This window comes from Magnolia sinica, chromosome 2 (genome assembly GCF_029962835.1).
Source record: "Magnolia sinica isolate HGM2019 chromosome 2, MsV1, whole genome shotgun sequence".
NCBI lineage: Eukaryota > Viridiplantae > Streptophyta > Magnoliopsida > Magnoliales > Magnoliaceae > Magnolia > Magnolia sinica.
Window position 1 is genome coordinate 5,870,298 of NC_080574.1, and position 72,089 is coordinate 5,942,386.

Below are 72,089 nucleotides of genomic sequence, written 5' to 3' on the forward strand. Positions count from 1 at the left end.
AGTCGCATTCCTCTTATAATGAGACATTGTTTATTGTACACCTGCTCACGTCGCTTAAATAAATGCCATTCCTGTCCCATTCAAAGTTGTCAGGATCCTTATCTCATTCATCTCCTACCAAGATTCATATATTCTTTTTTTGAAACGGTATGACATTCATAGTTTCTTCAAGAACTTTTCCATTAAAAATCAATGATTAAATTAATTAATCTCTCTCATATATACGTGTGTTTGGCGCACGCACATCCAACGGATGATTTCCAACCTATCACGTGCGTGCAACCACCCTATCCAATGGATTGACCCCACCATGAGGACCACCTTCGTAAAATCCACTCCATCCATCAGGTAAGCCACACCATAAAAAATAATGTATATAGAGGCTGATAAATAACAAAACACAATTGCAGGTTTTCCTAATGAGTAGATGAAACTGACTACACAAGGTGATCTTGATGGTGGGGACTGTCTCTATATAAAAAAACACTACTAAGGAGTTGTATTAATGTGAACTTGAGATATACAATCATTCGGACAGGCCCAACAAAATACGATTCAGGCCGCGCCTATCATGTAGAAGATGAACAAGTTATACAAAGGAGACAAAAGACTGGAAAGAAGCACAGAGAAGGCTGGCGTGGAGCAGGGACAACGGACAGATTGACACCACTGCAGAATGACGCAGCAGTCCAATAGGGACGCAGAGGCTTGAGAGAGACTCGGTGACAGGGGAGGCAAGGCTGGAATCGTAGGCAGAGTAGTTAGCCTATCCCTGTCTTGGTGGAGCGTGCCCTTTTTTTTTGTTACCTTGTTAGTACACGCTACTGTCAGTTCACACTTCACTGTTAGCCACCCCCACTAGGGATCGATACCATGACTCAGTCTACCACTTGGTGGGGCCTGCCTATTGGACAAGTTGCAAGTCATATCACACATGACATTGGAATTTATAAAACACATATATACATATTTCTAGAAGTCGCAAGGGATAATTTTACCCATGACATTAGTTTTAGGAGCAAAAATCTCGACTTTTTGAAAGGCTCGTTGAGGGCTTATATTAAAAGAAAAGATATTTAGTTCATTATCACGTTCAGCACGTCTTAGCATCTCTTTAACTCTTACTTTTTAAAACTAGTTGCAGGTCACGAGCACATGATAATTTGATAATTATCCATTGGGTGGTTGGGAATTATCATGCAACTAACTGCTCGGGCATAAGAATTTCTAAAACACGCGTACATATGCATACATATGTACATATAAGTGGAAATGGTTCCTTTTACATGCACCATAAGTTCGAGTAGCTAAAATTTTACCTTTCCAAAGACATGAGAAGGGTTTATGCTAAAAGAGGATATTATCAGATGGAGTGTGCCTTAGCATCTCTTCAACTCTGATGTAGAGCGGGTCGCGGACAGTTACATGGCCAAGATGGATCAGAAAAGGCCTGGTCGACGACAGAAGTGATCCAGACCATCGAATCTTAAATCAGGCGTATCTTGCAATCCGGAATGAGTTATCTGACGTAAAATATATGATTTTTGGGTAGAACGAGCTACTGAAGCCAACTAACCCCGCTATGCTGGGTTACGCAGCTCGGAATTGCGAAAAACCCTTGGATCGATGGTCGTTTTCCTGTTTTAATTTCGTTTTTACTATAAATAGTAAGTTTTAGTTTGATTATAACTCTTCATCCGTCGGGCTTTAGAAGTTGCGCCCAATGTGAAAAGAGCTTAGAATAATTAGAGAATGGTTTGGTGAAGCCAAATAGGACACTTACTATTTTTGGCTGAAAAACTTGCGCACTAGTAGACATCACGACCGTCTATAAATAGTAAGTTTACTATTTATAGTAAGTCGTGGATTCTAGGAGTTTGAGTTGTAGTTTGATTCTAATTTCTTTCTCGTTTTTAGTCATCAATTAATCAATTTCAAATTTATTAGAATTTATTTCTATTTTCTACTTTTTTTCCTCGTGGATTCGAAAAGTCTCTATGAGGAGTCCAGAGAAGCTCCGTGGATTCGGAGTAGTTATCTTCATCACGTTCATCCCTGCGTCAAACTCCTGCTTTTTAGAGAGAGAGGCTTTGGTACGGAAAGTGAGATGGGTGATTTACAACACTAAAATGAATTATACATATAATAGTATTGGACTTGGGTGATAGTAAATACAAATATATAGTGGCTTGATTATTTAGAGGTTTAATTAGTAGAGAGCTAATGGTCATAAATGAAAAGGTCAATGGTCTAAATTCAATAAATAAATGCTTATCAATTGATGTTAAAAACACTAAAATAATTTAAGGCATATAATGATTAAGTTCTTTTCTCTGTTTGCAGAGAGAGATATAATATGATTTCACTGATAAGTCACCTGGTTTTAAAGTCACAATTTGTTGGATAAGCTGGTAGGTGTGTGGATAAGTGGATAGGTGTGTACCTAGTCATTGTTATGAAAATACATCTGAAAAATTATATTAAATATTTCTTTGGCAATGGCATACATCATAAAAGATCTGCCTAACTCAGCTTGGTAAAGTGAAGAAGTCAAATCATCGTAATATTGTCATTGCACGCAATGCTTATAAGGTATATCTAATTTGGGAGGATTTTTAATTTTTTATTTTGGCTTCCATATTCGATGTGTCGCAACTTGTATTTACTGTCAAGATATATAATGGTAGATTAAGACTATGTGAGGTAATTGTGGTCATTCACCATCATTTACAACAAATACAAAATATCAACCTAAACTTCATAATTCAAACATAACTAGAAGACCACAAATATGAATTTAAACAAAGAATATTGTGTGCGCACGTTTCAGAGAGAGAGAGGGTTGAGGTTTAGGGTCTTCCTTTCTTTATTTATTAATATTTAAATATTACAATAGTCCTAGGGTCTACTTACATCCATGCACAAACGAAAACGATTAAACTCCTGGAGTCATCAACGGATAGGTTCAGCCTCCCATCAGTACCTTTGATGCGTGAAAGGATAGATACATATAATTCCAGTTGCATGTTTATGTAAGAGGAATCATAGACGGTTGGTGTACTGATGGACACGTGTGGCATGCTGATGCATCCAGTTCGTACAGATGGATTGGCCTATTGCTCGATTATATATCTACACCGTGGTTTGAGAACCTAAAAAATATGGGTTTACTCAAAGGTACATCAATCCAAGTTGACTCAAGGACACCACAAAACTAAAAATTCTAAATGAGAATAAATTTGATAGCTGTAGCCTGGGTTCTCAGGGGCATGTTTGATGATCTGGACCATTAAGCCACAGTGGGTGGGCCACATACCCGAAGGATCTCCTCAATCGATAATATAACACTAACCTTTCATTATTCTAATTTTAACCATCCATTTGATTGTCATTAATTGGGTGGTTAGAATTGCTTGGTCAGTTTGATTCTAGAAAAATGATTGATCCACAATGGGACCCACAATTTAAATGGTCTAAATGGCTGTACGTCAGTGCTGTTAGAGTAGATTAGTATAATCTGGGATATCTCAGTATATTAGCAGCATCTAGGTGTATCTTTTAGATTATTACATTAGATACATACTAATATACTCATACAATTGCCACATGTGAGGAGGATGAGTCCACCAGTTTTTAAATAGTGAAAACCCAAATAGGAATATAGTGCTTTAAAGTAGAATAGGCCTCTGTGGACAGGGTTGTCCCAGATGCCACCCAGATATCATAAGATCTAATCCTTAGGCAACTGGGCTAACTTGAATGGTTAAGAAAAATATGACAATTGTTCATGAAAAACTTAAAATTTTAATGAGTGGAACTTTCCAATCTCGAAGAAATTCCAGCATTCCTATCCACAGTGGGATCATCAGATCAACACTCTGGATTATTGTTTGGTGTGTCAGGACCGATTTCACTAACAAAAGGTTATGTACAATATGCTCAAAGGCATCATAAAAGGATTTTAGTAGGTGTTGAGAAATAAAGGACTTTCAAGAGTATATACTGCTATGAATAAAGATATGAATGAGAGAGTGATAACAAATATAAAAAATTATATTTCCAAATGAATATTTTATTTTCAGTAATAGTTTTTCAATATTATTTCAAGAAAAACCTCAAAATTTGGAAATCTCCAGAAAAATTTTCTTGATGCGAAATTGCAAGAATGAGATTTTTCACCATGGTTGTTCCTGAGTCTTACTGTCTCACATGTTATAAGTTGGACGCTTTATGTAGGAACGACTCGGCCCGCCGTTGAAATTGTGGACCGTCAGCTGTCTTTGAAAATGAAGAGTTGATTTATACTCTGGTAGGGTATGACTATCTATACTCATGCACACAATTTCTGCACATGTGGCATGCATATAGCCCGATTCAAAAAAAGTGGGCCTCACTACATATGGGTGATAATTTTTTATTTTTTATTTTTTTTAAAAAACGAACTGAATAGATAAAAGTAAGTTTTGTATTGCTGGCCATTAATGAGCGGTCAAAGTGTGAAATAATCAACCAGACCTTCACAACTAACAAAATTTCATTAATCAGAGGTTAGAAATACAAAATCAATATGAGTTTAAGGCTCAAACCGGACTATTTTTGCTGCGCAATTTGAATGGTTTTTGTTAGGGAAAAATATGCCAAGTCCGATAAGTCGGCTTATACGGAAGTGACATGGCCCGGACTCACTAGGCGCCAAGTTTAACCGAGGCCTACATGTCCAGAGTCACAAGGAGAGGCCTCTAAGGAGGCCAAAGCACCTTGAGGGGCCTTAAGGAGATTCCCAAGAACCAATCTATGCCGACCCATTTCATAGGTTAGCCATTATTCAGGCATAAGCCGACTGAGCCTTGGCCCAACCTTAGTTCGACCTACCTTTTAAGTCGGCCAATAGGGTGGCCATCAACCAACAATAAGTTGATTACAGATTGACCGCGTCTGACTAAGAGTCAGCCAAATGGCAAAAGAAGAGAGCCAACCAGTGTGAATCATCTGGGAACGTCTATGCTCCGAGGTTAGCCAATGGCATGCCGAGCCACGTTACTTATTCTCAACTAGAAGCTCATCATCGGATCTTGCCCTAAGCCGAGCCAAGACTCGGCCCATATGAAAAATCTTCTTCCGAGATCTTTGGAAGATAATCTCTAATCTCGAGAATCCAGAGAATTAAGGATCTCAGGATCATCCAAGATAACGATCAATCCCATTTAGGAAAGATCCCGAAGTTACACGAGATTGCACCTCCTCTATAAATGAGAAATGCCTAATGGTGAAAGGTACATACGCATTCTCACTCCTACCTCTATTAAGTCATCAAGACCCAGAATTCTAGCCTGACTTAGGCATTGGAGGGTCCCCTGTACAAGTTAGGGTCTCTTTTATCCTCTCCCTGTGCAGGTATTCGACCAGCAGAAGGGGTGAGCTAAAAACTGCATCAACAGTTTGGCGCCGTCTGTGGGAATTCGACACTAAAAGTCATTTTTCCGCTCTATCGAAAGTATTGTGTAACCTGCCATGGCGAGAACATGGAAGAACGCTTAGATCTCTCCTCAAGAGTTTCCAATTACCAGTCCGGCAACAACGAATGGCGCCCTAGATCAACCCGAGCAACAGGAGAATCGTCAGGGCTCCCCAGGTTGCCAAGCGACCTCTGGTTCGACCCGGCACACTCAACAGAATCAAGGAGGGAACGGGCGACTGAAAAGAAAAGTTCAAGAGATTAAGGCTAATATGGACTACATGAAACAAATATTTGAGCAAATGCAGCCCCAGCGGACATAAGTACCCAACCAGAGGGATGGTCGGTCAAATGGTGCTCGATAATTCGCTGACCCTCAGCCTTCCGCCCCGCAAGCTGCTCCTCAACGGAGTCAATATTAAGACCCGGCCAAGCCCGTTCCGACTCATATTTCAGCGACAGTTCCACTACCTGCTTTCGATCTGCGACATGCAATGGATCGAAGGAAGCGCGGTCGCCTACCGAACGAAGGAACAACAGACAGCGAAAAACCTTGGAAGACCGAGATTCAAAATCTACAGAGGCAGATCGCTGACCTGAAGCAAAATTGTCCGACTAGTCAGGCAGGACTGGAGGAGACAAAATCCTCGTTCGTGGACAAAATAATGCACGCACGGCTACCAGATCAGTTTCGCCTTCCCCAGATCATACCCTACACTGGAAAGGCTGATCCAACAGAACATATAGAGTCCTTTTGGATTCATATGGAATTGCACGATGCATCAGACGCGGTGATGTGCCGAGCCTTCTTGCTCACTCTGTCCGATGTTGCTCGACTTTGGTTCAAGCAACTGAAGCCAAGGTCCATCAGCTCATTCGCCGAGCTCAATGACACCTTCATCGCGAACTTTATTGGGGGCAAGAAAAGGCTCAAGGTATCGATGCATCTGAATAACATAGTCCAAAAAGAAGAAGAGCTCCTCAAGGACTACATCAAGCGCTTCAATCTTGAAGCTCTACAAGTTTGGAAGCACTCGAACGAAACAGCTATCAACTCCATTATGCAAGGGGTAAGAGACAAACTGTTTCTCTTATCCCTGGATAAGAATCCACCATCCACTCTGGCTGAGTTCATGGCTCGAGTAGAAAAATATACCAATGTCGAGGAGACTCGGATCCTACGAGAAGTAGCTCAAAACAGAAACGCCTACGCAAAGCAGTCGACAAAAAAGGATGTTGACTTGGCCAATACCAATAAAAAACGGAAAGACGATCGACCACGAGATGAGCACAGGTCAAGCAAACGACCTGACAGCAAGATTATAAACTATACTCCGCTCAACAAACCTCAGGAGCAAGTCCTGATGGAAATAAAGGGTGAGAACTTCGTCAACTGGGCGAACAAACTGCGTAGCAATCCTGACCGGTGAAACAAAAATAAGTATTGTCATTTTCACTGGGATCATGGACATAACACGAGCGACTGCTACAACCTGAAGCAGGAAATTGAGAGACTCATCTGAGAAAGCCACCTTGGTGAGCACGTAGACCAAGGAGCCAGGACCGTAACTGCGAAAGAACGCCCAGGTGATAACTGACCCACCAAAGAAATTTAGACGATTGTCGGTGGTCACCAGGATGGAGGCGACTCGAACAATGCTCAGAAAAATTATGCGAGGAGCATTAGTCGGCCTGAGTCCGAGATCATGATTCTTGCTCGGCCCTCGAAGGAAAGAAAGCTGGAAAAGTATAATGTGACATTCACCAAAGAGGACACTTAAGGATGTACATCGGGCCGAACCGAGTCGAACTGGACTCAACTCGGCCTGACCTGGTCACCAGCCAAACCCAGCCCGGCCCGGTCACCGGGCCAACATGTCCAGCCCGAACTCGGCCCAGTCAGCAATCGGGCGAGTTTGGGCCAGTTTCGAACCTTACAACAAGTTCATGGGTTGGGCGGCATTCTCACTTCCCTGTCTCAAATGGATAGGGTAAAGATATATATATATATATATATATATATATATATATATATATATATATATATATATATATATATATATATATATATATATATAAATGGCCGAGTCGGGCCAGGTCGAGTCGGGTTTCGGACCGAGTCGGGCCGAACTGGGACCTGTTCGAACTCGGCCCGAACTTAGTTTCGAGCTGAAGAAAATGGCCCGTCCCGGACCGAACTCAGTTCCGGGTCGGGCCGAGTCGAGCGAGTTAACCGGGCTAGCCCGGTTTGTGTACAGCCCTAAGGACGCTCGAGGCATCCACCACCCGCATGATGACGCTTTGGTCATTACTGTCAATATAGCAAACCACAGGGTCTTTAGGGTCCTCATTGACACAGGGTTATCTGCAGACGTATTATTCACTTAGGCTTTCGATAAGATAGGTATCGAACGGTCCGCACTATGGCCCGTGAGAACCCTTTGATCGACTTTTGGGGTGGACAAGTCCTCCCTGAGGGAACTATTCATCTCCCCCTCAATACCGGGGATGCAACAAATCAAGCAACGGTCATGGTCGACTTCCTCATAGTCGACCAATCCTCAGTCTATAACGCTATTCTCGGCTAACCCTCGTTATGCCTTCTCCGAGCCATAGTCTCAACGTATCACCTCTTCATAAAGTTCCCGACCGAATCGAGAATCGGAATCGTCAAAGGGGACCAGCACGATGCTCGACGATGTTATGCCATAGCTTTGAAAGCTCCATCTGAAGTGGTGACGATCGAGTCTCTGGACCCTCACGACGAATCTCCCGAGCGCAGTCAGCTGATCGAAGAGCTAATCCAAGTCCTGCTTGATGAATCTGACCCATCCAAAACAGTGCAAATAGGGTCATCTCTGACATCTCCATTGAAGGACAAACTCGTCGCTCTACTGTAACGATACTCTAACGTTTTTGCATGGTCTCACGAAGATATGCCCGGCATCGACTCATCAGTAATCATTCATCGCCTCAATATCGATCCGACCTACAAGCCAGTCCGACCGAAGAGGCGTGCTCTCGGCCTTGAAAGATATGTTATAATGGAGGAAGAAGTGAGCAAACTTCTAAAGGCCAAGTTTGTCAAGGAGGTGTACTATCCCGATTGGATAGCCAACATCGTCCTGGTTAAAAAAGCAAACGTGAAGTGGCGGGTCTGCGTTGATTACACAGATCTAAACAAAGTCTATCCAAAAGACAATTTCCATCTTCCTAGGATTGACCAGTTGGTTAACAGTACCGCGGGGCACGAGTTACTTAGTTTTATAGACGCCTATTTAGGTTATAACCAAATTGTAATGTATTCGAGTGATAAATCAAAAACTACCTTTGTCACCGATAAAGGCTTTTATTATTACCGAGTGATGCTGTTTGGGTTGAAGAATGCAGGGGCGGCCTACTAAAGGTTGCTCAACAAGATGTTCACCTGCCAAATAGGACGGACAATGGAAGTGTATATTGACGATATGTTCGTCAAGAGCATCTGAGCGATAGATCACCTTGCCAATCTTGAGGAGATGTTTTTCGTCCTTTGGTAGTACCAAATGAGACTGAACCGAAGCAAATGAGCCTTTGGCGTAAGCTCGAGCAAGTTCATCGATTTCCTGGTCAGCCAAAGAGGAATCGAGACAAATCCTGAGAAAATCAAAACCTTTCTCAACATGGAATTGCCTAAGAAGATCAAAAACATCCAGAGGCTGACTAGAAGGGTTGCAGCACCTAGCCGTTTTGTGTCCCGAGTCACAGATAGGTGTCTTCTCTTCTTCAAACAGTTGAAGGGTCGATAGATGGTAAATTGGACCAAAGAATGCAAAACAGCATTCTAGCAGCTTAAAGAATACTTGGGATCACCTCCCTTACTCTCCAAGCCCGAGCCAGGCAAAACACTGCTGATATACTTAGCAGTTTCCGATGCTGTCGTAAGCTCGGCCTTGATCCGCGAGCACGAGGGAAAGGAATTTTCAGTTTATTACATCAGTAAAGCTCTCATCCTGGCGGAAACAATATATTCGACCCTAGAAAAGTGGCCCTAACGTTGGTTGTCTCATCCCGACGCCTGCATCCCTACTTCCAAGCTCATTCGATTATCGTTATGACCGACCAACCGCTATGACAGATACTTCAAAAACCGAAAACTTCAGGACGACTCACAAAATGGGCAATCGAGTTGAGCGAGTTTGACGTCCATTATAAGCCCAGAGTTGCGATCAAGGGTCGAGCGGTGGCCGACTTAATCGTTGAAGTCATGCAACAATCCGAACCAACTTTAGCCGAATTAGGGAAGCCGATTGACCAACAAGATCAAGAACAGACCGCTCCCAACCAACTCTTTTGGAAGCTATATGTTGATAGCTCTTCCAACTCTGAGGCAAGCGAGGCAGGAGTTGTCATGAAAACTCCTAATCACACATATATGCAGTATGCCTTAAGATTTGGATTTCAAGCCTCCTACAACATGACATAATATGAAGCTCTGCTCCTAGTACTTCGTTTGACATCTAGTTTGGGAGTCACTCATCTCGACGTGTACAACGATTCTCAATTAGTCGTCAACCAGGTAGCCGATATCTACCAGACTAGAAAAGAGATACTAAAAGCCTATCTACAAAAAGCAACAGAGTTGATCGGTGGGTTTCAACACCGTAAGTTTTGATCCGAGACTAAAAGTTGTATCAACAGTTTTAATCGTCATAGGAAAAATTCACCCAGTGCATGCATGTATATCACCATACACCCACAAAGTATCAGTGGTTTCTCTTTTGGAACGATTTGAAGAGTTTGGAACACAATATCCAATAAAGAAGAATGATGAGAGAGAGATGATCTGGAGAGCCATGGATTTGACATAATGGACGGTCCAGATGGATTTGTTGGAGCATGTATGCATATAATTTTTAAAACATGTTGTTAGACGGCTGTAAGTGAGATCATCTTATTAATATAAATGACTACCTATTGTATTTTTAAAAAATATGTTGTGGCCCATCTAATGCGTGAATCAAGCTGATTTTTGTACTAGGTGATCATAGTGGACCCAGCCTACTGGATGGGTTGGATGCCACCGCGACATACGACGGTTTGGAAACTACGTGTCTCTCCCATCCATAATCTTAGGAGATGTGGTATTCATCAGGTCCATCCATGTGGTTGGACATAGCATGGATGGTGTTATTTTCAGTAATACAAACTAAGATACACAGATGATGGATCATCCACCCTTATGCCCATCATTATAAGATCTGGATCGTCAAAACATAACCCCAAATTTATATTCTACGGTGCCGATGTATCTTATAACAATAGTGTGGGTCCTGATCCCACAAAACGTCTTCGATCTACTTCCAATCAAAGCACATCTCTTTCTCAAGGGATGGAGCGTTGCGTAAGTGACCATTTTTGGAAATGGTGGTGACTTTTCCACTGCATACGTGCGTGGTGTAGATATAGGAAAATCCAAACCATTCGGATCACTAACCCCGTTGTGAATGGAACATAAAACAAAAATTTCACTGAACCGTCTGATTGTGTCCTTTTAATTTCGGACAAATCACTAATTTACTTTCAACCATCCATTTCATAATCATCAATTTGATGGCTAGAATTAAAAGATCATTGTTAGTTTTGAGATATGCTCCATTCACAAAATTTTGGATGGTCTTAAACTAAGAAACCGTACTCTCTCTCTCTCTCTCTCTCTCTCTCTCACACACACACACACACACATGGTTTTAAGACCCTCGATGTCAGCTCAATGGACTCGATCCGGTTGCACTCAATGAGTCAACCCAACTCAGGTGAGTCAGTCCGAGTCGTCCACTGATACTTTCAACCATGAAGGTGGGCAGGTCAGCGTTCCCATGTGGATTTATGCCTTCCACAGCTACTTTCATCCATCACTCAGTCCACTATCAAAAGTGGAGAGAAAGAAGTGTGTGTTGGATATAATATGGAGTTCTAACAGGGTGTGCGTGTACCGTTAAAAAGCAACGTACTTTCTCTCCCCACACCGGCCCACTCACATTCTGTTACAAAGCTTACATACAATGCGATGTGTGGGGCCAACTGTAATGTTTGCATGACATCGATCCATCTATCACGGGCAACCTCTTCTTGCAACCCAAAAATAAGGTGGGCCATGCATGTGATGTGAGACACCCACCATTAAAACCCCTCCAAATTTTGTGTGGCTCACAGTGTTTTGTGCCATCCAATCCATTAATAAAGATGTGTGCCACCACGATGAATGGACAGCTCTAAAATGAGGTATTTTAATGGTTTTAAGCATGATATTCTCCATGGTGGAGCTGACTTGAGTTTCAGATCCATCTGATTATTGGAAGCCAAGGAGAATCCGAGAGGGTGCACATGATGGACGGATTAGATGTCATCCATACATCACAGTTGGCCCACACGTTATGTTATAGCCTATCGGTTAAGCTTAAGAGGTTTTTGTACATACACTCCTTACACTCCTTCATTTAGTCATTTTTAGAAATAACACCCTCTTTGTATTTATAAAGAACACTTTGTATTTTGACCATATTATGCAGGGTTCGGCCACATTCCATGACAGAATTAATACATTTAAATGATATTTCTGGCCTCAAAGGGGTTTATATGCAAAATGATGTATTTGCTCTCAAATTAAGTCACTTCTTCAAAGAGTTGTTGGCCAACATTTTAGAAGCGCAGGTGATAATCCGATCTGCACATCGATTAGGTGCCAACGTTTGATCCAAACCGTTCGCCCCTTAGGATCTAGTGTTTGATTAAATTCAGTACCCACGAGTTTCAACACTGGGTCAAGGGTTCGAGTACCCATAGGTGGTGAAATTCCACTACGCGTGAGTGTGTGGGGTGTGTGTGCGTGCGTAAAAAAAAAATATATATAAAAAAATAAAATCCAATGGTTGATCCAAACCGCACATCCAACAGGGGTAGCACTGGCACATGATCCAAACCCGTCAGCAACATACACATGGATGCACGGTTGGTGAATCAAGACTGCCCAACGGGTGATACATGGAACTAGAAGCAACGGTCCTGATTCATTGTATATGATAATCACTGCAATTAAGCAAATCATACCATCAAAAACCAGAAGCATGCGTGCAAAATGATCTGTTACAAAAGAAGCACTCAAAATGATACGTAAGAGTTATCCTTTTGTGGGTATGCTTGTTTGACTTACTTGAAAGACAAAACAAAAGGCGGGGAATTTACAATTTTCTTCGTTTCATACATATGAACCACAAGATATATCCTCACCACCTATTTGCATGAATACATACAAGAGTTTTTCTTTTCCTTGAAAAACAAAATAAAAAGACAAGAAAAAAAATTAAAACCACATGCTCTCTTCATATATATATATATATATATATATCCGGCCTTTTTTTTTATTAGTTTGTTAGTACGGAAGCGGATTGGCTGGGGTAACTGATGCTCCTCGAGCTCCGAGTTGTACGAACAGATCAAAGGAGATCAAAGTTACATGGATCCCACAGTGATGTATTTATTATATCAAAACCGTTAATTTATTTTTTGAGATCATTTTAGATAATTACCCAAAAAATGGATCATATCCAAAGATTAGATGGACCACACCACAAATAGCAGTGGAGATAATGATTTTTACCGTTAAAAAATTCGTAGGGCCCATCATAATGTTTATTTTCTACCCAATCTGTTCATAAGGTCACAAATACCTGTCTGAAGAGAAAAAAAAAGTCATATTGATCTAAAACTTCTGTGACCCCAAAAAGGGTTTCAATGGTAGACGTTCAATCTCCCGCTGCGTTTTCAGTGTGGTTCACTTGATAGTCCAACATGTCTTATTTTTAGTCTCAAGCTTTAAAATGAGCTCGCAAAATGGATGGACGATTTGGATATAATATATACCTCATGATGAGACCCACAGAACTTGCTGAGATCAATACAGCAGATATATAGCTGGTGTGAGGTATACTAGCTAATCTGCTTCTGTTAGTACACCCCATTGTCAGTTCACACTTCACTGTTAGCCACTCCCACTGGAGATTGATACCAAAGACCTCTGCGTTGAAATGAGGTATCTTTCACCCAATCTACCACTTGAGCTATGGATCAAGGTGTTACATTGATTACATACATGCATATAAGCATTCTTCTTATGTGATATATTCCTATTTGAGATCCTTGCAATGGCCAACATAAATAAATAAAATCTTCTATAACAAATTCATCATGTTGTGGCAGTGGACCTATTTCAGTCCTGAAGTGGTGACATGCTCAAAGGTCTCTACATCAGGTGGAAGTAGAGCACTGAGTAAACTCTATGGGGCCACCATCGTGTATGTGTCTTATCTATGCCGCATACTAACTCATTTTAGGATATGAACCCAAAATTAAAACATATCAAAGCTCAAGTGGACCACACCATAGGAAACAGTAGGGGCAAAAACATAATTAGTAAGCTTAACTAACCAATGCTGCCATTGAAGAATGGTAACGGGTTCAGCGATTTGTATATACCTAAGAAGAACATGAGGTGTTATTTATGAATATGAAAAGTAAGGGATTTTCTTATATAGAAAAAAAGTTACGCGTGTACATGCAAAACAACCTCTACGCTTTTAACCTACAAATCTTGTCAGCGGAATCCGGCATCTTCCCACTTTCACCATTGTCCATTCATATGTAAGATGGGATGATGATGATGATTTCAGCAGTGGGGTTTTGTTGGCTATATCTCATGCGGATGATTACCATATAGACGGCCCAGATTTATGCATCCGATTTTAGATAAGGACCATAAATTTCGATTCGCCAGTCACAAACGGATCCGAGTATCCGACAAACACAACCAGCCAATGGAATATGCCAATGGTCATAGTCCATTAGAAATGATGTAGACCCGCACCATAAAAGATTACCATACTCCAGCCTTTTTTCTACTCAACCTGACAAATGTGTACAACATGCTAGCCGTGTAGATGGCATGTCTCATGATGGAGATGATTTGTGATGAAAACCAGGATGTTAAATTAATCAAGTAGACCCGAATATAGAAATCAACGGACAGACGACGATCTGACCCCGTATAAACGTTTGGCCAACCTGATGAGTGGATCAGATTGATTTTCACGCCAGAACATATTCATAGTGAGGCGGAACGTTTCAATGTCCCGGATGTCCCACGTATGTTATATGTTGACGGGAAAGCTGGAGTAGTAAATTAGGCTTAGGGTGCTCCGGTGCTGTCGAAAACATACAAAGTGGTCGGATTATCAATAATTATAAAGGTGGTGGTGGGTTGGACTCTTGAGGGACGCTGAAACAATCCATATTTTGGATACCAAGACCTTTGATCTCATGGTCCGCATCATGGATGGACTATGGCCTTACAATTTCTTTAATGGTACAATCCTAACTTTTCTATTTCTAGCCAGATAATAGACGGCAAAGAAAGAAACAGATGAACGGTCCATATTCAAATAAGATCTACCATGGTTCGAGTATCCATAGGTGGTGAAATCCCACCGGCGTGAGTGCGTGGGGGTGTGTGTGAATGTGTTAAAAAAAAAAAACTCCAGTTGTATCGATGGTGAGGATTGTCTCTGTCAATCCATTTGTGGGCCTATGGCCACAACTAATAGGGACGGAGATTGGGTACTACCCCAGCCGCCTGTCCCAAGCTCGGAACATGCTGGGGTTCCAGGGGCCCACCGTTATGTATGAGTTTATGTACACCGTCCATCCATTTGCCCATATTATTTTAGGGTATAAGCCTAAAAATAAAACAAATCTAAGGGTTAAGTAGACCACAAGGTCAGGATTAAACGTTACCATTGAAAATTTATCTGGAGCTGCAAAAGTGTTTTGAGTTGTGTTTTCTCTCGGTCCAAGTCTATGGGACCATATGAAGCAAATAAACATCAAGGTGAGCCCCAGGAAGGTATCAACTCTGAGTGCATTAGCACTGCTGCTTTCCATGGTCTGATCAACTTGAGTATTGAACCGAGGTCCGATAATAGACTAGGTTGGATTCTCTATTTGCCATAAGTAAAAGATTCTTATTCTTGCAATCTGATTGAGTCACATCATTAATGCTATATTTAAAGCAACAATGCTAACACACCGAGATCTAGAGCTCAACTGGCAGACTGAGTGGAGATACCTCGTTTCAACACTCAAGGTCTTGGTATCGATCCCTAGCAAGGATCGGATTGGTACGAATAAACCCATGCATCACTGTGGGCTTGTTCCGTGCTAGGAACTGGAGGGAATAGTAGCCGATCAGCATCCCACTCATTGTATTCTCCGGATGTACGATCCAACTGTCAGGTACATGTAATAATTGTAAAGGTTTGTATCGTAGGATGTCAATTTTTTATTTTTTTTCTTTCTAATTGTTCATGTCCCTCCAATGAGCCGAAAGTTTTCCGTGTGAACGGAAGCACCATCAAGTCAGAGTCAATGGTCAGAAATCCTAACACGTGTGGGGACCAAGAATGAGAGGAAAAGCGGGAGAACGACTAGAAGGAAAGACCTGCAGGTCGTCGATTCTTGTTTTTAGCAACGTATGATACACGCACACATGTGTCAGATGTCTCAGTCTAAGTCACACTTATGTCAGATGTCTCAATCTATTTGGAACAGGGTTTATTGACGGTGTTTTACCATTTTTCAGTTCTATCAAGCGCATGTTGATCCTATCAATAGTCTACTCGATTGTATTGAAATTTTTTTTTGAAAATATTTAATTACTCATTGAATAGTTTTTATGAAAGTAGGTTCGATTCTATAGATAGCTTGATGGTTGTCCATTCCATCAAAAGTTCTATGGACAGACATGCACAATTTTATAAATGTATTTTGTTTCTTAATTTGATTGTAATTCTATATAAAGAATTGTAAATAGAAGAATTAGAGTAAATCTTAGTTTTACAAAAAGCTTACCATCTTTAGTTAGTTTTAAATTGTAGGCATCTCTCTCCCCGTAGAGTTTTACCATGTGATATCTTTTTAGGATTACTTTCATTATGCCAGGAATTATTAGGCAAAATCAGAATAGGGCTTTACTATTTTTAGTTTTATTTTTGTAAATTTTACTATTTTAAGTAAGTTTTTATTTAATTGAGTTAGTACTCTTAATTGGAATTTTTGAAATTAGATTCTCACTAATATTCTCTGAGTTTCTTAGGTTCAAACATGTGTATATACTGTTGCATGTTCAAATCGAAAAAGCATTTGGTAACACCCCAAGGATATTCAATACCCGAGTATTGGAAGGCCGGAGTGTTATAGTAACTAAGTGTGACTTTCTTATTTTCACCTGATCACGGAGTAATAATACTTAATCTCAATGTGCTTAAACTCCTAATGGTATTTAGAGTCCTTTAATAAGTTAATGGTAGAAGTATTATTTATCCTTGACGATACGCCTCCATAGATGGACATATAAGGAGCACAGTATCTCTCTTTCTATTTTCTCTCTAGGCTCTCATAATTTTATAATAATTTTCATCCGGTCTCATCTGATATCTCTCTCAATGCCATCTCAGCCTGAATTTGAATTTGAATTTCAACTTTAAAATAGGAAGGAAAAATAAGAATAGGCAACATATGGCATCTCTAATAGGAAAAATCAACTCATTTAAATTTAGGTTCTGAGGACATAACCCAAAGTTAACTTACATAGGGAAAGGGTCGGGGTTGTGTCTAATGTCAAGTTTTGTGGTCCTTTGCACATCACAGTCTATAGTCTAACTTCCCATCTAATTATCTAATTAAGAAAAGAAAATGCCATGGAGATCGGCCCCAATGGCTATATAAATGACATGCTAACATGGTGCATGTGCGGTAGATCTAGTCCACTCATCAGCTTCGCCAACCTGATCATGATGCCATGTCAAAAAAGTCATGCCATTTTACCCATCAGATGTACTCCTCACATATCTTGATTACCGATTGATTCTTAGCAGGACTTGTATTCTTTTTTCTTTTACACGTGCGGCGCACTTGATGAGTAGCCCAGCCGGGATTTTGCATCACAACTAGGTCATGATCCCCCAATAGACGTCTTGCATGTCTGCCACATGTGCGCCCCTTGGACAGGTTCTGCCACGATCGAATTTTTCAGTGTTATCAGTGGAATCAGTGATAAAGAAATATATAGAAATATGAGTTTCCTGAAAGCTTGAACTAAGATTCCCGAAAATCTTCTTAACACTCCCCTCTTTAAAGTCCAAACTATTGTTACCGGACCTAAAACCGTCATACTCGACCAACTAGACCTTGTGAGCTACACGCACGCTGCCATTTCCGACAAGTGGAGCCCACAATTTTTGTAAATACAATGGATGGACCATCTTCCAAAATTTCATTGATAGGACAAAAATATCGTTTTGATTCGTGGCCTACAAATATGCCATTACAAATAGGCGATTAAGAAGAGATATAAACTGTCCATATGAAAGATACAAATGAATCGTTTCTAGTTTCTTCCAAACCCTGATATTTTTTTAGGACGCCCTATCCAAGGTGGAAGATGAAATAGGCTAAGATTACCAAAATTGGGCCCCACTTTTCATAACTGAGAACATGCGTGTACGGGTGCGAAGGGAAGAATTTTGAGTGCAGCCAAAGCCACAACATGGCGCGGCCGTGACAGTGGGGCCCACCGTGATCTGTTTATTATATATCCATGCTGTCCATCCATTTTTCCATCTCATTTTAGAACACAAGCCTAAAAATAAAGCAGATCCAATCTCAGTTGCACCATAAGTAAAAGATTCTTATTTGTTTCAATTTGATTGAGCCACATCATCAACACTGCATTTAATGCAATAGTGCTAACAACATTAACTATAACATAGACGAATCACAAAACAGAAAATTAAAAATTTACTGTTTGTAGAAAACAAATGATCGGATTCCCTAAAATGAAAATGATGGGGCAAATTGCATGCACGGTATGAATAAACCCACTTCCGAGCTAGGAACTGGCTGGAATAGTAACCAATCAGCGTCCCATTCATTGTATCCTTCGGATGTACGATCCAACTGTCAGGTACATGTAATAATTGTAAATGTTTGCATGGTAGGATGTCAAAATTTTTTAGTTTTTATTTTTCTAATTATTCATGCCCTTCCAAGGAACCGAAAGTTCTCCGCGTGAACGGAAGCGCCATCAAGTCAGAGTCAGTGGTCAGAAATCCCAACACGTGTGGGGCCCAAGAATGAGAGGAAAAGTGGGAGAACGACAAGAGGGAAAGACGTGGAGGTCGTTGATTCTCATTTTTAGCAACGTATCCTGAACGCGCACATATGTCAGAAGTCTCAATCTAAGTTACACTTGTGTCAGATGTCTCAATCTATTTGGAATAGGTCCATAGATGGTATGCTACCATTGTTCAATGCTATCGAGCACATGTTGATCCTAGTTTCCCGGGTTCAAACATTGTGCACGCGGATATTCAATACTCAATGTGCTTAGACTTTGAAAGATGCTTGGAGTATTTTATTAAGTTAATAATAGAAGTATTATCTTTTCTCAATGATATAAGTTCACGAACACTAATAAAACACTCAAACCCACTAAGAACATGGTATTGAATTTGAATTTCTAACTTTAAACTACAAAGGAAAAAATAAGAATATGTAACATATGACAACTCTAGTAATACTCACCCACCTGTGGTTGCCCACGATTGAGCTCCATGGGATTATATCTAACAAAACCAACTCAATTAAATTTAGGTCCGCAAGACATATCCCAAAGTTAACTTACATAGGAAAAGGGTTGGGGTTGGGTCTCGGTATGTCAAGTTTTCTGGCCCTTTATACATCACAATCTATAGTCTAGCTTCCCATCTAATTATCTAATTAAGAAAAGGAAATGCCATGGAGATCGGCTCCAATGCCAATATAAATGACATGCTAACATGGTGCATGTGCGGTAGATCTCGTCCACTCATCAGGTTCGCCGATCACCACCTTGATCATGGTGCCATGTCAAAAAAAGTCATGCCATTCTACCCATCATATGTAATCCCCAGTACATATCTTGATTACACACCGCTTCTTAGGACTTGTATTTTTTTTTTTTCTTTTGCATCACAACGAGGTCATGATCCCCGAATAGAGCACCCCTCACACAACACGATCCAATTATTCGCTGTTATCAGTGGTATCAGTGCTAAAGAAATATATGGAAATCTCAGTTTCCTTAAAGTTTGAACTAAGATTCCCGAAATTTTTCTTAACACTCCTCTCTTCAAAGTTCAAACTAGGGTTACCGGACCTAAAACCGTCAGACTGGACGAACTATACCTTGTGAGCTACATGCAGGCTGCCATTTCCCACAAGTGGAGCCCACAATTTTTGTAAATACAATGGATGCACCATCTTTCAAAATTTCATGGATGGGCAAAAATTACGTTTTGATTCCTGGCCTACAAACAGGCGATTAAGAAGAGAAATATAAACCGTCCATATGAAAGATACAAATGAATCGTTTCTAATTTCTTCCAAACCCGGATATTTTTTTTTAGAACACGCCTATCCAAGGTAGACAAAAAAAAAAAATGAAAAAAAAAAAAGAAGAAAAAAAAAGCCAAGATTACCAAAATTGGGCCCCACTTTTCATAACTGAGAACACACGTGTACGGTTGCAAAGGGAAGAAGTTTGAGTGCGGTCCCAGCCACAACAACATGGTGCGGCCCTGACAATGGGGCCCACCTTGATCTATTTACTGTATATCCACTCCGGCCATCCGTTTTTTCATCTCATTTTAAGACACGAGCCCAAAAATAAAGCAGATCCAATCTCAGGTGCACCATATCATAGAAAACAGTGGTGATTGACCATTAAAACTTTCTTGTGGGCTACAAAAGTTTAGTATCAAACTGACATATATTTTTTTTACTTCATCGAGATTTGTGTGACCTTATCAACAGGTTGGATGACAAATAAACATTACTGAAACATTGGGTGGACCTTAGCAATTTTTTAATGGTGACCGTTCCATATCCACTGTTTCCTATGATATGGTCCACAAAAAAGTTCATCTGCTTCATATTTGGAATAATGATCTGTAAAAACGGATGGACGGCGAAGATATACAATAAATACATCAAGGTGGGCCCCACGGTCTGGGCCGCACGTGTTGGGTTAGGCCGGGGGCCGCACCTAACCGCTCCGACCCAACTATTCCTCCAAACATAAAGTCAGAATTCTTGTTGTCCTCCACATTGCAGAAGTCGTTGATCCCCTGAGTTTCGTAATAATGTATGCAGAACGGATTCATTGAACGTAGCCAGCATTCCGGTTTTCTTCTCGTGATCTTACCTACTCTTTCCATAGATTTTGCCTTTTCCCGATCTACAACAGCCATTCAATGTGGGAAAAAAGAAGAACGGAGCAACTGTATTTTATTACATTTATATGTTGATTCTTTCCTTTTCTCTCTTCTTTGTTTTTTTTTTTTTTTTTTTTTCTTTTCCTTTCTTGAGTTTTGAGGGGCATAAATGATATTTTGGCTTTTTAGCAGGACCTTTTTTGGGCACTATCGTGTGGACCACCTTCCATGGGTTTCTAACTAGTAAAGCTTCTCTCTCTCAGGAGGTGAGAGAAACTATTGCTTCTTTTCTTTATCATTTTTCTGAAAATTTCTTTTTTCTTTATATATAAGAGTTTTTTTAAGGGGTCGTTTGGATGCCGGTATATGAGCTAAGTTGTAAATGATTTAAATCATTTACAGTTTGTGTTTGAATGGCCTCTTTTCTATGTAAATATTTACAGTTTACAACTATAAATGATTTACGGTTAACCCAGCAAAGAGTTCGAATTTCATTTGCAAGCTTACTGACTATAAATGAAAAGATTGCTTCTCTGTTTACAAGACTTAAACAATTTGCGGGCTATCCAAACATAGACAATCGTTTACCTGTAAATCATTTACAACTTAAAGCCAAACAAGACAGGCTGTAAAGATGTAAATCATTTATAACTTAAACCATTAACGTGCATCCAAAAGACTCCTTAAATGAGTTTGGATTATTTTATTGATTCAGGTTATTAATATATGTTATCTGTTGGTTGTGATGGGTGATTGTTCAAGTGTGGAGAAATCATGTGTCTATTTTTTTAAAAGAAAAAAATTAATATTTCTGGGTCTTATCAATTAAAGTGAGAATTGGGTTTGTTGGCTTTTTAAATATCAAATTGGATTTGGATTTCATTTTTTGGTAAAGGATTCCAATTTGATTTTGAATTTGAATTTGTGGGTAATTATCAGATCGTTTGTTTTTGTATTTTTTTCATGGAAGATAATTGGAAGTATGTTAGGAATAATGGGCCAATTTGAATTCAAACTATTATTAAAAAATAAAATAAATTAATCTATAGTTCAACTCACAAATGGCATCTGCTTTCATTGAGAAGCTTTCGATCATGCGTTGAGAGGGAAAAAGTTACTTTTTATATTTTAAATGGGTATTTTTTTAGGATCTGTTGGAATAAAATCAGTTCCTTTTTATATTTTGATTTTTTTTTTTCTTTTTAGGATCTGTAGGAATAAAACATGCTCCTTTTTATATTTTAAATGAGTTTTTTGTCAGGATCTTTTGGAATAAAACCAGCTATTTCTCTTTTTTCTTTTTTCTTAAATTGGAATATGATTCTTTTCTTAATTGAATGGCCACAGTTGCATTGGAAACTCTTTTTAATGCATTTTCTTTTTGTTTTTCATTTCCCTTGTATTCATGCAAATAAAGGCCACAGCAGTTGAAGTGCTACGCCACCATTCACAAGAAGAAAAGTCAAAAAGTGTTAAAGAGAAAATTGAGCCCTCTTTCTTGTCATTGAAAAATACAAAGGGCCCATTTTCTCATTTCAGAGCAGCCTTCTTTCCAGTTGGAAGAGAAGGTGTCAAAAGCATGTGGATGTTCCTCTCATGTACTCATGTTGGAAAGGAAGCCGCAATCGACTTTTGGCTTGCAAAAGTCATGTTTTAAACCAACCACCATAGAAAAAGTCCACTCATATGATTCTCTTCCTATGCTTCCATTGAAAACCTAAAAAGGAAGTGAAGATAATAATAACAAAATAAAAAAGATATGAAAATGGTAGGCTGGATTGCTACATCAGTTTAATCATCAAACCCCAGTCAACACCTTCCATAATCATATTTTATTTTTGCAAGTTCAACGATAATGCAAGAACTGATTAGGTTTTCAACAATTCAAATATTGGTTGGTATAGGAGTTCTTTAAATTGCAATCAGTTTCTACTAGCCATTGTGGTTCTGCCTAAAGAAGACAAGATTGACTAGGAATTCTAGCTGCGACTTGCATAAACAAATCATCTGTTTCGATTTGTAAGTGAGAAGGATCTGAGTTGGGGTGTATATGGTAGAAGGGGATAATTCAGATTGGAGTTTTTAAATGCAATCAGTTTCTTTTAGCTAAGCAGTTTGATTGGGGATTTGTTACTGATCAAATCCATAGCCATTTTATTGTTCCACATAAAGAAGATGAGTTTGACTAGGAATTCTAGCTAGAACTTATATATTGTGCTTACCTGTTTCAGTTCATCGGTGAGAAGAGTCTGAGTTGGATATGGTTGTGATTGCTTTATAGTAGCTTTGGTTTGATTTGTTTCATGTAGTTTGAAATCTTTCGTATTGAAATCAAGTGCAGCAAAACTTATTGTTCATCTTGTTTCTAAGTATTGAATCGCACTCTTCAGTATTGAATTGTAATCTGCAGCATTGGATTGTAATCTGCATTGCAGATTGAACAGGAGAAATGTCTTCTGATTTAAGGTTGAGAGTGCCTATTGTTGTAGTGTTTGCTACATGCACATACTAACATATATCAGTTTCAGTTTTGCAACCTTTTCTGATTTTTTCCCCCTTTTTGTGTCATTTGTTGTGTTGTGTAGGTGAACACTTCATTCTTGTATTCACTTTGAAAGCGTGGAAAACAAGAGTCTTAGATGAATCATTCTGTTTCAGACAAGCTTGAAAACAAGGAACAGGACATTACTGACCAGCAATCCTCATGCCCTCAGGCCAATGACTTGCCATACATTAATAGGGTGAGGTTGGCTCCTCGGCGGAAACTCCATCAGGAATTCACTTCTTCATTGAAGGAAACATTCTTCCCCGACAACCCTTTGCGCCCTTTCAAGGACCAACCGAGGTCGAGAAAGATTGTCCTTGGCCTTCAGACCTTGTTCCCCATACTCGAATGGGGGAGACATTACAACTTACATAAGTTCAAAGGTGACTTTATTGCAGGGCTGACCATTGCAAGTCTTTGTATTCCTCAGGTACATAAACTTGAACCTCACAGAACCGAGTTCAGTGTTCTCTTTCAAAGAAGCTTATGTGAGTTTTGTCCTGTGAAACAGGATATTGCGTATGCACAGCTTGCATATTTGAAACCCCAATATGGGCTATGTAAGTCTAAATCCATACTCGAGTTATTTTATGTTCTATTTTTTTTCTTGACAGCAGCATGCATTGGTTGATGAATCTTTCTCCAATCAAACGTTACAGACTCTAGTTTCGTTCCGCCGCTGATTTACGCATGCATGGGGAGTTCGCGCGACATTGCCATCGGACCAGTAGCAGTTGTGTCTCTCCTGCTGGGGACTTTGGTCCACAATGAGGTTGATTCTGCTAAAAATCCAGATGAGTACCTCCGGCTTGTATTCACTGCAACATTCTTTGCTGGGATCACTCAAGTCACACTTGGATTTTTTAGGTAATTGAACAATCTGTTTTACAAGTTTTCCATACCTTTGTTAACTTAAAAGGTCGGTATTCTTTGTTATAACATTGACAATTCTGGTAATGTTTACAGATTAGGATTCTTGATCGACTTCCTATCTCATGCGGCCGTTGTTGGGTTCATGGGTGGGGCAGCCATCACAATTGCTCTGCAACAGCTCAAAGGTTTCCTTGGCATAAACAATTTTACTAAGAAGACGGGTATTATTTCAGTTATGCGTTCGGTATGGAGTTCTGTACATCACGGGGTATGAAAACCTACTGAAAATTACTGTTATTGACAGTGTTTAAAAGTTTGGATTTGAGATGGAAACCAACCAACACAAAACTAGCAACCATCATAATTCAATTAAGTTGTCCAATGACTCAGTCAAGCCAAAACTAAATTTCCCTGACACAGTCAATGATTAAGCTAATGAGTTTAGAAATACTGAATTTAGAAATACTGAGTTTAGAAGTACAGATTGCTGTCATTTTTCCTCACTGACTGTTTTCTTTTACTACATTCGCAGTGGAATTGGCAGACAATCCTCATAGGATCAGTCTTCTTGGTTTTCCTTCTAGTTGCCAAATACATTGTAAGTTTTTTCTCTCTGCTTCATATTCCTTGGACTCCATGCTTGTGGAAGGTTTCCTTCTTATGTGACTCAAAAGTGCTACAGGGGAAGAAGAAGAAGAGCCTTTTCTGGGTGCCTGCAATCGCCCCTTTGATCTCTGTTATTCTCTCGACCTTTTTCGTGTATATTACACATGCAGAAAAGCATGGTGTTAAAATTGTAAGTCTCTAAACTTTGTAGAGTTAACATCTCTATTTTATCTAATATTAGTCAACTAATAGTGCTGCAAATGTCCGAAAGGTGAAAGACATACAAAAAGGTATAAATCCATCATCCTTGGAACAAATTCATTTCAGTGGTGAATTTGCTGCGAAGGGTTTCAGAATTGGTGTAGTGGCTGGTATGATAGCATTAACGGTATGCCTACTCTGCACACTTAAAGAATCCTAATTTTTAAGACATGCTGCCCGCAAACACCCATCTGCAAATGCAAGACAAGCACTCACACGCATGTGAGATTCGGGCCCTTCATAAGGTAGGCCCCAAGGTGAATGTCCCCTATTCCAAAAATCAGGCCAGTCCATCCACAGGGTGGCTGCGCATGTATATTGAATGAGGAACATTTGATTTTCCAACCATCAATTGTTTCATACATGTGTGGGCCACCAAGTGAGTGGACTGGACTGGCTTTGGGCTTGGGAATATTCACCATCGAGCCCACTTCATTAATGGTCTGGATCTCACACACATTGGATGCTTGTCTTTGGAGTTCTCAGATTGGTGTTTGCAAACAGCATTTCCTCAACTTTCAATGAGAGGGAGAAAAAGAAAAAGAAAAAAAAATGAATGTTGTATGCTAAAAGTGTGAATTTGACAGGAAGCTACAGCAATTGGAAGAACATTTGCAGCTATGAAGGACTATCAGATAGATGGAAACAAAGAAATGGTGGCCCTTGGGGTTATGAACATTGCTGGTTCAATGACTTCTTGCTATGTGGCAACAGGTAAAAGAGAAAATTCACACCATATCTATATAAGGTTCAACCCAAATGCTACAATGAGTTCCTCTTCAGTCTTAGACTGATGGGCGCTTCTCTATCACAGGTTCCTTCTCCCGCTCTGCGGTGAATTACATGGCCGGCTGCCAAACAGCTGTCTCTAACATTGTGATGTCAGCAGTGGTACTCCTAACTCTAGAACTGATCACACCCCTCTTCAAATACACCCCAAATGCTATACTCGCATCTATCATTATCTCTGCCGTGATTAGCCTAATCGACTATGATGCTGCAATCCTTATATGGAAAATTGATAAACTGGACTTCATTGCCTGCATGGGGGCCTTCTTTGGTGTGGTTTTTGTGTCTGTTGAAATTGGACTCTTGATTGCGGTAAGGAGGACACTATAATTTCAATTTTCCTTCTTTAACAAACAAATCTGTTTTAACAATGTCTTTCTAACAGGTCGCAATATCATTTGCAAAAATACTTCTTCAAGTGACCAGACCACGGACTGCTGTACTTGGTAACCTCCCAAGTACAAGCATATACCGTAACATAGAACAGTATCCCGATGCAAAAAAGGTTCCTGGGATGCTTATTGTGAGAGTTGATTCGGCAATCTACTTTTCCAACTCCAACTATGTTCGTGAAAGGTATTGATGCTCTTTAGCACCTTGATATATTTGACACGTTCATTCTCTAGATTGTTATTTAAATTCAGAACAACATTGTTAGGACTGATGATGTGGGTCTAACCAAGGCCTGCATAATCTATGCATCTAAATCACAAGGAATTCGGTTTATGAAGAGGTTAATGGTTCAAAACCTTTGAAAAGGAACTTCATTTCTTCGTTGAGATCATCTGAAATACACCTCATTCCAGGAATGTTTTCTATGCTCCTTCTCCAAATAGGAGTATTTGTTTTTATCTCCTAAGAACCTTATGTTGTCATATTTTTTGACTTTGGATCATATGATTGGAGAAAAATAATTCCACTGCATTCTCAGGCAACAACACCTGGTCTTGCATAACTGTTATGCTACTAAGTGGGTTTGATCAGACATTGATCAGACGGCACGTGTCTTTTCTCCTTATAGAGTGATTATGAATCCCCACAAGGGACCAGTTGACAACAATCAGACGAGTTTTTCTTACAGGGTCCTAAGATGGTTGAGTGATGAAGATGAACAGCTGAAAGCGAACAACCAACCAAGAATCCAGTTCTTGATCATGGAAATGTCACGTGAGTGGTCACTGCCAGTCTTGTGTTCTGTTTTTGACCTTTGTAGTTAGTAAACATGTTGAATTCAATCAGTCTGCAGCTCATTTTTGGAAATTTTGGTGTATTACAGCTGTTACTGACATTGACACCAGCGGCATCCATTCCTTGGAGGAGTTATATCGGAGTCTCCAAAAGAGAGAAGTTCAGGTGAGCAAATAAACAACCAGCCCATGCAATGAAAAGGGATTCCGGGTTCTGATGCACCAGTATGTGAATAGGTGCCCCAATGCGGCCAGTCTGTATAGGCAGTGCCCATGTTTTGGTGGTCCACATCATTGATCTCATTGGAACTATCATGGATAGGGGATATCTGAAAATTTCCAACCATTCAAACTGTCCAAGAACATACCAAAGATTGGGTACTTTAATCCTTCATCCACTTTGGATCCCCGAACCATGGACCCATTTTGCAAAATGGGAGCACGAAGACCGCTATGGAAAAGGTGGTTCAGTGATCCAGACTGACCACAGATAGGCCCTATTGTGTATAGAGAATGCTCCAAGAATGTTTCATATTTCAATATCCCACCATCCAATCTTTCAGCTTCCATGGGATGCCGATATTTTCTCTTGACTTCCTGTTTGTAGGCCATTGACAAAAGAGCAATGAACTCCATATCTTGGAATTTTTGCGGCAGAATAACCCACGATGGTGCAATGAGATTCTGTTCTTGATAACTGATCCATGGCCCTTGTACTCTTGGTTGCACTAGGACACTATTCACATTATGATGTGCTGAAGCTGCAAAGAGAGAAGGGAAGAGATTACCTCTTTAGATAAAGATTTAACATTTAGATGAGGCGAGAACATGTTTTCTGTAGGCTGCATGAACAAACAAGATTGCAGATACTTGGGACAAGTTCCAACCCATGGGTTTGTCAAACCCTGGTGCTATGATTTGCAACTGAATGCCCCTAGGATACGGCCTACAATGATAATCAGCACTGATTGCACCTTCGATCCAATCCAGTGACCCAAAAGATGGGCTATTTGCTTAACCAAAGGAAAGAACTTAGAGAGAAGAAGAAAAGATCCATTTTTCTGTGTTTTCAAAATGAGAAAGCTGTATACATTAAGATCAAGCCCAGGTCTGGCCAACTTGGCACATGCACATGTGAAAAATTGCACAAGTCATAGCCATCCCCATGCACTTCAATGCATAGTCTCTAGAATGAGCTCAGGCCCTTATGCATCAACCTTTACTTCGTCATCGTCATCATCATCTAAGCCATATCCTAATTAATTGGGGTCAGCTACAAGAATCCTGTTCCGCCATTCCACTCGATCAAGGGCTAGGCCTTTAGTTAGACCATAGGTCATTAAGCCTTTTTCTTAATACCTGCACCTATGCCTTTTTGGGCCTTCCCTTTGCCCTTTTAGAGCCTTCAACTTGTACCAATTCACTCATTCTAACTGGCATGGTTCTTGGTCTCTGTTGCATATGATCAGACCATCCAAATGTACTTTCCTTCATCTTATTACCTATTTGTGTTAATCCAGAGTTTCCTCGAATGCAGTCATTTCTAATTCTGTCATTCCTCATCTTGCCACTCATCCATCTCGACATCCTAATTTCAGCTTCACTCATCGTATGAACATTTTGTTCTGTTAACTACCCAACATTCTATTCTATAAAGCATGATAGGTCTTATAGCCATCCTATAAAATTTCCCTTTCAATTTGAGTGGTACATGATGATCATATGAAATTACAGAGTCATATCTCCACTTCATGACGAAAGTTACGGTATAAGTTTGACGTTGGCTGCCAACTCAGCGCTATCCTCCTTTATCCGGGCCAGGGACCATCAATGAGAGCACAAGACTCCCACACGTGCAGTGTAATAGATTATTACATAGGTTGATTACAAATCAAACCCCATCTAATAATTTATTCCACAGGTTGATTACAATCTATAAGTTACTTGCAATTAGTAAACTAACACATAAAATCAAGCATCTAACAATTAAATAAACTATGAAGTAAAACTTGTAACTTCCAAAATAACACTGACATAATAAATTCTTCAATTATTGCTCATAAACAAATAAAATAAAATAAAAATTAGATAAAGAGCTCAAAATATTATAAAAGCAAACAATAATATTTTAAAGACAAACACAAAGGTTCCCATCAAGAACCCTATTTTCCATGCAACCATGATTTTATTATTTATATCATATATCATACATGTTAGTATAGTTAGTAAGAACTAATATGTACATGCAGAGCTTTGCTAAGCGCATATGCCCGTGCAATAAAAATCATGTACATGCCACACAAGTGCCAGCAAGGCACATAGATATGAGATCCAATTCATCCATCATGTTAGTCCAACCTTCTACATGTTTTTCCAAAAATAAATCTGGTCCACACAGCATGTGAGCACAATATTAGAAACAAATCTGGTCCACACAGCATGTGAGCACAATATTAGAAACAAGTGGATTTGTTAGAGATCCTCAGCCAAGTTTTCAGAGCCATGCAATTTTCCTTTTCGTTTCTTTTTCTCTGTGGCCCACCTGACCAGTGGATCATTCTGATTTTTGGGTTAGGGCATCAATATCGACATTCTGATGGATGGATGGAATGGATCTCAGACTTGTTGTGCTATGCTGGCACATGTGTGGTGTACACATGAGCTTGATTGCTCATGCCTGTGGACTCAGCAAAGCTCTGTAGATGTATTGTTTATAAGGTTGGGTTGGGTTGGGTTGGGTTGCCTAGGGCCTCAACCCAAGCCCAGCCCAACCCGGGTTCGGTTGAGGACTTGGGCCCAACGTAGCCAACCTAAAGTTGGGGTTGGACCAGCACAACTCAAGTTGCGAAGTTGAGCGAGTTTCCTTGTGACTCGGCTCGAGATCTGGTTGAGTCGAGTTGACTCGGATGAGCTTCAAGTCGAGTCACCGAGTTCTGGAACTATGAGATACTGAGCACATCCAGGATCCTGTCACCCATAATTTCCCCCTTCTGCAAATTACGAAACTTGCAATGAATTCCGTAATTTACAAAAACGCCACTAAAAAGATGATAATGTCGAAGAAAAATCTTTTATGTATGAAAGAAAGAAAGAAAGTTAAGAATGGAAATTAGCTGACAGTTCATCCACGCAGCTTGTTCTGGCGAATCCTGGGCAGACGGTGATAGACAAGATCCACGCATCAAAATTCGTGGACCTGATCGGCGAAGACAAGATCTTCCTGACCGTTGCAGACGCCGTGATGGCATGGTCCACCAAAGCCAAGCAAGAAGAAGTCTGAGAAAAGATCAAATCCCTATCCAAATGACACGAAAGAGAAAAAGCCCCATGAAAAGGAAATAAGATTTAAGGATAGAAAGAGAGAGAGAGAAAGAAGAGTCTCATGTATGTATGAAAAAGAAGAGCTTGGGAAGCCATGTAGAAATAAAGCTAAGAAGAGGAAGGGATAAAAGGGGTGAATGTGTGATGATGTATGTATGAGTCATGGATGGAATGATTTATATGGAATTGGTGGATGAACGGATGACGATGAAGATGATGTGTCGATGATTCGGTTTGAGTGGCATTGCAAAAAGGAACGATGCTCTTTACTTCATTTGCGCACTAAAAAAACAGCTTACGGGTGCGTTTGTACTGTAGTCTTTTTCAGGTCTCATTTTAAATTTCTGTTAAATGACGAGAATACCCTCATTTCCTGCGTGTGAATTGGTGTATAGTGGGACTGAAGTCCTCTGCGGCATCAGCGTGTAATACACCCAAGTTGCATCAGGTCCTATATGTTAAATCCGCTCCGTCTGTCAGGCTCCATCGTCGACGTCGAGTCCTACGTACAGATAAGCAGCGATATCCACGGCTCTGATGGGCCACACACCCCATGGGACTATGGTATGGGATGCCAATCATAGGCTTGTGTGCGGGGCCACTGTGGCGTGTATATTTCGTAGAAACAGGTGTAACTCACCTACTCTCCGGGGGACGCGAATTGCGTCCTTGTCTCCAGCTGGGAACGGGCAGGAGATTTGAGTGGGCACCATGATGTATGGGTCTTATCCACACCGTCTATCCTTTTTTTTCTGTATCATTTAAGGGTATGAACCCAAAAATGAGTCATTTATAATGTTCAAGGACCACACCATTGAAAGCAACGGTGATAATGATTCTCACCGTTGAAACTTTTCTACGGCCCACGGTGATGTTTATTTTCCATCCAACCTATTCATAAAGTTACTTATACCTGGATGAAGAGAACACACAGATATTAGATCCATCCAAAACTTTTGTGGCCCTAAGAAGTTTTCAACGGTAAGAGTTTAATCCCCTATTGTGTAGTCCACCTGAGCCTTGGATCTCCCTCATTTTTGGGCCTATATTCTAAAATGATACTAAAAAAAAATAATGAATGGACGGTGTGGATAAGACCAATGCATCCGCCTCCCTCTCCAGGATGATGAGAGGATACAAAAATCAGTGATGCAATAGTCGGGCTTACGCGGCTTCAGTGGATCCCTGACTGTGGGGTCCACCGTGATGTATGTGCCTTACATCAATGCCATCCATCTGTTTTGACAGGTCATCTGAGAGCATGATCAGTACACCAAGCATATCCAAATCTCAGCTGTACCCACCACAGGAAACAGTGGTGATTTAAACGGGAATGTTTAGTGCCATCCAACCTATTGACAAGGTATAAAAAAAACCTGGACCACACAAGTATCGCTTCATCCAAAACTTTTCTGGCCCACAGGAAATTTTTAATGGTCAATCACCATTGTTTCCTTTGGTGCACTTCACTTGATAATTGGATGCGTTTCATTTTTGGGCTCATACCCTAAAATGAGCCGTCAAAATGGATGGACAGTGTGAATGTATGGCACATACATCTTGGACATCACTGTGGACCCCACATCACCAAAATGGCTGGAGAACCTGCTCGTGCAATTTTGAAACTCCTAGAGTAATGGACTGACAGTTTCCCTGAAACCGTCATAACACATCTCTCTATCTTCCGGTGAGTTAGGCCCACTAGAACCACACGTGTTGTAGTTATAGGTGTACTCATCCTTTCATAGAAAGGATGTTATGTACACTTAAACATAATCGAAAATATATATATCATAGCTCATTAGATCATTCAGGGGTTACTTGACAAGTGTGTTTTGACCTAAATTGATATAAACGGTGAAAAGTTAGAAATATATGTCATAGTTCATTAGATTATTCAGGGGTTATTTGACAAGTGTGTTTTGACCTAAATTGATATAAACGGTGAGAAGTCATTTAGAAATTGTGAATTTGTGTGAATTAGAATCCAATTACTACTGAATTGATGTTTTAATTTAATTTTATTTTTTTTCTGAAACTATAATTCTAATTTCATTTATCATTGATTCTTCCAAAGGTCTAAAATTTGACCATTGAAGGGAGAGTTTAAAAAACAACTACGCATGTTGGTGATGCAAAAGTGAATACTGAGATTGGGTAGGGACAGATTAGGTATCGAGTAGGCACCACTATCAGCAATGGTTTGTGACATGGTAGGATGTGATTGGTGAGGCTATATGTTATCAAAAATGGCTAAGTGCGTACTTGACTGAAAAATATTAAAAACCATCCACTCTCATCTTTGACAACACACTGCCCCACCGATCACATCTCACCACGTCACCACACCACTGATGAAGGTGGTGCCGGCCTAACTATATAATCCACATTCGTGTGCATCTCATGTTAGGCCCAAGACACAAATATTCAATTGGACCATACATAGAGAAACAGTTGAAAAAGGACCCCATTGATTTTTAGTCAACTCATTATGATGTTTGTGGGAAATCTACTTTAACAATTATATGCCTTATCCCACCTGAAGTCCATACTTCAGGTGAGCCACACCAAATGTAATAATTGGGAGAGAAGTGTCTGCCTTTGATTTTTTATTCAGGCCACCTTGATAATTTTAGGAAATCCACTTCAACCATAGATGCCAAACTAAAATTTATGAATGTAGGTAAAAAATCAATCCAACCATAATTCAGGTGGGACATATGAAGGAAAACAATTTTGATGTGAATGTTTTCCTATATACTATTTCTAATCACTTGGTTCACCTGAGTTCCGAATGGGGCTAAGTTGTGTTCCTTGTATCTAACGTGATATGATGCACTCATTAGTCAAGGTGGATTTTACATAAATATCATAGAGGACCACAATAATTCATAAAATCTGATATGATTGGAAACAACTAGCTTCAAAAATCAAACCTTTTGACTATAAAATTAGTGGGCTTACCATTGTAGCCACATAAGCTCAAATTTTCCTCAGTTTTAGTCAAGGTATACATTTTAGGGAGTTTGTTATAATAATTATGTCAAGTGTCATATGCGTATATTGATTTGGAGTATTAAAGTTAATTTAATTTAATTAATTTTAAGTTCACATGAATGTACTAACAAATTCTAATACATTCAGGTGGCTCCATGCAATTTTTGAATTCCAATAAAATTCAATTATAAGCTGCCTAACACATTAGAGGTAGGGGTGTACATGAACCAACTTAGCTCGGTTAGCTCGCTCGACTCAGTTCGAAGCTAAGTTCAAGCCGAGTCGAGTTGATTTTTTGAGCTCAAAAATGAGTTCGAGTAGGCCCCAGCTCAACTCGACTTGGATCGAATCCAGCTCAAACCGAACTCGGGCTGAACTAGTTTGGTGACTCGGTAACTTTGCCATTGATGTTGCTCACCAAATGTTTGATAAAATGACTTAACATACTCGATCCTTCAAAGGCAGGTGGAGCTGTTATTGGCCAGATCTATGGAGAGAAAGCAGTCCATCTAATGGGATGATTTGGACTTGCTTTTTGTATCATTAGGAAAATAGACAACTAGGGCTGGTTGTTCACGACTGGTTTTTAGACTGAGACTGAGCTTGAGCTTGACACTAAGAAGACAAATAGATCTATTTATTTTGAGCAAACTGAGCTTAAGAGCCCTGAACAAAGGACAAAGAAGCAAGCATAGGAGAAAGGCATAGATTGAATTGGGGAATCCACAGATGGAGGTGGCATGCCAACAAAGAGAAGTATTTTGAAGGTGTAGTTTAGGTGTTTGTGGAAATACTTCAATGGCCAACTCGGCTCAATCTTGGCTTGAACTCGGCCCGAGCTAGCATGAGCTGCTGAGCGAACAAAGCCGAGCTGGCCAGTAAGGCTTGAGGACTGAGCTGAGTCGAGTTCAAGCTGAGGTCAGCCAGTGGCCGAGCCAAGTTGAGTTGAGGCTAGCTCGACTCAGTTCGACTGGACATACACTCCTAATTAGAGGCATCCAATTTAGATAAACTATTATGATTTAAATTTCAATTCATGTACAGGATACCAAAAGTGCCTTTTTAATGTAATGGACAAATAGATTGGAAAACGGATAAACTGTCCTCATTTACGGCGTCCCATTTTATGAACGTTGAAGCTCTCTTGTTGATGTCAGACTCGCACGAAAAGGTGGACCACACTACGGTAATGATCTGCGATGAAAATATACTGGTCCATGCATTGGATGGGCCTCACGGCCCTCACTTGTTATGAAAACACTGCCGATCCATACGTTGGATCGGCCATGAAGGTGCAATCCATGGACACCCGTTGGAATTACCAAGTGTACTGGTGTGTCCCACCCAATGAGTTTATTGGCTCGATTTTCATACCAAGTGATCATCACGTTGTGGCCCACCTTTTTCCGGGTCGGATACAATGAGACAATTGCACGTTTGGAAATGGCTGCACCGATCTGCTCCTAGAGGTGAAACGTCCTGATTTATTTTCTGCACGAGATGGAAACTGCGCGTCTCCGGACCTCATTTGAAGCTCCGATCTCATACCATGGACTAGGGGACGGGATTGCTTCCTACCCCGCCCGTCTCCAGCTGGGAACGGGCAGCAGCTTTGAGTGGTCACCGTGAAGCATGGGTATTATCCACACCATCCATCCATTTATTATTATTATTATTATTTTTTTAATCATTTCAGTGGTTAAAACAAAAAATGAGGCAGATCAAAGGCTCAAGTGTACCACACCAAAGGGAGAAGCAGTGATAATGATTCTCACCGTTGAAACTTTTCTAATACCCGATGTTTATTTACCATCAGACCGTTTCATAAAGTTATATAGTCTTGGATGAAGAGAAAACACAAAGATCAGCTCTATCAAAAACTTATGTGGCCCAGGGAAGTTTTCAACGGTAATAGTTTAAAAATTCAAGTGTTTTCGCTCACCTGAGTTCTGGAATGGCCTGATTTGTTTCACATCCACTCATCCTTTTTGATGAATTTCTTAATGGATGAGATGGAATTTACTAAAAAAAAAAAGGGTGGACGGGAAGGTTCTTAATCATGGATGTCCCCATCTAAACTGTTTCATGACCATTTTTATGGTCCTGAGTTTTGGAACCCATAGATTAAAAAAATGGCCACAAATGATGGATGGATTAGATTTTACTAAAACATCATTGTGGGGTCCACAATTATATTCATACGTTAACTTTTAGTAGAGACGTTTGTACCTGATAGGCCCGATATAAGCTCTCCCCGCAACAGCACCAGGTCCGCCGCTGAAAATGGCTAACGTACTCCAGTGCTTCCAACACCGCCTCATTTATTCCATCTCATTCTCCACAGCGAAAATCATCAGAACAAAAAGAGCTAATCTTTTTCTACTTCCGCACCTCCAAAACCTTCTCTTTGTATCTCACACCTCCAAAACCCTAACCCTAAAATCCCATCTCTCCCAACAAGGTCACCACCACCGCCACTACCATTATCCCACTCTAGAACTGAAATTCCAGAAATGCCCTTCCCCTGACTCTCTTTTTACATTTTATTCTGCAGAAAAGACGACAGTTCTTCCGAAGGATGAGCGCTTGGGTTCCAACTCCAGCGCGGGATCGTCCGACGGTTCAAGCACCATCGCCGCCATCGTTACTTCCTTGGGCGGCAGGCCGGGAGCGGTCGGGATTGTACGGCTATCCGGTCCTTCGGCAGTGGCCATTGCGGGCCTCGTCTTTCAGCCTGCAAAGACGAAGAAGAAGAAGCAAGGCTCAAGTCCGTGGAGCCCAATCAGCCACTTTGTGGAGTATGGTGTTGTATCTGATCTTGAAGGGAATGTCGTTGATGAGGTATTTCCGTAATTTCAATTAAAATTGAGCAATTTTTTCCTGGATTTTAAGCTGTTGTTACTTAAAATCAGTCCGTTGGAAGTGTTTTTTTTTCCCCTGAATTGCTGCCAGCAATGCACTCTCTTTGAATTATTATGTACAATAGTGCCAACATGTAGTGATCCATATGGTTCATTTGGTGGGGGCCGCTGCAGATTGATGACATCTTAAAAGGATACCTTAGTTGTACATTCCGAACCATCCGCTCATCAGTCTGGAAATGGATGGTTAACAATAGAATATTGCCAGCAGTCCATATACAGTGGAGAATTTCACCGATCAGACTACTGAGATTGTTTGGAGGAGATTTTTGCTCGACTATCCACTCATGGTGGGGTCCATCAGATGAAGGTGGGCGCCTCCCACCAATTCTGGCCCAGCATTTTGTAATGCCTCTTCTGCTACATGTTTTCCCTTTCTTTTAACGTTTTGATACATTATCATAGGTTTTGGCGATACCCATGTTGGCACCAAGATCTTACACTAGAGAGGATGTGGTGGAGCTCCAATGCCACGGGAGTGATGTGTGCCTGCATCGTGTATTGAGAGCTTGTTTAGAGGCAGGGGCAAGGCTCGCAGAACCTGGTCAGCACCTTCAAGCTCTCTCTCTCTCTCTCTCTCTCTCTCTCTCTCTCTCTCTCCATATATATATATATATATATGTGGAAATGGTACTATGAGGTCGACCTCATGGGAACTTCCCATGAGGTTGAGCTGTGTGGGCCCCACCATGACGTGTGTAGAACATCAACACTATCAGTCAGATGCACCATTTCATGGTGGGACATGTGCTTAAAAATCAAGTCAATCCATGACTTGGGTGGGTCACACCACATACAACAGTTGAGAGGGGTTACCTTCCCATTAAAACTTTCATAATCATTTATTGGGCCCACCAAGTACTCTCATATGTTTAGGCATGTCTTAACATGGTTTTAGATGGTATGGCCCACCTAAGTTCCGTGTACGGCTGATTTTTGGCATATCCCAAAACCTAAAGGGGACCCATCAAATGCACGGTGTTGATGTTCAACAAACATCACGTTGGGGCCCACACAACTCAACCTCATGGGAAGTTCCTCTCCCATGAGGTCGACCTCATAGTACTATTTCCCACACACACACACACACACACACATATAATCTTCAATTCAAGTCCATATATTTCTTTGTGGGGTTTCAAAGAGGTTTGCTCAAATACATCCTGGCGCATTGCAATTTGATACTTTGGGACTTTAACCTTTGTATTTGGATCATCTTTCAATGAGCCAAGCATTTATATGATTGGTCTCAACTTGTGTAGTAGATACACAACCATTTAATAGCAACTAAAAATTGGATTATTTTAACCATTTGAAAATTGGCTTTTTTGCTTTGAAAATGAATGCTCATCATAACCTTTGCATAATCAAAGAGTTGAAATATTCTATCTGATAATCAGGCATCTCCCATCTAAGGGGAGCCCTATCACATAAATGGTTTGGGTCATTGAAAAAACCCCAATTCGAATGGATAAAGTCCCAATGTATCTCATATTGCAATATGTTGGGATGTAATGGCTCTTACGGTCCATATCATAACGGTAACAAAGGTGGCCACCATGGCATCATTACCGTTATGGATCACCTTGATTGAGTCAGACCATTGGCTGCCTGTTGGTTTAAACAGTGTGGCCCGCTGGGTGGGTGCATCATTCTGTTTCTTGCCCCAGGTGATCTTTATGACCTGTACGGCTGTACTTCCCGCAATTGCTCTCAACTTTCTCATGACCTGTACTTTGATGGGGTAATCACTTTATAAGTGTAATTCTGACAGCACCTTTCTTCTTATATGTTCTATCAGGCGAGTTCACTCTCCGTGCTTTTCTCAATGGACGCTTAGATCTTTCTCAAGCTGAAAATGTTGGAAAAATCATTTCAGCTAAATCTGTTGCTGCTGCAGATACTGCATTGGCAGGGATCCAGGTATCTGCTTGATCTCATAACACAGTTCTGGTGGGCTGTATTTTGGTTGGAAGAAGTTGAGCTTCATACTTTGTTCTCACCCATGAAATTTGGTTTTGGGAGACTCTTTTTACTGGCCAACTAACTGATATCTTCTCCCTGACGACCATTTCTGTTGTGCTTTTGATCTTTTGCTTATGTAATTCTCAGCAAAGAGTCTGATGAGCAGGCTTTGTATCATATTCTGTGGTAGGGCGGGTTTTCTGCTTTAGTCAAATCATTGAGAACACAGTGCATCGAGTTGCTTTCAGAAATTGAAGCTCGTTTGGATTTTGATGATGAAATGCCGCCCCTAGATATAAATTTTTTGATGGACAGCATAGATGCTATGTGGCAAGATGTGCAGAAGGCATTAGACACTGCCAGCTATGATAAGCTTCTACAATCTGGATTGCAGGTAGTGACCACGAAAGATGTCTATCATGCCCATACCTTTATTTTTCCCTCACATGACTCAACACAATTATGAAAAATACGGATGCCTTCTTTTGAAGTTATGGTGTTGTGTCTTAATAATTTCCCTTCGATAATACTATCTTTAGCAAATATTGGCTTCTGTCTCAGCTTAAACTTGAAAATTTTAGTTAAGAGGTCAACCGTGTAGTTTATCATTTTTTTTTTTCAAATGTGGATGGTTAGCATCCCTATTCTTTTATTTCTGTTCTAGATATGCTCGTAGCATATGGTTGGATGGTTATATAAATCATAAATTTCTCTTATTGAAAATTTTGCAGATAGCAATTGTTGGGCGGCCAAATGTTGGGAAGTCGAGCCTCCTTAACGCATGGAGCAAAGTAGGTTTCATATGTTATTTATGGCATCATCTTTGAGTTTTTTATAATCATTGTTAGCTTTACATTTTTGGAGGAGCAATATCAGAGAATCATCCATACACTTATTGCCCCCTCCATATTTTGCTTGATGGTTTTAGATAGTTGAATACGCTGTCTGAGATGATATGTATTATTATGTTATGCATATTGTCTGAGACGGCATGCATTATGTGATGTATATTGTCTTTAAGACCCTTTTAACATTCATGGTGTATCTTTGGGGCGACATCAACACTGGATTAGTGGGGAAAACGTTTTTCCAGTTAATTGCTTGGCAACTCAGTACTGATCAGATGTTGGCATTTTAGCCTGTCAATATATAGATTTTCTTTGCACTTACCGAAGTTGAAATACTTACTAAAAAGCAGAAATGTATCAGAAGAAAGAAAACAGACAGACATAAAGATACACCACTGCTTTCTTGGACTGCTCGAGAATATGAAAAATTGCAGATGGTGATTGAAAATAATTGCATCATGAATACCTATGCATTCTGTAATTGCCTTAATAGCTGTTTTTTTAGCAGCCACTTACCAAATCAGCATTTCCAGCTTCATGGAGACTTTTGCTCGTCATGTTGCTCTTGCCATAACTTGCATCCCACCCAAGGTGTTCTGTTACGGTAACGGAGGCCATAATGGCCACCACCGTTGCCTTTACGATACGGGGCATAACAGCTTTTATGGCCCCGTAACGGCCATTACAGTCTCTCTTATTTATTTATTGAAAAAACCGCCGAAAAAGTTGTATCTGGCCCGTAATGTTGATTAAAAAGTATGAAAAACTTGTCTCTGTCCCGTAATAGACCATTACGGGGCTATTATGGGCTTTATAGGGGACGTAACGTGTGGTTGACGGCAATTACGGGTCATTTTTTCTATAACGGCTGTTACGGCCGTTACGACATTGTAACGTGTAACGGTTGCCACTGTTACCTTTACGTAACGGACTTTATGATACACCATGATCCCACCTTGCTTTTGATGATTGCTTAGTAGGGCTTTCAATGGGGTACTGTGTTTGTTGATTCCCAAAGTACCTGTCCAATTTAATCAGATCTGGATCCAGTTTTTTTTTTTTTGAAAGATCATGCAAATTATATTAAGAACGGAGGCAAAATATAGGGAAAGAGCTTAGCAGGCTTGCTGAGAGAGCAAACGAGGCTAAGCTCCAAGAAAAAGAAGGTCGCAATCCTTCGGAAAATCTACATGAACAGCCCATTCTAGAATTAACCACTTGGCTTTGGAGGAGACAACACGGGTAGGATTAGTAGAATCCCTGAAACATCTCAATTACATTCTTCCCAAACTGACCACCAAACAACAAGAATAGACATTCTCCATAGGCGGGACCTATGCTTGTCTAAACTGACTCCGTGCCAGGCCTTGAGGAGGGAAACCACCAAATCTAGAGAGCACCAACTGATGTTGAAGCGATCGCAAAAATCGGCCCAAATTAAAGAGATGAAAGGGTAATGCACTAAAAGATGGTCGACCGATTCTTCCGTCTTCATAGAACAGAGACAAATATTGACTAGGCACATCCCCTTCTTCCTCAGATTATCCACTGTCAAGATCCTCTTCTTACTAACCAGCTAACCGAATGCAATTATCTTGGGCAGGACGGGGTACTTCTAGATTTGCTTACATAGAAGATCGTCATTTGAGACTGGGTATCCGACAGATTGTAGAAAGATTTAACCGAGAACTTACTGGATTTGGCCAACCTCCAGAGCAGTTTATCTTCGGTTAGGGGATTTGGCGCAGATTTATATATGCAATCGAGCAGATCCACATACTCTTGGATCTCCCAATCTTGGAGGTTCCTTCTGCACTCCACGTTCCATTCTACTTTTCCATCAGAGACAGTATAACAATCAGCTATGGGGATGACTTGATTAGGAGTAAGAGAGAAAATGGTCGGGAATTTTTCTTTCGGCGGCATATCACCTACCCATCCGTCTTTCCAAAACTGGATGTTGCTGCCCTTGCCTATATCAAAGTCAATACCTTTAAGCACATCATTTTTTATTGATAGAATACCTCTCCAGAGGGTCGAGGCCTTGTAGCGAGAGATATCTTTGGTCCACCAGCCACTCTCTGATCTTCCATATTTACATTTAATGATCTTGTTCCACAAACTTCTATCTTCTGTGCCTAATCTCCAGATCCACTTACCTAAAAGAGCCTGGTTCATAAGTTTGAGATTTTTAATCCTTGCACCTCCTTGATCATTTTGCTTGCAAACTGTTTTCCAATTGACAAAATGAAATTTCTTTATCTCCTCCTTGTTGTGCCAAAGAAAATCCCATCTTTTTTATCAATGTGAGCCAAAACTGAAGGGGGGCATTTATACAGGGACATAAGATAGGAAGATTAGAGAGGGCTGCCTTGATGAGAGTGAGGTGACCACCAAGCGATAAGAAGCGACATTTCCATTTGTCCAAATGTCTGTCAAATCTGTTAGTTACCTTATCCCAAGCAGCCTTTGGAGGGGCGCCAATGCTTAATGGAAGACCAACGAAGGGAGTGGGAAGAGACGCCGTCGAACAATCGAGGAGTCTCGCCCAGGAGGTGATCTCCTCTTCATCCATATTCACCCCGAAAAGCTTAGATTTCATCATGTTAACGATCACCCCTGAAACTGCCTCACAACATCTAATTGTTGTGCGAAGATTGTTAACCTTCTCCTGCTTTGCTTCGCTGAAAATCAGAGTATCGTCTGCAAATTGGATATGCGAAATAGGAGAAGACATACCTTTGATCTTGATTCCACTTAGGATGCCAAAATCTTGACCTTGGTGCAGCATCCTAGACAGGGCTTCCCCAATAATGAGGAAGAGGAATGGAGATATAGGATCCCCTTGACGCAGGCCCCTTGAGCTTTTGAAGAAACCGAATGGAGAGTTGTTAAGGAGGATAGAGAAGCGAGCCGAGCTGATACACTCACCCATCCATCTTCTCCATTTTTCGCCAAAGCCCATTCTCTTTAACATGTCTTGCAGAAAATCCCAGTCCACGCGATCGTATGCTTTCTCAATATCTAACTTGCAATAGATGATTTTGCGACCCGGATCTATGGCCGGAATCCAGGCATTCGTTAGCTATAAGAGCGCAATCTGTGATCTGTCTCCCAGGGATGAAGGCGCATTGATTGCTTGAAATAATCTTTCCTATAACCTTTGTCAAGCGAGTAGTCAACACCTTGGCCAGGATCTTGTAGGGGCCCCCGAGTAAGTTGATCGGCCTGAAATCTTTGAAGGCCGCCGCACCCGGAAACTTTGGGATTAAGGCTATAAAGGAGGCCCCAAGGCCTTTGGATAGTCTTCCTCTATCATGGAATTCCATGAAGAAATCCATTACATCATAATGAATCACATCCCAGAAAAGTTGAAAGAATGATATGGGGAATCCGTCCGGGCCTTGGGCTTTGTCTCCCCCTAACGAGTCAATCGCCAACTTCACTTCTTCCACGCTAAAGGGCAGTTTGAGGAGAGACGCGTCTTCATCAGAGATTGTATCAAAATGGAGATTATCCAAACCTGGCCTGTCTCTGTTGTCGCTCTTGAGAAGAGAGCTGAAATGATCCGTTGTCACTTCCGCTATAGCATTTTTATCCTTGATACACACTTCGTTGACAACAATGTTGTTGATTTTATTAATTCTGGCATGCATACTGGCGATGCAGTGGAAGAATTTGGTGTTTTTATCGCCCTCCTTTAGCCATTTCACCCGCGATTTATGTTTCCAGGATATTTCGTCTTCAAGAATTCTTGATGACAGGGATTGAATCAGCTGGATTCTATTAGATAGGATGTCCAGGGATGTTTCGCCAGCTTCGATACCCGCATCAATATTTTGCAACTGGGACATAATGACGTCCAATTCCATTTGCCTTTTGAGGAGGTCCTGATGCTTCCACTGTTTAATTTTTTCCTTCAAAAGTCTGAATTTTGAACACAATCTGTACTCGACAAAGCCTTCCACTTTGAATCCACCCCACCATTCAGCTACTAACTGACGAAAACCTTTGATTTTTACCCATGAGGAATCAAACCAGAATGGTTTCGGGCCCCAGTTAGTCTCCTCAACTGAGGGGAGGATCGGACAGTGATATGAGGTTGTTCTCGGGAGAGCGGACTGGGAGACGGATGGGAACGAATCCAGCCATTCGGGAGACAACAAGAATCTGTCCAGCCTGGATAGAATTGGATTTGCTCTCCTATTTGTCTGAGTAAACCGAGCGCCGAGGAGAGAGAGAGAGATCAATCAAGTCTTGATTGTTAATCCAAGATGAGAAGGCTCTCATTGCGGAGGAGACCTTGTTTCCATGAGATTTTTCTTTAGCGAATCTGATCATGTTGAAATCACCCACTAAGCAGCTAGGGTTGGTGAAATGCTGTCTCGTACCACTTAGTTCTTCCCAGAACTCCCTTTTGCTGTCTTTGGAGTTGGGACCATACACTGAGGAGACAAGGCATCGGAAATCAGACGAAATATCGTGTAAGATAACAGACATCGAAAAAGTCCCGGACCAACTAGAAATGAGAGACCATCTAGCCAAGTTCCAGGCCACTAGAATGCCTCCAACGCTGCCAGAAGCATCTAAAACTGTCCATTTAACATCTTTGGATTTCCAAATAGATCCCATGAGAGTATCGTTGAACTGATGAACCTTAGTTTCCTAGAGACAGATAACATCCGGGTTGCTTTTCCTACAAGAGTGCTTACCAAGCCTCCTTTTCTGTTTAGAACCCCGACCCCTAACATTCCATGACACTACCTTCATTGAGAAACCGATCTGCCCCGTTTGCCCTGACTAGCGGAATCGAAGCTGATGCCTTGAGCTCTGACAGGACTTAAGTCTTTACACTGGATGTCTCTGATACCGGTATTTCTGGAAGGGCCATTTTTGGGAGATCTTAAAGCTGGAAGGGGTCTACCACGGGATTCCACACATTGTAAAAGGGCGATATAGTCCTTGGGGCAATCTCCAAAAGAAAGGCCTATGGATCTGTCGACGTGCCCAATAACGTCTCTGATCCACTTCTTTCTATGAATTATGTCAATCAGTTTGGACCTGAACTGAGCGTCTTCCGACATCTTATCGAGGACTTCCTTTTGTTCTGGTGATGTTCCAATACGCACCTGAAGTGGTTCAGCTACTATAATTCCTTCTGCATCTGCGTCCTGGAAGAGAGAAATAAGAGCATCATTTGGCCATTCGTGAGGTAAAGATAGATGAGAAGAGTTGAGAGTGTGGGAGTAGATGGATTCTCTGACATCCAGGACTGATTGTCGAATTCCATAGCTTCATCGCCCACAGAGGGAAGAGATATGGCATCGATCGAAAGGGCGTCTATCCCCAAAGACGGATCCCCCAAGAGGGCAGGAGAAGATGGAGCAGAGAAAATGTCGTTCTCTGTCGATGTCGTTGAGATGGGGATTAAGCTGCGATCAGGTGGCTCGGAGAGAAAAGGGATATCTGGTCTGGAAGGGTTCGAATCATCCGAACCGTCTAGCACTGCACGAAGCGGTTCCGCACTTTCCAAACCATTGCTGATGTGGACGAGGCTATCGCGAGCCTTTCCCGATCCTTTCGTAGGGTTCCCAAAGCTACCACGTGGATCCTGCGATTGACAGTGGGCTTTTCTCTCTAGCACACTCGTTTCGGAAGAAGCAATTTGAAGACGTGGCTCTATCTCGTTCGCACGTTTGGACGAGTTGGAGAGGTCTTTTTCATGGATATCAAGGGTAGTAGGCGTCTCGATTGAGAGAGAGCATGCGTCTCGTGAATAGACAGGGCCCTGCCATCCTCATGAATGCGCTCTGCTGGCGGGGGAGGGAAATGGTTCTGTGCTCCCTGAGAGCACGGAAAGTGTGCACCTTCTTGGTCACTCGCTTCTGGAACAACAGCAGGGGGGATTCCTTTATTCTCCAAAGATCCCCCCATCTGGGGTAAGGATTATCTTTAGCTTCCACTTGAACTGGTAGAACGATGACTCTGTTGTCCACTGAAACTTGAATCTTGGATGGCATAGGGTCACCCTTTCTTCTTCTGATGCGAGCTCTGATGACAACCATCTCTTCTCCCAGCTTTGTCTTGGAGTCCAGCTCGATGAGAGATCCTAGCTTTGATGTTGCTTCAATGAAGAACTCATCGTACCACAGCTCTAGATGGTTCCCCTAGATGAGAACCTAGATGTTTTCCTTACCAAAGATGGAAAACTCTTCCCATTTCTGAACTTCGATGATCAGGCCGTCTGTACGTAATACTCCAGCAATGAGAAGCATGTCCAAGTTGGAGCCAGGACACAGCTTAATCCAAAGCTCATTATAACCAATAGGTTTAATGATATATTTCCCTGGTTGGATACCACAAGACTCATCGATCCATCTTCGCACTTGGGGGATAGAGATCCCTTCCCTTGTAGATATCACTAGGGTATTTTGAAGCTCCCTCCTAGAACACTCGAAACGATCCTGATTGATGTGAATATGATCAAAGGTTTCTGTGTTTTTCGACTCACCTTGATTCTCCCTTATTGGTTCTTCCTCGTAGGGGCAATTGGTTATAGGCGTTTTTTGAGGTTCTTGAGTCTTCGGTGATTTTGAGGAGTTGATAAGAACCTCCTCGAAGGATAGACCATTCTTCTATCGGGGACGATTGTGTGAGCATGACGATTGATTTTCTTTTGTTGTTGAAGGATTTGAGAGATGGTGCTTTTTATCTCTACATTCTGGGCTGAATCTCGCCCTCTGCACCAGCATCTTCCTCCCACCGAAGCTCTCGCCATGAAGCATCTCAACTGCTCTTGCTAGTTCTTCCTCGCTGCTCATCCTGATTAGCGCGAATCCTCTGTAGAGACCATTGATTTTATCCCGAGGCATAACGACATCCATGACTGCTCCTGCATGTCTGAACACTCTTGATAAATTGATTGGGAGCCATCCTTCGGGGTATCCCCTGACGAATAGGGTTGGGTAGGATGCAACTTCCCTTCTCCTTTTATCAATAGGAAACCCTTTTCCCCTTCTTTTCAGGCGTACCTGTTGCCACTCACCTACGTCGCCGTAACCAGGGCGATTTGCTGTTTCGTGAATCGCGGATCTATTTTCTGTTGGGTTACCTGGTTCGTCTCCTTCTGCATCGTCGCCTTCTGGGATATCTCGCATCGTCGCCTTCTTGAATGCATTCATTTCTGGTACACAATGATCACACAAAACTCCAAAGGCACATCTCCATTTCTTATACCTAGCTTGAATTCAATGGGCAGCATCGGCTGGGGATTCAGGTCCATGGCCTTGGATGCAATTAGAAATCAGGTAGGCGATTACCCTAAAATGACTTGAAAAGTTTCATCTTGTATTTAACAACATTTATTGTTTATAAGCCATATAAAGTCAATGTTTCCAGTAGGGGCCTGAAGAAAATTTGGATCCAAACTGAGTCCAGATTCGATTCTAGACCAGATTCTGAATCCAAACCTCATTCGAAATTGTAACTCACACTCAAAATAAAATGACTATTGATCAGATTCAAATCCAGTACCTCATATATTGTACCATATCTGAAACTGACTGGACACAAATCTGATTGCCTTAGCCTAAACCAGCATCTAATATGAGCCCAATCCCACCTGTTGACACGCCTATGATTACAGTATATACTATATGTAATGATGATCTTTGATAGTTCAATCTCATGTGGTCAAATTTTGTTTGGATGGAAAATAAATCAGCACATTATGACATGCTGCCCTCTTCATTCTACTGGTTTATCCTTGGTAAATTGCTGATATTTGCTATGGAACTGTTCATATTATGTATCTGCAAGGGGAATTTTTCACAGAACAGTACCTTTTTCTAGCATGCAGAGTGATAGGGCTATTGTTACGGAGATTGCTGGGACTACGAGGGATGTGGTAGAAGCTAGTGTGACAGTTCAGGGGATACCTGTGACTCTTCTTGATACTGCTGGTATCAGGGAGAGTGATGATATTGTGGAGAGGATTGGTGAGATCATATTTTCTGTGTGAATCCAATAACCAATACTCATGCACCAGATAACAGAATATACAGCATCCCGTTTGATGCCATTCAGCTCTTCTGAGACCTACCATTCTTTTCACAGGTGTCCAGAGGTCGGAGGCAGTTGCTATGGGTGCTGATGTGATTATCATGACAGTAAGTGCCATTGATGGGTGGACATCAGATGATACAAAAATCCTAGAGTGGATCCAAAATAATCAGGTTCTTACCACTTGCCTCTATTTTGTTGCTTCCTCGATGATTTCTTTCAATGCTGGATCAACTAATTTCAATTTTCAAAATTGTGCGCCTTGTCTTTAAGGTGCGTTTGGTCACTCCAAATATCTTGAGATTTCATGATATTTCATGTTTATCAGGCTAATTTGGTGCAGAATTTCATGATATTCCATGATATTTGGTGCAACCAAATACACCCTTAATAACCTTTTGGTTCTCTTAAAAATCTCGAATGCAGAATTAGAATATTTCATGATAATGCTGCAATCTTAGTAATGGGGATTTAGGGGATCCTGTCCATTAACAAACATACAGTTTGTTAAGTCACTTGATTTGGTGCGTCTGGGGAGTGGGGACCTTGGTTCAATCCAAACTTGTGATCTGATGGCCCCTGCTCTGTGTGGATGCAAAAATCTTCCAAATCAGAAGATATTAACCAAGCCAGCCCTGATAGCTGGGAGTTGGACAAGGCTATTAGAATGATGATTGGGAGATTCTAACTATTCAATCAACATTCAACGGCCTACAAGTGGACAGTTAAGGAGAAATACCACAACTCTTCCCATTCATTGGACAATGGTCGGCTGGGATATTTCAATGTTGGAGATGTTTGGGCAGCCCCCATCCAAGCTGGGGCTCATCCGATCAATGATCTGGATCACTGAACCATGGGCGCCACATCCAAGTTGGGGCTCATCCGATCAATGGTCTGGATCACTGAACCATGGGCGCCACATCCAAGTTGGGGCTCATCCAATCAATGGTCTGGATCACTGAACCATGGGCGCCACATTTATAAAATGTGCAAATTCAGCATTGCCATATATCTGCTGATGGGCTGAAGCTTGCAACTCAATGATTACCAAATTATTTGTCTGACTCAGAGATATTGTAAATTGTGTGGTACAACCACAACACTCAGCTTTTACTTATCCGCGAAACTGCTTTCTTTGGTTTTGTTTTGTGATGTAGAAATCAACAGGTTCCCCTACACCTGTAATCCTTGTAATTAACAAGATCGACTGCGTTCCATCTGCTGTTGAACTCTTCGAGGCAAATAGTGGCCAATTTAGCAAGCGTGTTCTAACATGTGCCGTTACTGGGCAAGGAGTACAGGAACTAGAATCTGCAATACTAGAAATCTTGGGCCTTGATCAGATCCCTGCAGGGGGACGCCGGTGGACTGTTAACCAGGTGATTTTCTTCTTTAATGTTCTCTCTTTTCTTTTTCATCGCTTTCATCTCAAAACATTTTTTTTGTTTGTTAGCTTGTTGGTACACTCCACTGTCAGTTCACACTTCACTGTTAGCCACCCCCACTAGGGAATCGATACCATGACGTCAGTGTTGAAACGACGTATCTTTCACTCAGCCTACCACTTGAGCTAGGTATCTTTTTCATCTGCTTTCATCTCAAAACATGAAACCATTTGCATTTCCTCTTAAAAGCTGATCAGTTCTACGCCTTATTATGTTTGCTGGGTTTCAAACATGAGCTATCACATTTGGAATGATGGCTACAAGTAGTTCTCTACTAACATGGATGTGGACATGGGTTTGATGTCATATCTGGTGGCTAGCTCCAGTGTTCATCCATATTATCTGTCAAGAGGTTTGGTATAATACATTCTGGTGTATTGCAATGTGATATGTCAGGACTTGAACCATCGGAATTGGGTGTGTGTGTGTGTTTGTGTGTGTTTTTTTTTTTTTTGGTTGTTTTCAATGACCCAGACCATTTATGTGATAGGACTCCTCTTGGACGGAGGATGCCTGAAAATTTTATCAGATTTAAAATGAAAACCCTTGATTATACAAAGATTACAGTGACTGTCCAGTCTCAAGAAAAAAAATACCAAATTTCAAATGGTTAAAATAATACAATTGAAGAAATTTTATTTGTTGTCTAACCACCATACAATTTGAGACTTGTCGAATAAACAGTTTGGATCATTCAAAGACAATCCAGATTCTGAGGCTAAAGTCCCAATGCATCACATTGCAATAAGTTGGGATGTATTTTGAGCAAACTTCTTCCATATATCACTGTGGATCAACGTATCTGCATGTTGGTTTTGATCTAAGCACTTCTGGCTCAGCATTAATTTGATTTCTATCTTCTCTTGTCAGAGGCACTGCGAACAGCTTCTTCGTACCAGGGAAGCACTATCAAGGTTGAAGTCGTCAATAGAGGAGGAAATGCCATTGGATTTTTGGACCATTGAGTTGAGGGAAGCTGCATTGGCACTTGGGCAGATAAGCGGGATCGATATCTCTGAAGAAATCTTATCTAACATCTTTGGCAAGTTTTGCATTGGCAAATGATTGTGGGTTTTGATTCTTGACCACAGATGATGTAATTTTTGCATATCACTCCACAATGGGTAGAAATGCTTAGTACATTGAAATGGGTTATTGGTTAAATCTCCAACATCTGATTTTAGCAACTGGGTTTCTTGTATGGCTGCAAGTTGGGTTTGGGTCAACCCAAATCTGACCTACCCATCAAGTTGGATTTGGTTGGGTTGGGTTGGATTGTCGGGGTCGTCAGGTTGAGTTAGGTTCGGAAAACTCTGACCCAGTTTGAAATCGAGTTGAGCAAATTTGGGTCGGGTTTGGTTCAGTTGGGGAATAGTTGCACATATTTGTGTTGAGTCAGGTCGGGTTGGGTCGGTTTAGAGTTAGTATGGAGGAATTTGGGTTGGGAACATTTGGTTGGGTCCTCCTCAGGTTGGTTTGGCCCCCAATTCTTGTTTAATGCAGAGGGATGGGTAGGTGTCAATGATGCAGTCGAATGGGTGGGAGGCAGTTTTGAGTTCTTCCCGGGGGGGGGGGGGAGAGGGGCGTGCAAAATTAAGATTGCCCGATCGGTGTCATATTTGGGCCAGGCTCAGCTTACATGTAAAGTCACACACTTGTAATGATTTTTAAGCATCTCTCTATGGCCCGAAAGTAATGTTTGTCGGATGATTAACAGCTTTTATAAGTGTCGTTCTTCGAATGGTTTCCAGTTGATCATTTGATCAGGTTTTTAGCATTTTCTCCATCCATGATTATTATTATTATTATTATTATTAATCTATGGATACTGTATGGGTATTGGTACGGCTTGTATATTACGGTTTATTAGGCTAGTGTGCCTAGCAACAAACTCGTATCTGAGATCTGACCATGGTTTTAAGACCCGTTAGGACTTGTCTGAGTTAACTCGGATTTGGTTGGGCCGGTTCCAGATTGACACCAGGCCAACCCACAGTCAACCCCAACACGAGAAATTGGGGCTGATTCAAACCCAACTCAGGCGATTTACGACTCAACTGAGGGTCAATGGAGATGGGGTCCGGTCGAGTGGCCAGGGTATTCTAATCATGTATCTGATCTTTAACCGGGTGTGAAGTCAGGTGGCGCACATGTTTTATGATTAAAAGAAAGGGCAGAAGAAGTGACCGGAGGTTCATATCCAACATAGAAATGTGGCCCACCTAATGACTAGACTGATCTGACTTTTGCCCCTAAGCATGTTTTCTCTGGTGTCTTCCTAACGGACAGTGCAGATCTTGCACACGTACCAAAGGAATCCTCTCCATGTGAAGCGCACCAATTCCACTGGTATTTCATTCCCTCTCCAAATCCCCACCTTCGCGTAAGATTGAAATACCCATAAAGTTGTCGTAATACCATGAAATTACCAAAAAGCCCAGTGGGTTGCACAATCATAAAGGGAATTTGGTCATATCTTCAATGAGGCGCGCTCTAGCGGTACCGGTACCGGTGCCACCGTCAGCTTCCGGTGGCACCGGTCTGTTGTGGGCCCAGATGATGAATGCAGGCCATCCAAACCCCAATCAGACACATCACCTTCTATCCCCTCCAGTTTTCATAAATCGATCCGATCCGAGAAATTTGTGAGATGGGACACTCACCCTTAATTTTCACCAGGGCCCACATGAGTTGCAAAACAGCCTGAATTTTTGCCTGGGTCTTCATGCGGATCAGATGAAGGGTCTGAATAGTCTAGATTTCATAAATAACATGATAGGCCAACCATGCAAATAAAGTGTGGGCGTTTCCTCCCAACTTATATCCCGTGGTGTGGCCCACGTGATTCATGGATCAGCCTGATTTTTGCTGTTTCAGATGTAAAATCCCCTGACATATTTGATGGACAGGTTGGATTTCATTCATTAATCACGTGGGCCCTACATATGCACGGTACCACTGGAACGTATCCCATCTTCCACACTATTGAATGACCCCGGCCCATTAGTTAGGGCTGGAAAATTATAGATTTTTAATGGGCCCCTAGTGGGTGGGGCCATGGTTCAGTTATGCGAAAATTGGTCTTTTGTCCCCATTGTGTATGGGCCATACCTTTGGAATCTCCTTTTATTGGACAATCTTAACCTTCGATTTGTGGCCTACAGGTTAACGGTTAATAAGAGAGACAGACACATCAACGGTCCAAATTCAGCTGAAGAAATATCCTGATATTGGTCGCTGGGACCTTGCAATCTGGAATATTTTTGGGAAATTCTCTATCTTTGGGGGACTCAACAGATCAATGGTCTGGATCACTGGACCAGGTACCCCACTTCCCAAAAGGGCCAAACTGAAAACCCACGCATACTACCGAAATATTCGGCCCATAACACATAATTTCTCACTAAAACAATTTGAGAAAAATAAAATAAATAAAAAGCAAAGATGCTATTCCTCTCTCAATTTATTACATAGGTCTTACGTTATAAACATTTATTACAAAATGAATTCTCAAGAAAAGAATAGTTATTAAATAAATAAATAAATAAAAACACATGGATTCAAAAATAAAATGAAATGAAATGAAATTGAAATAATGATTTTTCTTGAATACAATTCCATGCAATTAGTTCGTTGAGTTCTCATTCTACTGCTCCAAGATCCTTCCTCTTTCGGATCCGATAATCGGATCTCATCTTAAGCTCCCACAGCTATGTCGCCTTTGCAAATTCACATTTCGGTCCATCCACATACACATATAAACCTTGGTTCGAACCCAATTCAAAGTCATACTTTCTACGCGAAATCGGATCACGGAGCGTGTCGTGGGCCCGGTGGATATCAAAGAACATGCGCGTGAAATCTTCCTTCTTTCAAGGGGGGCATATGTCGGGGTGGTACCGAAGAGCCATGCTCCTGTAAGCTTTCTTCATCTCATCAACACCCACATTCTCAGAATCGAGTAGTAGTTGGGCCCACTTCCTGTGGGCCACGTGGTTGTGGATGAACTTGTGAGATGGGCGTGGTTGAATTGGTTTGAACCCATTATAGCTAGAACGTATAATGAAATTTCCATGGTTTTGGTAGAGATTCAGCTGCAATAAGGTTGATTGGGATGATGTTGAAATGAGGGTGATTTGATGCATAATACATATATAAACCATCGACAGTCTGGGCCAAGGCCGGCCCATCAAAACGTAAGTGGGCCAACATTTGGGCTTCAATAGGAAACATTTTTTAAGGCTGGACTGGGACTCGAATTTCCAACAACAGTGTTGCAGTGAGCCTACAAAAGCTACGTGGGATCCACCGTGATGTGTTTGTGACATCCGCTCTGTCCATTATCTGCAGAAGCTCAATTTAGTACAACATCCAAAAAATCAGATTCATCCAATACTCAAATGGGCCACGACATATGAAACCGTGTGGATGGTGAAACCTACCATCCAAAAATAAAAGCTTGTTTGGACACAATTCAAGTATTATATTTCAACAATTATTTAGATGGGTTTTATAAAAATGCATCCCAATGCATGATAAGTGATTTAGCTGAAAATAGCATTTAGTCATCAAACGCCACTTTTGAGATCCATACAAATGGGCCCTAAGAAATCCTTGTAGGGTACTTTATATTAGACCCAAGGTCTGCCCGACTCACAGGAAATGGGCCTGATATCCAATGGGCCGGACCGTCTTGAGACGGAAAAAAGTGACAGACAAAAGCATCTCATCTCGTGTTTGGTGGTGGTAAAAACTATAATAAAAACCCATCACAACCAAAGCATTCTAACTTGAAGTGTGCAACCTAAATTCCTCTATACTCAACCCTAAACCAATCCACATACATATGAGAAGAGCCATCCTGAATTGGCTCAACTAAACTCAATTTTATTTCAAATCATGGAGTTTTTACAACACATTAACCCCACCTGAACTTGGGTTGGATCACTGGAGTTTGGGTTGACTCGAACCAAATGACAGCCCTATATAAGACCAAGCCTGACACAGACTGCTAGCCAATCGTCCATTTTAACAGTGTGCGAACGAATCAAGGTTGTAAGACTCGGGCTATTTTGATGCAACTCGTCCCAGTTTACTTAGATTCAGTAGGACCCAATGTGGTTTGAAACTGACTCAGCCGAGTTGACCGATTCAGCCCCTACTGTGGTGAGTCCTAACTCGACTCAGGTGAATCTTTTAACCGAACAATGAATATATGCGCGTGCCCAGCTTTTATGTCTGCCCTTTATGAATGTTCAGACTTCAAACTCGAGCCCAGCCCAATTTTGCTATCCGGGCAACAGCCCAGCACACAGGACCTTAGACAGCCCAAATCAAAGCCCAGCGCAGGTTAGACACGAGTCAGCCATAGGACAGCCCGGCCCACTTTAATTCCCACTTTTGTCTACATCCTATATAAAGTGGGCCCATGATTTAGACGGTTTAGTCTGAGTTACACGTGGACTAATATGAAATTTCCGAGTGCATGCGTATGAATGGACTCCGCCAGCGTATCAAAGACGGCACATGTGATACATCATGGCAGAGCTTCTCTCCACGTTACGCATGGAAGGATGATACATTAACCTGAGCCTTCCATCTACTAATATCTATCAAACATGGCTTATGTTTTACAAGTCACACAAAATAGAAAATCACTCTTTCCGTTTACTGCCTTCGCTTTGAAAAGTTGAGTTTGTTCTATAGAGGAGATCTTTTACTCCTAGTCCATCCATCATGGGACGCAACATACCAATGGTCTGGATTACTTAAAAAATTAGCATTATTTAACTAAATTGAAAGTCCATGTATACGGTACAAGCATCCGGGCCATGTATATATAATATTCCAAGACGTCTTCTTTGAAGTTGCTTTGTGTTTGGAGTCTAGCAACTCCACGGACTGACACGTCAGTCTTTAGTCTAACTGACGTTGACTCGCCGAGTCTGAGCCGAGTTTTCAAGGACTGCGACACTAGATTATGACCCAATTAACCAGACACGTAGATTATCCAAACCATGGTTCAAAAAAAAAAAAAAACTCGACTTGACTGCTTTTTACCTGGGTCGAGTCAACCTGAAGGTTTGACCGAGTCTTTAAGGGAGAGAATTGAATGGAATTGCCGGCAGGTGCATTTTAAGGGAGAGAATTACTATATATAATCCCTTTTTTTTCTTTAAAGTCAAGATTGTAAAGCCCATGTGGTTTTTGTATGATATCCAGCATGTCTAATGTATGCACCTTAAGAAATAAATCAGCCAAGCAAAATATTGAGTCTTTCATAATCAAACTCCAACTACAACTCCCTAAGATTAAATAGTAAACTTATTATTTATACACGTTCATGATTTAAACTAAACCTCATGGTTTTCGGTTAAAAATAGTGTCATATTTCTAAGTACTTTTAATGCTGTACATAACTCCTAAAGCTCAAATGACGAAGAGTTATAATCAAACTAAAACTTATTATAAATAGTAAAAATGAAAATAAAATGAATTTTCAACCGTGGAATCTCATAAATTTGGTGCCTGTAACCCGGCCTGGCAGGTTGGGTGGCTGAAGTAACTTCTCTTGCTCAAAATCATATATGGTACATTGAATAACTTGTTTTAAGGTTCTGACAGTCCAGATCACTTCTGCCTCGGGCCTTCTCTGATCTATCTTGGTCATGAATGTCCGGGACCTGCTCTACATCACCCGTGAAGACTGTTGCTCATATCTTCAATCAACTCTCATATTTTCGTGCCAGTGATCGGATGGTTACCACACGATCACATTGTTTTCTGGGATATGGCCATCCACTGGTGAAAAATCCAAACAAACGGTCCTGATCACATACATGAAGAGCGCGTAGATGCACCGGTGGCTCTACCCTTTTGCTTTCATGTGACCTGCTGTGGATGTACCATCACCTGGAAATCATATTGATTGGATGATCTTGGCCCCTAATCTTGGGAATTTTTTTTTTTTCGAGTTGAATATGAACCTTTGTTGTATTTCTGAAAACATAAGATTAATTGTTTTATCATGAAGATTTATTGTGCAAGGTGTGGCCCATCGGTCGAGTGGTGTGCGAACAGCTAACTTTCTATTTTTTCCATCATTGGACCATGGGACCCACTTCTACAAAACATAAACAGGAGTACGCTGTGCATATCCTACGGTCGAGGATCATATAGCTCTTCTGGGAAGAGACAAGATGCAAGAGGAGAATACAGAAGAGACAAGATGCAAGAGGAGAAAAAATAAAAGTAGGAATTAAAGGAGGACGTGCGGAAGAAGACGGCTTCCTTGTTCTTCGGTCTGGGTTCATTGCTACTCACTGTACACGTGGAGTTACGGTCTCTGAATCCGGACCATTCATCTGGTGGGTCATGAAGTAGGTGCACGATGGTACAAATGGACCGGAATCGTCGATCTCCAACACCACCTACTTTACGCAGCTGTGTAAAACAACCCAGCCCTGTGGAGTCCACCATGTTGTATACGAAAGTCCACTCCTCCCATCAGGTGAGAACCATTATTTAAATTGTACATACAAAACATCATCACAAGAAAAGATTCTAATGTGACCCACCTGAGTATTGGGTCTTGCTGAATTTTTTTCTAAAGGCTCTAGAATCGAGTATAGAATCTGATGGACGGAGTGGATTTTACATATACAATTATATGGTGGGCCCCACAAGCTTGGTTGTTTGAGAAGAAAATTATGGCCCGTACAAAAAACTACACCGATAGACGATCCCGTCCTCTTGGATGATAACTAAGATCAGAAATTCCAGACACAGACTTACCAGATAGACGATCTGGATCCACCACACTCACACATAAACTTTGGATATAAACAGTCACTAGTTCTAATTAAGCAACAAAAACAATGGGAAATGAGTTTTATCTTCCTACATATAGACATTCTTCTTCCTTTCCATACGTTCATTAGATCTTCTTTTCAGTTCACATAACTGATTTTCCAACACCTCCTTCGAAAATCCCAATCTCTCTTCGTTTATTCCCCTTCTTCTCCCCATTGAATCAATCAAACCCAATTCATAATCATATCTGTTACGCAAGATTGGATCGGAGAGCGTCTCGTAAGCCTTCTGAAGCTCGATGAAAATGCGCGTGGACTCCTCTTTCCTAGAAGGAGGGCAGACATCAGGATGGTATTGAAGAGCCATGCTTCTGTAAGCTTTCTTTATTTCATCAGCGCTCACATTCTCAGAATCAAGTGAAAGGACTTTGTAGTAGTTGGTCCCACTTCCGATGGCCCACCTGGGAGCTCTACATGCGATGGTGTTGATCTTGCTGTGTTTTTTCGGAGAACATGGCTTGGGAAGTTTTGCTAGTGGGCTATCTATCCTGGAATTCAAATGAATGGAAACGTCCATGGAGAGAGAGAGAGAGAGAGAGAGAGACTTGGGGGTTTTTGAAATGGGTGACTCGAGGGTCGAGAGTCTATAAAGCAAGAAAACAGCGGCTGTTTGTGTATTTTTATTTTTATTTTTCTCTGAAGAGAAATGCTCTAGTGGTGTCAGAGCACTACACTATAACTTAGATTGCTCCTAGTTGCATCGGTTCACTTGGAAAGTCCAATCAATCAATCGAAACTGTCCACTAAGTGAAGAACACATTACTTGAGTTATGATGCAAAAATCGCACTGATTAAATGATGCAATCGATCATTTATTTGACCTTATTTTTATAACCATCCATTTTTCAAGACAGATGGGATGGTTAAGATTGCCTTAAAAATGATTCTTTAGAATCATGACCAGTGTCCTTGATGAGTCCTGACAAATAGATCGATTAAGTTGGTTCGTGGACGTTTATTTATTTATTTATTTTATTTGTGTAAATTAATGACGTTGACCAAATTGTTATATTCATTATGTCACAGTGATGTTTGCCTGGTAAGCTATGAAATGTACTCTGGACCTAATGGACGGTCTGGATCAATGGATTGAATTATTTAATTGTTCTAATGCAACTGGGAGCAGTGTAGCTCGCAATGCTTCCATAACAATGGAGCATTTCTATTTTTCCAATGGAGAGTTATAGGGAAATATCATAGTCAGATATTTTCATTTTTAACCGTTCAATAAATTATGTACACCAATCTCATAATTAGATTATTGACTATGATTAATTTTCGGTTGATCATGATACATTTGCACTGTGAAACATAATTTGGACGGTTTAATTCGATTAAATATATGTCACGCATGTAATTTATAAATGCCTGAGTGTCTTTCATCACACTCTGCCCGAGTATCAAAAGTTGCTAGCACACCCGAGTAAACGCTCCTCCACATGCAGCGCACTTGCCTACCTCGAATGCAGGTGCGATATTTAACCGTAAGGTGGCTCCGGTTTGAAGGCGACCGTACGTATACAAAATTGGGTGTTGGAACTTACCTAGTTTTCGGTCACATTTAGTGTGAATGGTTGCCACTTCTTTTCCATTCGACTGCTTTTCACCTCACTTTACTCGATCGCGCTATCCCGTGTTTCTCCATGACACGTATAGAAATAGGGTACAATAATGTATCTGCTATTCATTAGCAGACCACGTACGTGTTTATTGAATGTGGACAACTAGAAAGTTCTTTTAAACTACCCATTCGTTTTATATAGAGGTGGGCCACCTAATGAATAGGCCAGCCTTTTTTCTTTTTTTTTTTTAGCATATGATCATGTCCACGGTTGGGGCACTTTATTCATGGCTCAGATTTCCCACAAACTTTTCAATTAGAGAACGTGTGCTTATGGCTAGAGCTGCGTGTGGGTGGTAAAAATTATTTTAATTTGTTCTTTGTTTTTTCTCTTTTTTCTCTTTAGAATTAATAATAATTATTATTATTTTCAGAGTTAGGTAGAAGACCGTTGAATATGGTTTTGGCGTTTAGTGCGCGTCGTATGAATTAATAATGTGCATTACCTACGTCTCTTTTTGTTTGTTTTGGTGGACATTCCCCCAACAATCGTAGCTTTTAAGGTTAACAATATCTGCTTAAAAAAGCTCAGCGACTCGGACCCACTCCTTTGGTCCTCAGTTGAGTCAGGACTCGCTTGAGTCGGACTTGAATCAGCCCAAATCGGCCCAGTCAAAGTGACTCTTGGTATATTTTCTGCCGAGTCCGATTCAACACAGACTCGTCCGAGCCTTAAAACTTTTTTTCTTTTTTATCACCCGTTATGTTGCCATTTAAAAATTCTGGTTCGATTTTGAGCTATAATCCTATTTCTAAACTCAGAATTCAGAATGCGTAGGATGATTGTGGCCCACGAGCTGAGTTGGTCCGATGATCGGAACCGTTCACGTTCTGGATCTCATGCTGATAGGATTATTCCGCAAAAATTATTGGGTTACCTCTCCGGAGTCACTTTCACTAATGTGGGAGATGCGACTTAATGCGCATGAAATCTAATCCATCAATCACATAGACCACCCCTTGTTGAGCCTTGATCCCAAAAATAAGGATGATTCAATATTTAGGTGGACCACCCAAAAATTTATGCCTAAAACGTCTAAATTTAGGTGGCATGGCTCACAAGAGTTTTAGAGTACTGATTTTTGGTTAATTCTTACATTATTATAAGGCAAATCAGACAAATGGATTGGATATAATCAAAATCCACAGTGGGTCCTACACAAAACTAATGGTGGGAATTTCTGAATATTGAATGATCCTGATTCTTCAATTCAATAGTTAAAATCGGCAGGATACCTAACCAAGCAGATGGATGTCATGAAACTTCCACCCAGGTGGCTCTCGGTTTGCTAAAGTAACCCCGTAATTATCCTAGTGCACCGTATTAGTCTTTCTCATGGTCACTTGTATAGATGATTTTTTTTAAAAAATATTTTCAATGGCCACATCTAAACTTAAGACTTGAAAGGTCAGGATCATCACTTAAGCATGATCATGGGACCATGACTTCTTCATAATATAACCAGAGGATGATGTATGGTTCATATCATCGGACCCCAATAGTGGCCACGTGCTATGGAGCTAGGTTTGGTTTCTCTTCACTTGCACATGTGCAAACCTTTTAGCCGTACATCAGTTCATCTTCCGCATGTAAACGTCCTGACCCAAAAATGGGCTGGTCTGCTCATCAGGTGGGTCATAGCGTACAAAACAAAATAGACAGCTAAACCAAGTTCTCTGGCCGTTCATGCGTTTTCTGCTCTGTGGTCCACAGATCTTAAGCCCGACAAGGCATCCACACTGTTCGTCAAGCCTGATGGACGGATCAGATGTTCCATGCACATGTGACATTGACACGTGTGGAGGTGTTGTATTTTATAAACTTTTTTTCAATAATTTTGTTTTAAAATTCATTTTTTTAAAAATTTGTCCTTTGGATATCTTTGTTAAAAGTATTTTTATTTTCACTATAGCTCTCTTCTTCTACATAAAAATAAATAAAATTATATATTTATGTGTGTGTGTTGGAAAAGGTTCCAGGTGGTCGAGCTCATGGGAACTTCCCATGAGGCCAAGCTGTGTGGGCCCCACCATGATGTATGTCGAACATCAACACTATGCATTTGATAGGTCTCCTTTAAATTGTGGGATATCCCAAAAATCAATCATATACGTAACTCAGGTTGGTCATATGATTGCTTGCCTTCAAGTGCAGAGGTTCGTAAGTAATATTCCGTGAATAAAGGATTACTCCCACAAGGAGATGAATTGTGAGAAAGAGAAAATCAAATGCAAAACAAACTAAGTAATAAAACTAAGCTGATGATTTGATTTTGAGAGTTTTGAATGGATGTAGTTCAACTGAATTAAAACAATACCCAAGCTTCAAAGTTCCACACAGAAGTTAATGTTCCAAAATCATGATGACTTAGATAACACAACTAGGATCCGAGCACTAGTATGGTCGGCTTAATCAAGAAATAAAACATTTTAAACATTTTAAATAAATGATATAAAATATTAGAAAATTATGAATTTGCACCATTAATATATATTCTCAAGCGCCAGTGATTTTAAGAATTCATATGTATAAAATAATGAATATCAAAGAAATGTAACATGTTGAGAGCCTCTCTTATCTAGAAATTTAATTGATTCAGGGTAAGCCTATCTATCAATGTGGATCTTATATGATGGAAATATATGCATCTCACATGAGGATAAAAAATTAAACCTAAACAACTGATAACATCCATTCATCATTCTTCTCATCATTAAAATAATCAATCATCATAAATATGAAAACATTAAACCAATGTGCTTCCCTTCTAGCTTGGGATAGAGAGAATCTAGAAGAATATAATTAAATTGCAAAATAAAAAAGCAACAAGAAAGAAATAAATACAAATATAAAACATCTAAAAGAAAAAATAATTTATAAAACTTTAATAAAATTAAAAACTTTCTAAAAACCTTAAATTTTGCTCTTAAATGCTTTGAATGATGCTTAAGAATGCCCTAAGAAGTCCTATTTCTAAGTGGGGAACTCCAACTTTCGCACATAGTTGGAAAACTCTAGAAACCGCCTCAAATTTACGTAGTTTATTAAAATAGACTTCACTTTGTACATTTTTCTAAAATAGATTTCAGAATACGCCTTTTCAGGATGATTTCAGGATTCATTTTCTTCACTTCAAATATTTGATTCTCTTTATTTTTACTTGATTTTTTTAGATCTTTGGCATATAAATTCTTCAATATTAATCTCCTAAGATTCATCCATTGCCTTGATGATTCTTGAACATCAAATTCATATTTTTATCACTCTTTTCAATTCAAGCTCTTAAATTCACATTACAACACAAACATGAGTAAAATAGAATATTAAGTTGATCGTGTTCATAAAACAAATATCTAAATGGAAGAAATTATGCAATATTTGAGTCTCAACACTATACCATCTAAAATCATGTAAAGACATCCCTAAAACATATAAAAACACTTGGTGGGGCCCACCTGAAATTTGCATGCGTCTGAAACTTGGTTTGACCCCTCATCCAAGTGGGACACATAATAGATGGGCTGGATTTGTTAACCACATCTCAGTGAGCCCAACAAATGATTATGATTGTTTTAATGGAGAGTAACCCCTCTCAACTTTTGTATGTGGTGTGGCCCACACAAGTCATAGATTGACTTGATTTTTAAGCCCTATGCCCACATGGAATGGTGCATTTGACTAATGGGGTAGATGTTCAACATGCATCACGGTGGGCCCACACCGCTCGACCTCATGGGAAGTTCCCGTGAGCTCGACTGCATAGAACCTTTTCCATATATATATATATATATATATATATATATATATATATAGATATATATGAATTGTGATTTATATAATATTCTGTCAAGGAAGAATAGCCATTTGGATTAAGCAATACAGTATTACTTTTTCTTATTTAATTTCTTTTTTCGAATATTACTTACTCAGGTTACTTACTCAGGACTTCACAAATAAACATTTCTTTCTTTGATCCGTCTTCATACCATAGTTCGTTGTACACAGAAAGATTATATTAATTTTATATAAAGGCATGCTTTAGAGTGATCATTAACGGCTCTATGATAACAAGCAATATATATTTTTTAATCTTCAGCTGACGTGTCACCTGTGTATAACATCCCAGCCGTGCAAATGATGGTCTGTATTATACACATGATGTAAGACAAAAGCGAGGATGGTCCATTCATCGGTTGGGTTACAACTTTGAAATCAATGTATATAGACAACGTACGGCAGGCCCACGTGGCAAATGGATTACTCTAATTTTAGGTATATGTTATCTTCATGGCATGGTCCATCATTTTCACGCACAGATGATCCACTGAAGTGACATGCAAGAGGAAAATAAAAACGTTTCTTGTTAAAGTAACATAAAAGTTATATGTGATAATCTCTTTAGAAGGGCACCTTAATCTGCCGGCCCTTTGTCTTTTTACTCTGGAGAAGGCGTTCCTACTCTCTCTGTTTTTTGGTTTTTTTATGGGGTGTGTTCCAAACCGTCCAACCACATGCCTTTTTTCGTATTTTAAATTTGTTATTTCACTCTGCTAGCATGTGTCTTCACTACAACTTACCAAGTTGTGTCAACTCATCCACAGTAATAATAGTTTGAAAACACGGTTATATGAGTTTTTTCAATATTATTAAATACTTAAAAGTATATTATACAAGACCGTCCAAATCATATCACCATCATGGATGTAGTGCAGACCAAATAAAAAATAAAAAAATACACCGTTCAGATGATGCTAACCATCCAGACTGTGGTCATCAAATGGACAGTCTAAAAAAGAAAGCAGCCAGCGGTCCAGATTCAACTGCTGTTCGGCATGCATGAAAAAGTTGTGGTAAACTCACATTGTCGTCTAGTCGTCCGTTATCCTTAGCACCCCATGTAATATATATGTATAGTGATGCTAACTTGGGCCATATTACGATGTATGAGAAAGCCCTAAAAAGCTCCAATACATGCACGGTTTAGGTGTTTGTTCTTTTATGAAGACCGTCAACGGGATTAGGCATGGGAATGTCTAACGTTATTTTGTGGCGCATTGCGCCCCTACGTAATTTAATAAGCCATTATTATATAGCCATCCTTCATATTTATAGAGATGGGTTCTTAGCATGGGATAATCCAACTAATAATAAAAAATACAAGTCCGCAGACTCGGACTTAATGCCTCGGATCACAAAAGGATGTGTCAAGTCCGAGGCATGGTTCGCTAAACCGAGACAAAGGTTGAGTCGGTTCGGACGACTCATCGGCGTCCGGGCATGCGTCGGGCGGACCACCCTGCCAGACCGACCAAAGATCAAGCCTCATTCCGGATATCTTGGGATAAGATCTCCACCCCAAGCTCACGGGATCGGATGAAGGCTCAAGATGGGCACGATCCTATCCCCGTGATCCCGGAGAAGATCCCGCGCTAAATATCGGAAGAGAATCCTCGTGCGACACACGCCCCAGTAGCTAAAAAGAGGGACCCTGTCACCTTGAGAGGTACGGAACAAATCCTCTCTAAAAACTCCTCAATACTCTTAGACCAAGAATCAGGCCGACTTTGGCATCGGAGGGTCCCCTGCTCGCAGGGTCTCCTTTGTCCCTTTTTCTTTTTGTGCGGGTACACGAAGGTCAAGAGGAGGAATCGGACATTTGCATCAAGGCTTGGCGGTTGTGGGAACGTATAAAAAGCCATCTCGTATCTCTATACCGATTTCAATGGTGATGACTAGAAGGACGGTCCCAGAAGAAGATTTGAATGAGAATGCGATTAGTGGGTCCAGTCGCGGTCCCCGCAGCCCAGAACCCACCTAACAACCGCCACGGAGGAGCGACCAGGACAAACAACAATCAGCGGGGTCGCGACGAGGGGCGGTTGGACAAGGAGGTTCAGGAAATCCAAACAGATGATGGAACGAATGTATCAGCAGCAAATGCAACCACTCCCGCATCCTCAAGGGGGGCGAGCGCGGCGGGGTTGATCCTCAACCTTGCGCCGCGTCTTCCGGCCGAGCCAACCCAAGGCGGATCGAACCATCTCCAGGCACCAACGCTTCCCCCCAGATCTTCGACGAGATAGAACGAAGAAGGCGCAATCGCCCATCCATGGAAGGCACGACAGAGCAGAGAACCTTGGAAAGCCGATATTCAAAATTTAAAAAGAAGTGCGGGAAGAAATGGCGAAAGAGATGGCGGACATAAAGCACGGTGGAATGTATATCCAATCCGTTGAAGCAAAGGCGTCCCCTTTGTGGACTCGGTAAGGCGGTTGCCCGAGAGGTTTCGATTACCTCAAATCACTCCTTTCACCGGCAAGACCGACCCAACGGAGCATATCGAATGCTTCAGAACCTATATGGAGCTCCACGATGCCTCGGATGCAGTAATGTGTCGGGCATTTTCTCTTACATTGACCGATGTAGCTCGACTGTGGTTTAAACAGTTGAAACCAAAGTCCGTCAGTTCATTTGCTGAGCTGAGCGACGCCTTCCTCACCAACTTCATCGGCGGAAAGAAGAAATTGAAGCCCCCTGCACATCTGAACAACGTAGTTCAAAAGCAGGGAGAGCTACTGAAAGATTATATCAAGCGTTTAATTTCGAATCCCTTCAAGTTCGAAAACATTCAGAAGAAACGGCTCTCAATGCGCTCATGCAAGGAGTTAGAGATAAGACATTCCTGGCATCTCTACTCTGGCAGACTTTATGGCACGGTCGGATAAGTTTGCGAATGACGAGGTAGAGCGAATGGTGCGTGAAACTAAAACTTTGGCAAAAGAGTCGGCCAAAAAGGAATCGGCCGGAGGAAGGAAACGCAAGGATGATCAGGCGCGTGATGAGCGAAGATCAGGCAAGCGGCCGGATCGAAAATTTTCCACATATACTCCCCTAAACAAGACTCGGGAAGAAGTATTGATGGAAATAAAAAATGAAGGCTTTGTTAACTTGCCCAGGAAGCTCAGGAGTAACCTAATCGGCGGGACAAAGATAAATACTGCCATTATCACCGTGATCACGGGCATAACACAAGTGATTGCCGTCACCTAAAAGAAGAGATCGAACGACTCATAAAAGACGGCCGACTCAGAGAACATATGGTTAAAGCTGGGGCAGCTGAGGCACGCCCGACCGAGAGCCAGCATATGGAAGAAATCCGGACGATTATCGGCGGTCCACAAGGTGGGGGCGACTCAAACAATGCACGAAGGAATCATGCAAGAAAACTTACTCAGCCTCAGTCCGAGCTCATGATCGTAGATCGGCCACCAAAGGAGAAGAAAAGAGAAAGATATTGCATCTCTTTCACGGAGGAAGATGCCCGAGGCATCTATCACCCCCACGATGACGCATTGATTGTCACCCTGGCTATCGCTAACCGAAAGGTGTTTCGGATACTCGTCGATACGGGGTCATCTGCAGACGTGTTATTTACCCAGGCGTTCGACAAAATGGGGATCGAACGGTCCACACTACGCCCAGTTCGGACCCCATTGATCGGTTTTTCCGGAGGACAGGTACTGCCTGAAGGGATTGTCTCGTTGCCGCTCACTGCTGGTAGTGCCCATGTCAGACGACAATGATGGTTGACTTCTTGGTCGTCGATCAACCCTCGTTATACAACGAATACTCGGCCGACCTTCATTGAGTCTCCTCCGGGCCGTGGTATCCACATACCACCTTTCAATGAAGTTCCCGACCGAGTCAAGGTCAAAGGAGACCAGCAGGATGCAAGGCGATGTTACATGATAGCCGTAAAGGGAACCGACCAAAGTCCGACCAACATATTAACGATTGAATCATTGGACCCTGGGCGAGAATTATGAACGAGGACGGCCGGTCGAGGATCTTGTCTCGGTCCCCTTGGCCGAGACGGATGGATCCAAGGCGTGGAATTGGTTCGTCTCTACTCCCCTTTGAAAGAAGAGCCGAACCCCGCTCCGTAGGTACGCCGACGTCTTTGCCTGGAGTCATGAAGATATGCCCGGATCGACCCTCCGTGGTAACTCACCGACTAACATCGATCCGTACGGCCGATCCAAGGCGGCGACGCCGGCCCCGATACGCTATCATTGAAGAAGAAGTCAACAAACTCCTCCAGGCTAATTTCATAGAAGAAGTGTACTATCCAGAGTGGGTCGCGAATGTCGTGCTGAAAGAAATCCAACGGGAAGTGGCGGGTCTATTATAATGACTTAAATAAAGCCTGCCCAAAGGATAGCTTTCCACTTAAGGATAGACCAACTAGTAGATAGTACGGACATGAGCTCCTTAGCTTTATGGAGGTATTTCAAGATATAATCAAATTGCAATGCATAAGACGATAAATCAAAAACTACCTTTGTCAACGCAAAGGCCTTTATTGTTACCGAGTGATGCCATTTGGTTTCAAGAGCCGGCACAACCTATCAAAGATTAGTTAATAAAATCTTTGCTCGGCTTATAGGCCGAACCATGGAAGTATATATTGATGACATGCTCGTCAAAAGTATACACGCGGCAGATCATGTGAATGATTTGGAAGAAATGTTTCTCACCCTACGAAAGTTTCGGATGAAGCTGAATCCGAATAAATGCGCTTTTGGGGTGCGCTCTGGAAAGTTCCTCGGTTTCTTGGTTAGTCAGCGAGGAATAGAGGCAAACCCTGAGAAGATAAAGGCTTTGATTGATATGGAATCCCCTAAAACCATAAAGGACATACAAAGGTTGACTGGACGAGTCGCAGCACTTAATCGGTTCCTGTCCAGAGCCACGGATAAATGTGGACTGGACGGAAGAATGTGAAGCGGCATTTCAACAATTAAAATCATGTCTCGGTTCTGCACCTCTCTTATCAAAGCCCGAATCGGGAGAGTCTCTGCTCCTTTACCTAGCGGTGTCCGAGGCAGCGGTTAGCTCGGCCTTGATACGAGAATCAGAGGGAAAGCAACTGCCGGTTTACTACGTCAGCAAAGCATTATTGCCGGCAGAAACAAGATACCCAAGCCTGGAAAAAATGGCCTTGGCTTTAATCACTTCCTCTCGCCGACTCAGGCCATACTTCCATGCCCATACCATCATCGTAATGACCGATCTTCCGCTTCGCCAGGTATTGCAGAAACCAGAAGCTTCCGGCCGACTCACGAAATGGGCCATCGAATTGAGTGAATTTGACATTCAATATAAACCGAAGGCAGCAATCAAAGGGCAAGCAGTAGCTGATTTTATCGCCGAAGGAACTCCACCATTCGAGCTCCCGGTCAACGATATGCCAAAAGATGTTGCAGTTCCAACAACACCCGCTCCCCGACCCTTACCTACCCTATTCCTTGGAAACTATTTGTCGACGGTTCTTCCAACTCGAAGGCAAGTGGGGCTGGGGTTGCGATCATACCTATATACAGTATGCCTTACGACTTGGATTCCAAGCGTCGAACAATACGGCGGAATATGAAGCATTGTTACTCGGCCTCCGTCTCGCCGCTAGCTTGGAGGTCACGCACCTCAGTGTTTTCAGCGACTCTCAGTTGGTTGTTAATCAAGTTACCGGTGTATACCAGACACGAAAAGACCAGTTAAGGGCGTACATGCAGAAAGCGAAAGAACTTATCAACGGATTTCAACTCTGTCGTGTCACTCGGATCCCTCGTACGGAAAACAGCAAAGCCGATTTGTTAGCAAAGCTCGCCTCAGCCGATGAAGATAAAATACCCAGGTCCGTTCCTGTCGAATACGTCGATAAGCCGAGTATAGATGAACCAATTAGCGAGGCCGTCAATACAATCAACTCGAACCATCCTGGATCGATCCAATCCGCCAATACCAAGGGAAGTTGCCCGAGGATCGCGCCGAGGCTCGACGAATTAAGATCCGAGCCTCCCGTTACACCATACTCAACGGAACCCTCTATAAGAAAGGTTACTACGCCCGTTCGCGGTGCCTCAAACCGGAGGCGACTATGTATTACGGAAATCCAGAAGGAATTGCAAACCACTGCGGAGGGCGATCTCTCGCCCATAAGGTCCTACGACAGGATTACTTGCCCACTATCCAACACGACGCCCGCGCGTCCAAAAATGCGACAAATGTCAACGATTCGCGGCATTCCGAGGCAAGCCCCAGGCACGACGCCGATGATCGGTCCCCGGCCCTTCGCACAATGGGGTGTCGACATCATAGGCCCGCTCCCTATGGGAAAAGGTCGGACCAAGTTTGGTGGTAGCGGTGGACTATTTCACGAAGTGGGCCGAGGCGAGCCATTAGCTAAAATAACCGAGCGGAAGATGGAATTTGTGTGGAAAAACATTATTCCCGATGGTTTCATTGTCACAGACAATGGAAGACAATTTGATAATAGGAGCTTTCGCGAGATGTGCGACAACCTCGGAATCGAAACGTTTATTCCTCACCTCATCACCCTCAAACCAACGGACAAGTTGGCGGTTAACAAGATTATCAAGCAACATCTTCGGACCAAGCTTGGCGGGGCCAAAGGGCATGGGCCGAAGAGCTCCCGAAGATTCTTTGGGCTTACCGAACCACAAGCCACAGGAGAGACTCCGTTTTCACTAGCTTATGGCTCGGACGCACTCCCGTTGAAGTCGGATTACCTTTGGCTCGAATCACCTCATTCAATGCGAAGAGAATGAAGAACTCCTTGCACTCGGACTCGACCTTTTGACGAACAAAGGGAAGTGGCGCTGCGCACGGAGGCGCGACAACGACAAGTGGCACGGTTCTACAATACCCGAGGTTAGAAGGTTTCGAATGGGAGATATGGTTCTCCGGAAAGTCTTTCCAACACCAAGGAATTTGGATCGGGTACGTGACCCACTTGGGAAGGACCCTATATCGTCTCGGGCACCATACGACCAGGAACGATCGGCTAGAAGACCTAAACGGACAACCATTGCCTCACCCTTGGCCGAACACCTCAAGGTCTACTATCCCTAGCTCGGTACTCAATGTTTAAAGACTCTGAACTAAGAAAGATTAAAGCCAAATCAAATGAATAAAGCTAAGTATTTTTCTTTCATTCATCAAAGCACGTACAAATACAATGTGTGACTACATCAAAGTGAATAAAAAAAAATCAAAGGGCCCTGGTAACTGTCCTCATGCACCGGCCTCGCCCCCAGCAGCAGTGTCTTCGGCAGCGGCGTCCGGGTTCTCGGGTTCCGAGGCTGCTCCACCCTCGATTTCTGAAAGGTCAAGGTCAGGAAAAGATTCCTTTATATCCTTGACGCATTCCAGATATCCGCTTTGGAACAAGCGGTCCCTCTCGTCCTCGAACTCTGCCGACTCAAGGAAAGCTTGGACGGCTTGGTCCCTGGCCTTCTCAGCCTCCCGAGCCTTCTCGTCGGCCTGTCGAATACGCTCCGCCGCCTCAAGCTTAGCCTGAGCTAAGTCATCTGCGCACGGCATGGTGCAGAATTCGCGGTTCTCTTCTTGACCTCGGAGAGCGAGCGACCCAGGACCTCCGCTTCGCTTCATCCAAGGCTCTTCGGAGGAAGCCGCCTCTGCCGCATCTTGGCCCTTCCGGCAAGAGCGCCTCGCTGTCGGGATGCCGCCGGTTTCGGCCTCCTCGCGTCGCCCTTCGGCCTCCGACCTGCCGCCGATGAGTTGAGGATAGCTCCTTCGGCCTTAATCGCAGGAGGAGTTCGAAAAGCATCCTCCCGCATGGGACGGTTTGCGATGACGGGCGTTATAGAGCCTCACGAACTCTCTTTCGCCACCGTGGGCTAAGGCCCGGGAACCATCCCCGATACCACTTGCTGCAGGACGGACGGCCCTGGTTCGTCTCCTCCCCTCCGGAGGATGCGGTCCTCGTCTCCCTTCCCCTCGGAAGACGCGGCCCTTCTCTTCCTCCCGCTCAACGTCCGTTTCAACGTTCCGAGTCGGGTGCCCCCGAGGTTGAGCGGCCCGTCTCTTCACCCTTTCTTGGTGAATTACGATGACGGGAGGGGCGGAAGAACTTTGGTTCTTTCTCCTTCCGCACCACCTTTTGCCTCTTAGGCGGCCGAGGCAGAAGAACTGACCGCGGAGGAGCCTTCAACTTCGTGACGGCCCTAAGGGGAGGACGAGCTCATCATTTCGAGGAGCCTGTGAATAATCCCGAGATTGGGGACGGGCTTAGCGGATCAAAAAAAAAAAAAAAAAAAAAAACGAAGTAAGTGAGGGGAATTCGGAAAACTCAGAAGACACATTTTCAATTACCTGTGACTTACGAGTCTAGATGAAAGCGTTCCGGCTGTAGAAGCACCTTCCAAGACCGGTCATCCCACGTCCTCAACTCTTTGATCCGAGCCAAGTCACTGGAGCCGAGCTTCGTCCGAATATCTGCAGACACAAGCCCGTCAGACTCGGAATATTACAAAAATGAAAAAGGACGAGAGAGAGAGAGAACCCAAGTCACCTGCCCTCTGGAATGTCCGAGGAACACGAGCCTCGTAAGACCCGGAGTCATCAGTCTCCCACCGACCACATGCCCAAAACCAACGCTCTCTCCAATGTTTGTTGGAAGTGGGAGGGTCAGTTATCAAGGAACCGCCTCCGCCTCTCCAAGCAGCGAGAAGCCAGGGTAGTTCGGATTCACCCGCACTTGGTACAGGTGGAGAAATTCGTCGACTGTGAGCGGTGGCTGTTCCATCTCGGCCCACAACACCGCACACCCGAATAAATTTCTCCACCCATTCGGGACTATCTCGCCCCGGGCAATCGAATGCGAGACAATACTCCCGGACGATGGCACAAGGGGGGAAAGCCACATTGCATTGACACTTGGTAAATGGCGACCGCCCCAGCAGGATGATGATCCGGCAAGTCATTCGGATGGGGGAGATAGGTGATGACCGATTCGGGGATGTGATACCCGATCCGGATTCTGCTAAGTCCGCCTCGATTAAACCGAGGAACGACCGCTTAAATCTTCCCCGATCCTTCTCCTTGAGACTCGGCATGCGCTTTCATCAACGGAACTGGGGTGGAGGTTCCCTGGCAATCAACATTTCATCTTCTTCCTCCTCATCTTCCTCCATGCCCCTTGGGAAGTTAGGCCTTCCGGCGGGTTAATAAAGACGACCCACCACGAGAAGGAACAAAAGCGGGCGCTCCCCGGCTTCCCGACTCTCTCGAGATAAGGGCGTTGACATCCACGCTATCTCCGAAGAAGGAAGGCGATTCCGACATTCCAAAACGTTGCGCCGCCTTCGTCTAAGCTCCCCCGGGACTTCGAGAACCCCTATCCGTCATTATTATCTAATAAAGAGGGAGGAGAAACTCAGGAGGGAGAAATGAAAACGGAAATGGCGGAAGGAAGCGGCGGTTAAGAGAGAGGAAAGGAAGAAGATGAAAGATGAGAAGAGCCGAAGGGAATGAAAAGTAGGAATGGCAATAGAAGTTCAAAATGCGGACCCCCACCAATTTATAAGATTGCCATACGGCGGGAGTAATTAATGAGGAAATGATTCGACGCCTGCATCGATTCCCCCACTCGACACGTGGCGCTCGTCGACTGACGACAATAATGCCCTTGCTACGTGTCCAACCCTCATTGGCGGGATGAGCGACTTGACGGCTGACGGCGCATGCGATGTCAGGAACCGAACCGCCTCCCGTCAAAGGCGACATGGAACGCATTAAACGACCACCTACTGTCTCGGACTGAGTTATGAACCGACTCAAAACTCGCTACTCCTAAGTGTCATATGAAACACACGGAGTAGGGGGGGCTTACTGTTGGGGATAAAAAACACAAGTCCGCAGACTCGGACTTAATGCCCCGGATCACAAAAGGATGTGTCAAGTCCGAGGCATGGTTCGCTAAACCGAGACAAAGGTTGAGTCGGTTCGGACGACTCATCAGCGTCCCGGGCATGCGTCGGGCGGACCACCCTGCCAGACCGACCGGGCCTCATCCCGGATATCTTGGGATAAGATCTCCGACCCCGAAGCTCACGGGATCGGATGAAGGCTCAAGATGGGCACGATCCTATCC

At 41.9% G+C, this 72,089-nt stretch overlaps 4 protein-coding genes and 1 long non-coding RNA gene across 11 annotated transcripts; 3 read left to right on the forward strand and 2 right to left on the reverse strand.

Moving 5' to 3' along the window:
• Positions 1 to 5,949: 5,949 nt before the first annotated feature.
• LOC131238024 (uncharacterized) lies at positions 5,950 to 6,885 on the forward strand. The gene has a single exon (XM_058236152.1). It carries the CDS (start codon positions 5,950 to 5,952, stop codon positions 6,883 to 6,885), a length of 936 nt encoding a protein of 311 aa, XP_058092135.1.
• Positions 6,886 to 20,906: 14,021 nt separating this feature from the next.
• LOC131232789 (sulfate transporter 1.3-like) lies at positions 20,907 to 30,758 on the forward strand. 4 transcript variants are annotated; one of them, XM_058229288.1, is made up of 14 exons: positions 20,907 to 21,065; positions 23,385 to 23,774; positions 23,856 to 23,904; positions 24,004 to 24,211; positions 24,311 to 24,485; positions 24,750 to 24,815; positions 24,900 to 25,013; positions 25,095 to 25,211; positions 25,672 to 25,798; positions 25,899 to 26,185; positions 26,259 to 26,449; positions 26,955 to 27,040; positions 27,150 to 27,226; positions 27,668 to 28,579. In XM_058229288.1, the coding sequence occupies exons 2-14, from the start codon at positions 23,439 to 23,441 to the stop codon at positions 27,752 to 27,754; spliced, it is 1,920 nt and encodes a 639-aa protein (XP_058085271.1). In that variant the 5' UTR covers positions 20,907 to 21,065; positions 23,385 to 23,438; the 3' UTR covers positions 27,755 to 28,579. The 4 variants fall into 4 exon arrangements, with proteins under 4 accessions (XP_058085271.1, XP_058085258.1, XP_058085274.1 ...); XM_058229275.1 differs by lacking the exon at positions 27,668 to 28,579 and adding an exon at positions 30,194 to 30,758 and having other exon boundaries at positions 20,909 to 21,065; XM_058229279.1 differs by lacking the exons at positions 20,907 to 21,065; positions 27,668 to 28,579 and adding exons at positions 22,687 to 22,818; positions 30,194 to 30,758.
• Positions 24,651 to 30,315, reverse strand: LOC131232815 (uncharacterized). The gene is made up of 2 exons (XR_009164951.1): positions 30,179 to 30,315; positions 24,651 to 24,967 (listed from the first exon to the last, which is right to left on the reverse strand). It is a non-coding gene; the product is annotated as an uncharacterized LOC131232815 (long non-coding RNA).
• A 4,864-nt stretch (positions 30,759 to 35,622) lies between the features above and the next one.
• Positions 35,623 to 49,785, forward strand: LOC131232819 (uncharacterized). 4 transcript variants are annotated; one of them, XM_058229314.1, is made up of 10 exons: positions 35,623 to 35,839; positions 35,933 to 36,219; positions 36,705 to 36,843; positions 38,101 to 38,222; positions 38,455 to 38,658; positions 38,996 to 39,055; positions 46,971 to 47,109; positions 47,228 to 47,346; positions 48,334 to 48,555; positions 49,492 to 49,785. In XM_058229314.1, exons 1-10 carry the CDS (start codon positions 35,662 to 35,664, stop codon positions 49,684 to 49,686), a joined length of 1,665 nt encoding a protein of 554 aa, XP_058085297.1. In that variant the 5' UTR covers positions 35,623 to 35,661; the 3' UTR covers positions 49,687 to 49,785. The 4 variants fall into 4 exon arrangements, with proteins under 4 accessions (XP_058085297.1, XP_058085291.1, XP_058085305.1 ...); XM_058229329.1 differs by lacking the exon at positions 35,623 to 35,839 and adding an exon at positions 36,414 to 36,609 and having other exon boundaries at positions 36,088 to 36,219; XM_058229308.1 differs by having other exon boundaries at positions 35,623 to 36,219.
• Positions 49,786 to 56,339: 6,554 nt separating this feature from the next.
• Positions 56,340 to 57,438, reverse strand: LOC131226018 (chaperone protein dnaJ 20, chloroplastic-like). The gene has a single exon (XM_058221674.1). It carries the CDS (start codon positions 57,007 to 57,009, stop codon positions 56,521 to 56,523), a length of 489 nt encoding a protein of 162 aa, XP_058077657.1. The 5' UTR covers positions 57,010 to 57,438; the 3' UTR covers positions 56,340 to 56,520.
• Between the last annotated feature and the right edge of the window lie 14,651 nt (positions 57,439 to 72,089).

What these genes read in the sequence shown, in the direction of transcription:
- LOC131238024 (XM_058236152.1), top strand. Translation starts at nt 5,950, where the DNA reads ATGGATCGAAGGAAGCGCGGTCGCCTACCGAACGAAGGAACAACAGAC.
- LOC131232789 (XM_058229275.1), top strand. Translation starts at nt 23,439, where the DNA reads ATGAATCATTCTGTTTCAGACAAGCTTGAAAACAAGGAACAGGACATT. An exon ending in GAAACCCCAATATGGGCTAT is followed by an intron (nt 23,905 to 24,003) that starts GTAAGTCTAAAT and finishes CAAACGTTACAG; the next exon opens with ACTCTAGTTTCGTTCCGCCG. An exon ending in GGAGTTCTGTACATCACGGG is followed by an intron (nt 24,486 to 24,749) that starts GTATGAAAACCT and finishes CTACATTCGCAG; the next exon opens with TGGAATTGGCAGACAATCCT.
- LOC131232819 (XM_058229308.1), top strand. Translation starts at nt 35,662, where the DNA reads ATGGCTAACGTACTCCAGTGCTTCCAACACCGCCTCATTTATTCCATC. An exon ending in TTCTACAATCTGGATTGCAG is followed by an intron (nt 38,659 to 38,995) that starts GTAGTGACCACG and finishes AAAATTTTGCAG; the next exon opens with ATAGCAATTGTTGGGCGGCC. An exon ending in TGATATTGTGGAGAGGATTG is followed by an intron (nt 47,110 to 47,227) that starts GTGAGATCATAT and finishes TTCTTTTCACAG; the next exon opens with GTGTCCAGAGGTCGGAGGCA.
- LOC131226018 (XM_058221674.1), bottom strand. Translation starts at nt 57,009, where the DNA reads ATGGACGTTTCCATTCATTTGAATTCCAGGATAGATAGCCCACTAGCA.